Source organism: Pocillopora damicornis, chromosome 7 (genome assembly GCF_964200805.1).
Source record: "Pocillopora damicornis chromosome 7, jaPocDami1.2, whole genome shotgun sequence".
Lineage (NCBI taxonomy): Eukaryota > Metazoa > Cnidaria > Anthozoa > Scleractinia > Pocilloporidae > Pocillopora > Pocillopora damicornis.
The window spans coordinates 10,526,887-10,598,170 of NC_142676.1; the positions used below are offsets into that span (position 1 = coordinate 10,526,887).

At 36.8% G+C, this 71,284-nt stretch overlaps 4 protein-coding genes, 2 long non-coding RNA genes and 2 pseudogenes across 8 annotated transcripts in view; 2 read left to right on the forward strand and 6 right to left on the reverse strand.

Moving 5' to 3' along the window:
* The window catches only part of LOC113684464 (RNA polymerase-associated protein RTF1 homolog), an 11,757-nt gene extending 5,995 nt beyond the window's left edge, over positions 1-5,762 (reverse strand). Inside the window, exons 1-10 of the mRNA XM_027201842.2 lie at positions 5,628-5,762; positions 5,432-5,545; positions 4,551-4,671; positions 3,239-3,746; positions 3,053-3,133; positions 2,492-2,582; positions 1,529-1,611; positions 1,287-1,374; positions 444-551; positions 1-64 (exon numbers count right to left, since the gene is read on the reverse strand). The exon at positions 1-64 is cut by the window's left edge and continues 14 nt beyond it. Coding sequence (XP_027057643.2) covers positions 1-64; positions 444-551; positions 1,287-1,374; positions 1,529-1,611; positions 2,492-2,582; positions 3,053-3,133; positions 3,239-3,746; positions 4,551-4,671; positions 5,432-5,545; positions 5,628-5,747 — 1,378 coding nt within the window. The 5' untranslated portion in view covers positions 5,748-5,762. The remainder of the gene's footprint in view (positions 65-443; positions 552-1,286; positions 1,375-1,528; positions 1,612-2,491; positions 2,583-3,052; positions 3,134-3,238; positions 3,747-4,550; positions 4,672-5,431; positions 5,546-5,627) is intronic.
* An 83-nt stretch (positions 5,763-5,845) lies between these two features.
* LOC113684463 (zinc finger FYVE domain-containing protein 1) lies at positions 5,846-16,885 on the forward strand. The gene is made up of 11 exons (XM_027201841.2): positions 5,846-6,015; positions 6,211-6,324; positions 7,528-8,056; positions 8,547-8,758; positions 10,071-10,168; positions 10,717-10,828; positions 11,344-11,441; positions 13,523-13,640; positions 14,077-14,247; positions 14,805-15,013; positions 15,322-16,885. The coding sequence occupies exons 1-11, from the start codon at positions 5,908-5,910 to the stop codon at positions 15,722-15,724; spliced, it is 2,172 nt and encodes a 723-aa protein (XP_027057642.2). The 5' UTR covers positions 5,846-5,907; the 3' UTR covers positions 15,725-16,885.
* A 1,665-nt stretch (positions 16,886-18,550) lies between these two features.
* LOC149042505 (uncharacterized) lies at positions 18,551-37,499 on the reverse strand. Its single transcript, XM_089213602.1, has 9 exons — positions 37,310-37,499; positions 30,127-30,395; positions 29,530-29,640; positions 28,994-29,120; positions 21,372-21,494; positions 21,043-21,165; positions 20,463-20,493; positions 19,857-19,986; positions 18,551-18,952 (listed from the first exon to the last, which is right to left on the reverse strand). The coding sequence occupies exons 1-9, from the start codon at positions 37,383-37,385 to the stop codon at positions 18,551-18,553; spliced, it is 1,392 nt and encodes a 463-aa protein (XP_089069728.1). The 5' UTR covers positions 37,386-37,499.
* Positions 23,243-27,945, reverse strand: LOC149042506 (putative skeletal organic matrix protein 5 pseudogene; annotated as a pseudogene). Its single transcript, XR_016188295.1, has 2 exons — positions 27,883-27,945; positions 23,243-27,263 (listed from the first exon to the last, which is right to left on the reverse strand). The product of XR_016188295.1 is annotated as a putative skeletal organic matrix protein 5 pseudogene (transcript).
* Positions 37,500-42,706: 5,207 nt separating the features above from the next.
* On the reverse strand, positions 42,707-45,763 carry LOC149042507 (uncharacterized). The gene is made up of 3 exons (XR_016188666.1): positions 45,570-45,763; positions 45,129-45,209; positions 42,707-43,717 (listed from the first exon to the last, which is right to left on the reverse strand). It is a non-coding gene; the product is annotated as an uncharacterized LOC149042507 (long non-coding RNA).
* A 690-nt stretch (positions 45,764-46,453) lies between these two features.
* On the reverse strand, positions 46,454-59,032 carry LOC149042508 (uncharacterized). Its single transcript, XM_089213603.1, has 7 exons — positions 58,996-59,032; positions 50,290-50,558; positions 49,690-49,804; positions 49,138-49,272; positions 48,702-48,735; positions 48,104-48,230; positions 46,454-47,737 (listed from the first exon to the last, which is right to left on the reverse strand). Exons 1-7 carry the CDS (start codon positions 59,030-59,032, stop codon positions 47,216-47,218), a joined length of 1,239 nt encoding a protein of 412 aa, XP_089069729.1. The 3' UTR covers positions 46,454-47,215.
* Positions 59,033-64,731: 5,699 nt separating this feature from the next.
* LOC149042509 (uncharacterized) lies at positions 64,732-66,688 on the forward strand. Its single transcript, XR_016188671.1, has 3 exons — positions 64,732-65,247; positions 65,682-65,870; positions 66,373-66,688. It is a non-coding gene; the product is annotated as an uncharacterized LOC149042509 (long non-coding RNA).
* LOC149042510 (putative skeletal organic matrix protein 5) lies at positions 65,388-67,781 on the reverse strand (annotated as a pseudogene). Its single transcript, XR_016188646.1, has 4 exons — positions 67,712-67,781; positions 67,115-67,151; positions 66,537-66,663; positions 65,388-65,971 (listed from the first exon to the last, which is right to left on the reverse strand). The product of XR_016188646.1 is annotated as a putative skeletal organic matrix protein 5 (transcript).
* Between the last annotated feature and the right edge of the window lie 3,503 nt (positions 67,782-71,284).

Here is a 71,284-nt window from a genome sequence, read left to right on the forward strand (position 1 = left end):
AATGATTCTTCTTCTGAGCATAATTAAAGGGTGTTTTCCTGAATTTCTGTTTCTCTGCAACAATCTGTCATCAGTGCAGCAAATAAAAAGACCATAAATTAAGCACTGCCTTGGTCTTATGAAACAAAAAGTGATGAAACATTTTTGTCACACAAAAGCCTAAATTTAAAGCAAGGTGGAAATTTCTTGTAAATATAAAGTACTGTGCTCAAAAAAAAGTTACCAATTTTGTTATAAATATGTCGAATTACTGAGTGCAGAGTATACCCTTTAGAGGGAAGACATGAATTTGGTGTTAGATCAAAATGAAAACTCCTACTTGATGAGTTTGAGTATTCTCAATACCTGTTTGCTGGATAACATATGGATATTAGAGGGAGAATTTACATGTTAATCACTTCTGGGAGTTAAAGGGTTAAGCTAGTCTCTCTTAGTTTCCATACCTTGTCAATATCCTCTTCATTATACATGTAATGCTGTGCTTCATTGAATTGTTTAGCTTTGGTGTCCACCTCCTCAAGTGTTGGTAAAGGAATGTCATGAGATTCACACTGTTCATAAATGACAAATAGAATCATTCACATCATTATAAGGCAAACGTAAAAGAACAACAAAGGAGGAATTGCCTTGCTCATTTGTTTAGTTTATTACTGTTCATGCTTTATTAAAACTAAATTAATGTATTTTAGGTTTTTCATACATCTTTAAGAGAAGAACACAACTACATAATGAGGACTGAACACTTAGTTTTATATGCACAATAGGGGCCTGGTACTAGTTTATCAGACCACATTGTTCTTGTTTTATGTTCTCTGACTACCCTTGAGGTGATGGAAGCAATTAGGAAACTCGCTGTATGGGAGAAAAAGCACAATGGGGACTTGGGTGCACCTCAATAATATGCCCGCCTTTGCTGCAAAGCAGGTGTTTGCAATTTTTTGGTCACATACCCCTAGTGTAACTCTGAGGGAAACTCAAACTTGGCCAGGAGGGCTCTAATGGCCTGATAGAGTGTCTGCAGTGTACTTTTGCCACCTATGACATCCCAAATGAATGTGCCACCTGACGGCACCGTGGCTACACAGCAGTTCCTAAAGGAGAGGGGCGTGCATCACCGATTGTCCTTTGTCACCTTCCCACACTCCAACTGTCAAGTGGAAGTTGGAGTCAGATAAACATGATTTGAAGTTGCCCCAAAAATTCAACATGATGGTAAAATTAAGTAAGTTGCCTGAGAAAGAATGGAGAGATTGACCCTGTTTTAATTCATTTGTAATCAAAGTTACCTCTTCTTTCCACCTGGCAAATTCCGTCTCTGTGAATCTCTGATTTGACACAAACTCTAATCTAAACACCCTTTCCTGGTTGCCATGTCTATTAAGAAAAAGGAAGAGAGAACCATTAACCTTTACTTCTTGTAAATGTAACATTATTTTAGAGAGGAAAGGTTCCCAACAAACTGAGGGGATTTTAGTCATCCATATGGATCATCTTATAAATTTAACACTTAAATTCTCAACTAACATACTTCAACTTCAATCCTTTATTTGTTTTTGTACTTCCCAAAGAGTATATCTTGGCTGTTTCCACCACATCTCTTATCTCTGCTACCTGGAATGAAAAATACCCATTTTATAAGTGGCTGTAGTTAATGTTTATTGGTTGTAATTGGTTAGTTTGAACCCATCAGTTAGAAAGACAAGTTTTTAAACCATTTAACTGCCAGAAGAAATGTACACTTAACTTCTCCTTACAATATCAATACATTATGCTGCAAACAGGTAATGAGAATAATCAAACTTATCAGTTAGAAGTTGTCATCTTTATCTAGCACCAAATTCTTGTTACTTATTTACAAGGTTGGGAAAAGTGTAGCAGCTAAATGAGATCATTTTGAAATCAGATTTGGGAGTCGAAGGATCAAGTTTGTAGTGTCCACAATAAAAGTCTGCAATACAGAACTGAAATCTGTTGAGAGGAGTCTGCTCTGTAGGAGTATACCAGCTCTCTCTATCATTGTCAGGTCAAAACATAAGTCTTTCTTACATGCTCCTTTTCAAGACTACCCTTAAATTGTCATACCCACTAAGATACACCAAAATAAAAATTCTTGAAAGCATCAGAAGCTGGCAAATACGCTGTGTACCAGCACCATCTATGTTGTCATTCAATTTCTTTATCTAGGATTGGAAATTTTTCAAACTAGTTTGACTTGCAGTTTCCTTTGGTTCAGATTATGATTTTTTACATCATAATGAATATAATATTAACAGGAAAATAAAATTCAAAACTTTTTGAAAACATTTGCGCATAATCATAAATAAAGTCCTTCACTTCATCTCAATAACATAAACAAACCCACAAGCTAACTTCCTCAAAGTAACTCAGTGCTCAATCACAAAAAGAGAAAATAAATAAATATAGCATTAGTTTATTTTGTTTGTTTTAATTGAAGTGTGGTTGCTCAGGTGCAAAAACAAAAAAACCTTACCCTATAAACAGGTCTTGCATCATGATTTCCGATACCAACGCGGACATAACAGCCAATCACTATCTTGCCAAAGAAGGGCATGTGTACCCATCTGTTTAGAACAGTTTAAAAAATAATAACAATTATAAACAACCAACCATTGATTACTCCTATGATTACTTTAACTTACAGAGTTACTTGAATGTGTTCCCAAACACATTAAAAAGACACTAAGTTCAAGTACAACAAGCCAGTCCTGAACTGAATGGAGTGCTGTTTGAGTTGTGAAGGTGCACTGTTGTTACCAAGTAACGCACATTGTAAGGACCTGAATGTAATGTACAGGAGCACATGGAGGCGAGGATAAGATCAATTTTCTCTTGGGTGCATTGAAAAACCAATGTTTTAAAGAAACTCTGAAGTTAATCTTCTTTAACCATGATCTCTACACTGATTTTAGTGAGAGAGTTTACCCAGTGAGACAAGATGCTTGTGTTGTACTAGACAAGGCAAGAGTGATATCTTCCATGATCTTTTCAAAGATATTTCATTTCACTTTTTTTACACCATACAGGCCAGTACCTTTCAAGCTTGTGCCGTGATATTCTTATCCTCTCCAGATCTCCCAAAGCTGACACCCTTTGAGGTTGTGCCTCGCCTTGCCTAGAATATCATTTGAAAAAAAAAAAACAGTAATGTATCCATTTTTACATAAAATAGTAAATTACTGAATGTCCATGGATACCAACTTGGCCACCATGTACTTACTCTTCATCAGATTCTTGGTATGATCCTTCCCCCGAACTTGACTTGCTTTCCTCCTGCTCATCGTCATCTTCATCGTCAGTAAACACATCACTAGTCTTAAACTGTGGTGCTTTTTGGTCCGCTAGAGATTCTGCAACTTTCTTCTCTTTCTTCTCAGATCTCTTTGCCTTTAGATCATCCAAAGCTTTTGCTTTCTTCTCTTCAATGTGTCTCTTTCGCTCTTTTTTCCGCAAAGCTATTCCTTCCTTCTCAAGATTTGCTTTTTCCTTCTCTCGTTTCTTCTTCTTCTCCTTTCTTTTTGCAAGACGGAGTTTTCTTTCAATTTCAAATCGAGTCTTAAGAGCTTCTCTTTTCTCAACACGGTTGAAAATCTCCTGCTCTCGCTCTTTCTCTGTCATCTTTTCAAGTCTTGCCCTATCTGCTTCATCTCCCATTAGGTTGTCATCCCAATCATCATGATACTGCTCTTCCTCTTCATCCTCTGAGGATGATGATGATGATGATGACTCTGTTTGAATTAAACAAACAGTTTTACCCTGTTAAAAAGGCAGTAACTACTTACATTGTATTCCTTAACCCTGTAACTCCTATGAGTGATTAGATTTTCATGGAATTTCTCAGAAGTTGCACAAGATAGAGGTGAATTTTTGTTCTGTCTGTACTGAACAGGCTTCAAAGGATTATGGTAAAAAGAGGTTGAAATTTAAAGTATCTGATGATTCAAGTCAGAGTCAGTGATCAAATTTTCATAAACCTTATAAAACCAGTTCACATTTTGGCCTATCTGACAGTGTTACATATGCATGTAAACCTTTTTATATAGAACTTGGGCATAGGGTAATTTGTTTCTATTGATACCCAGTATTTGTATCAAAGCCAGCTTTTCAGTCACTACAATGTATATCTATTGTCCATATAATAAAAATTAAATTACATGTTAGCTCAAAGATATGAATGTTATGTTCTAATGGCACAAACATTATCTCATTTCTTGCACTCAATCGTGATATATTTTTCTTGCCGCTTAAACATAAAATTCACATCTTTTTGTCCCCATATAATATCCTCTCTCTCTATATATATATATATGTTTAGAAATAGAGGACTTCTTTCTGTCTTCATAGCCTCATCTAAACACTAGGGGAGGGGAGGGGAAGGGAGGGGAGGACTCTCAAAAGTTTTGCAAACCTAAGATGAGATGCAATTGAGGGTTTGCATAACTTTCCTTGATTCTTCAAACCACGCTTGTGTTTCAATGAAGCTATGTAAACAGAGGAAAGGTCCTTTTTTGCTTCAGTACAAAGACTCTCACCACCAGAGGATGTTTCACCACTTTCTTCTGATGAAGAACCCGATGATGAAGCTTTTTTGGCTTTTTTCTTGTCCTTAGCCTTTGCAGCCTTTCCTTTACTATTCTCAGAATCCATTGTCCACTACAGGAATTAACAAATCAAATAACTGGATAAACAAACACCTATTAAACCTTTGATCCCAAAGAGTAACTAGCACCTCATGTCTCCTGACAATATCACCCCTGAATCAAACATTAGGGTGACAAGAATTAGAATAATGATCACCCACTGAAGACACTCTTGATTGTTTCACAATTCTCCTTATCAGCACCTTAGGAAATGTAGAGAGAACTACAAGGAGAATATCTATACTGATGTTGGGGTGTAAAGGTTTAAGCAAGGCATTAAGATGCATGACCATGAGAACCGTGACCCTTTGTTTTGATTTGGATGGTTTACACAGCTGTGATTGGTGCAATCATAAACCTTGCTGTTCTGATAATATAATTCCAAATTCCCTCATGGATCTCTAGCTGAATGGTTATACCGTTGTTCCTCTTCTTGATTTTTCCCGTAAAAAAAAGTAAAACAGCAACAGGAGAGCCATACATTATACACTGTATGTCATATGATGTGATCAAGTTTAAACATATATCATTTTTTCCGAGTACCAATTGAGCGTAAACAATCTAAACAGCGGCGGTTGTTAACAAGCTGCAGTTTCACCATATCATAACTTATAAAGCAAACTCATACAGGCTTGAAAAACTGATGAACCAAGTTGTTTGGGAAGTTTTCCAATTGTTCGATCGTTCGGATTCAATTGCGTGAGGTTAAAAAAAAATTGGAACAATTCACAACGAAATTAAATAGTTGCTTATAGAATCCTGCCATATATTACCTCATCATCACTTCCCTCCGATGAGTCCAAGTCACTGTCTGAATCTCCTGATCGCTGTGGCTTGGCGTTACTATCGTTCGCTGGTCTCGAACGTTTAGCGAGTGACTTCAATTCCTGAAATAAACAACAACTTCCAATGTCACTAACACTTGAACAAATGGCGAACAACTCAGATATCTGCGAAATTATTATTCACCTCCTCTAAGTCTTGTTCACTCTCATCATCGTCGCTGCTTGATTCCACTGCAACACGTTTTCTTTTTCGTTTCGAATCATTAGCTTCCTTCGTTTTCCCCATCTTAGTGCTTGAGAACATGCAGGAGAAGGCTAGGTTACTAGGCGTTACCCACCTAAATGCATTGTGGGATAGAAACCTGGCTACCAAGTCTGTTGTCGTCCCCAGATCTTTTCATCGACTCAATTTCGAGTAAAGGAAAAAAATATTTGTTGATTACGCTTCGTGAACGGATTCCTTCATGAAAGTGTTAAAAGACATGGCTGCCACATTACCCGACGACGGAGATCTAGAGGAAGTTATGCTTATGAACCATCCTGTAAGAAAATCCTCCACTCGAAGAGGCGAGGTTAGCTAAAACTTTCGAAGACGAAGACGAATTTTGATCAGCATCGCCTGAATTTGTCTTCGTCCAGCAATCTTTCGTACCTGCATCGTACCTTGACCGTTTTTCTTTTGCGATTAAGTAACTGTGATTGGTTGAAATTTATCCGATTTTCGATATGTCTTGACCTATGGTTTTTATTTAACCTTTTTTTTTAAGGAAAGGAAACCGCTTTGTACAGAAGAAAGTGAACCAACTTCAACATCAAGAGAAAACATTCCCCCAGCTTCGCCGAAGAGCTTTTTGCTGCTTAACGAAACGGAAATTCTTCAGGTAACCTTGGATGGCGAATGCAAAATAGTGATCAGTAATTTATCTAAACCTTAAAAGATGTTAAGAGTATTTGAATTATCCAAGACCGAGGTTTTCTCTTATAACTAACTTATAACCCGGCCGGACCAACACTCAAGGTCTTAAAATGTGCTACCTTTCTATAATATCAAGACATGGATAGAAATTCTAGTCTACTCGGATAAGGACGAACAAACCGTAGGTCTCGTCTCCTGCATCTATTAATAATTTGGTTAGGCAAGGGACGTTAAAGAACCCACTCACGAGATTACTATGATGTATAGTGTAAGGTAGATAGCAGGTCCACATCAGCAACAGCTGCTACTTATTCAACCTGCTTTACCAAATAAAGGATGTATGTATGTATTACTTTGCTGTGGATATTGTATTTATGTTGACATAATAAAACCGTTTACAACTGAGAACTGACAGCCGTGATGATAATAAACAAAGCGACTTGTTAAGGAGTGATTGGTAAAAATTCATTGAAGAACTATTTAATAGTTCAATGAAATATTTAGAAAAATAGCAAAATGAGAGTTAATCACAAAGAAGACTGTATTTATATAAATGAAGAGTGTACTAAAAGTTTGTTTCTTTGATTGCTGCGTAGATAAAGCTTTGTAAGACAGCATGGTTATTTTTTTCATCTGATCATGACAAAAACTATTAATTGATCTGTAATGATTATAAATATGGCTGCCATTTCAAGTGTTAGCCCATCCTTAGAGCGTTGGCCCATTGGCTCTGAAGTAGGGCTGACACCTGAAACTTTATCTTTAGAAACTCTTTGCAATGGCCTGTTTACATTATCAACTCAGTTTATAAAAACCAAATGATAATAACTTTAATAATAACTCCTTCCCCCACAAATGCTGTGCCACAGTTTCATTGGAAACCTATTTCCTGTATTCATAGATCTCAGAATTACAATTATAGCTTTGGATGTTCAGTATTACTTATGTAGCAGGATAGTGTTTTGGAAAGGAATTCTGTAACAGAAGTTAATGTGTGAATTATGTATCTTTTGAGCAAGGCTATTTAAAAGTCAGTTATCAATCACTGTCTTTTGGTATTAGTTTTGGTAATTATGTTAAATGCCTTCCATGTCAGATTTTTAGTTTTTACAAATATGTCTCTTAAGGTATAGTAAGTACTTACAGGGGTCACCACTCTCTTCTTCAGGTGCATACAGTGGAGGACTTCATTGCAAAGCTGTCATGCCATGGTGATACAAGCATGAAAGTTGTCTCCATATTTGGTAACACAGGTGATGGAAAATCGCACACCCTTAACCATGTCTTCTTCTGTGGCAAAGAAGTATTTGGAACTTCACCATCGCAGCTTTCCTGCACAGTGGGTGTTTGGGCTGCTTATGATGAGGGTGATCGGGTAATTGTCTTGGATACAGAAGGGCTATTGGGTATGTCTGGAAATCACAACCAACGCATAAGGCTCTTACTGAAGGTCCTTGCGATATCTGACATTGTCATCTATAGGACAAGAGCTGAAAGGCTCCACACAGACATGTTTACTTTCTTGGGAGATGCATCAGATGCATATCTAAAACATTTTACCAAGGAGCTGAAAGATGCAACAGAGCGATGCCATATGGATGTGCCTCTATGTAGTCTTGGTCCAGCTGTGATTATCTTTCATGAGACACAGCACACTCATTTACTAGGAGTGTCACAGAATGAAAGTAATCCATCAGGTTTGGAAAAATTTTGCAATTTGTTGATAAATTACACTGTAATTCCTCTTACTAATAAATGCTTGGGCATTTATTTAAAATTTTTGCCAAAGGGAGGGGTGCTTGATGGAAGTAGGCTCTTGACAAAGAGGGTGGAGGGGTGTTTACTACTCTCTTGAACAGATTCTGTTTCATGTGTAGCAGAAGCTAAAAAGTTATTAGATAAAGTGACAGTAGAAACAGGCTTTCCTACCATTTAAGAAAATGAGGGAGAAGGGGCAATAATTTGAGAGGGCGGCTTGTTTGATATTATGGCCCAGGGAGTAGGCACTAATAGATATATCTAGGGGAGGACACCTATTAAAGGGTGGAGGCCTATTTGAAGAAATAGGTACAGTATGTTACTTGATTTTCAAATCTGAAACTTATTCTGAAGACTGAAATGTAAATTATGATTTATTTTCTATTCTGCCACTTTAAAAGTCTTGTTATAATTTTCTTACTGAAACAGAAAATCTGAAGCGTCCTGATGAGATTTTAAAGGAGAGATTTGCAAATATAGGAAGAGTTCCTCGTGCATTTAGTTCTATCAAGTACCTGGGGACAAGAACAGAGACTCCACCAACAAACTTCAGGGGATTGAAGCAAGCTGTAAAAGAGTGTTTAGTTGACAGCTCTGTGCGCTCGTCACGCTCACCGACTGTCATTTATAAGGCTTTGATGGTAATTATTCTAAATTTTTTGAAAACTTTGATACCTAAGAGTGACTTTAGGCATCCTACTTCCCCCACAGAATATCACCCCGGAATCACTCATTAAGGTCACAAGAATATGGAAATGTTACCAACTAAAGAAGCTTGTGATTGTTCAACAAATTCTCTTTGTCAGTACCTCAGGAAAATTATATTGAACAGTATGAAGAATATGGATACTGATGTAAGAGTTAATTGATACAGGTCATTATTGTACTTGTTAGTCTGGGGAAAAACTGAGGCCACAGCAACTTTGGTTGCTTTCATAAACACAACCAACAAATTAATTCAATCCAAACTTTTGCTGTCTTTGCCAGCATGCTGGGGTCCTAAGAACTACCTGACAGAATTGAATTTGTTTGGAATTATTGACCATTTCCTTCTTGTGATAGGCTGGCTATTTAAGTTTGTTTAAGAGGCTAAGGGATAACACTGGTATATTGTTAAAGGCCTCATGCAGGTGAAATACCTAGATGGCCTCTGCTGCAGAAAGTGTTTCTTGTACATGGATACCATGTTCATGTAGGCTGAATGTTCAAGTTAATCAAGGAAAAATTAAGTAGTCATTGAAATGAAAATGGGTACTCTGTAATTATTGTTGTACTAAATTGACCTAAAGGAGGCAAGGACCAGTAAGTTAAGGAGTGTTAATTAAGAGCAACAAGCAATAAGTGGTATGTACATGCACCTCCTCAGGGAGTGAAGTTAATTCTTTTTTTCTGTAGCCACTTGGCTCCTAAATTCTTCAAAGTGGTCCCCATTTTCAAAGACAAGCAAAACTTTTTTTTTTATGCTGTCACTGTTCAAGAAATTAAGTTAGGGAAAAGATCTTTAAATGTGCTACAAAGTGGACACTAGAATGGATGATATGCAATGTTCAAGCTCACCTAAATCCAAGATGGTGTCTAGTTATCGATTGAGATGCATGTGCTGCATTTTGGAAACAAACGTAATGAGGAAGTTTGCCGTGGATTTATCTTTGCATATATCTATATTTATATCTCTAGGTAAGGTTATGATGAAACATTCTAGTCACCAATTTGGCGACTAATTTTCAGGATTTGAATGCCAAAGTGAAAAATTTAGTTGCATTGGCGCCCGTATTAGGCGAGATTTCACACCCTGCTCCTTGTACCCTTCCTCTGAAATCTGTAAAGGAACAAATTATGAGGGGGGGCAGGTGTTTTTTATTAAATTATCATTATGATAATAAATTAAATTTATGATGATCATTGTGTTACTAATTTTTATCCTTCAAGTTTCTTTGCTTTCCTTTTCATTAGCTCCTGAATGAGAAGTTCAGTGGGGACATTGAGAGAACAATACCAAACACTTTTCCTGATGAATATTTCACTTGCCAGGCATCATGCCTCTCATGCAAGTAAGCACAAGTTTTATGGCTATGATCATGTAGGCTAACTGTCCAGCCGAGAGTGGTCCTGCTATCTGTGACAGTAAGCGACAAAATCACCTGAAAGGAAGTCATCACCCAAGTCAATTGAAAAGTTCTTTGCATGTTTATTGTTGTATTCCTTAATCCTCAAGAGTTACAGGCATCTGATTTGTCCTAATGGTACCACAGCTGAGTTGACATTAAGATCATGAGAGTAAAGGAACATGATCGTCAACTAAAGATTGAAGCTATTGATCATTTTAACAAATTCTTTTATTTGTACCATAGGAATTGTATAGAGAACCCTATGCAGAATATAAAATCATATTAATGTTAGAATGTGAAGGGTTAAGTTGACTTTTTGCAAGTCATATGTCTTGAGCTTTGAATTTATTGTTTTCTGGAAATGTGTTCAATCATTTGGCTTATTATTAACTTTATGAAAGTTTTGTACTTACAAGGTTTCTCGGTGCTTTCTAACATGATTATCCTTTTTAACTATGGATAAAATTTTTATTTGGTTTTCATACTTGTAGAGCACGATGTCAAAAGAGCATGAATCATGAGAATGATGAATCATCAGCACACCACAGTGATGTCAGATGTCAATATCAAGCCCAGTTTGACAACAGGATTTTTACTTGTAGGGTGAGCTGTAAAGCATATCTAAAGTATGCATCTTGACAGACTCTTGGAGTTCTTGCCGTAAACTTTCTTCACCCAATTTATCCCTTTAATTCCCATGAGTGTCAGAATTTCATCTTACAATATCAACACAGAATCAAGCAGACAAGTGATGAGAATAAGGGAAAATGTCATCAAGGAGATTATTAGTTGATCCAAGACCAAATTGTCCAACTATTGTAACATCATAAGAATTACATGGCAGACACCAAGAAGAATTGCTAAATGGAGATCTTGGGAGTGAAAGGGTTACTGTATTGCATACAGTTATAGTTATTGATTTCTAGTTTCAATGGTTATAGTGTGCTTGCTTGTCAACCTTGCCAATACTGTAAGCTATAATTTAATGAGCTTAAATTACTCTCTGCCTTTGTTGTCACACTTACTTGTGGTATTCCTGTAAATGATATGTTGGATATAAACAACATACACTGTATGTGATAATCATATGATTACTTTTTGATGTTGTTTTAATAAAGGCCTGTTATGAGAGGGGAAAACAGAATTTGGTTGTTCCAAAAATGTGTTCCTCCAATGATTCATCCTGGCTTGGATTTGCTAAGTATGCCTGGTCTGGGTAAGCACTTGCAATAAATGATTCTTCATAGTGTTTAAAAATTTTGTTTACCTCTAAAATCATTTTCTCTTATAATTAACTAAAGGTGCTTCAAAAATACACTCAGCAGGGAATTTAAAAGGATGGGGCAAATGATGTACAGTTTGTACATTTAGGATTAATCCACACTTTAATCACAACAAAAAAATTATTATGATTATCATCATTATTGCTATTATTGTTATTACACATTATTTATTATTTCATATCATTTGTTATTTCAAAATCATCTGACGGACATGAAGAGAAGTAAGGTCCAATGCAAAATTTTTGTAGAAGAGTACATCAGTTCTTCCTTTCTTCTTTGATGTTCAATGTGACTTCAATTGTTTTTGTCTCACCAACAATTGCACGTTTATATACAAATACAGACAATAGCATGTTTGTATACAAATACAAATGATGAAATAACTGAGAGGTTTGAATGCAAGCATGATCTCTCCCAAGTTTTTATCTTCTGGCTCCTTCTATCATGGACCAAACAAACACTTTTTAAGATGAGTAAATTTGTAAAGTTATCGTCTTCAGTTTGGTTAGAGAAATTTGCATTCAGAATAGAGCAATGGTTTTTGGAAAGGGTTTTTCTACTCCTTCACTGACTCAAGCCTTGGATCAATCAAGCCCTAGAATTTCAAATAACAGTGAAGCTGATTATACATTGTCTAACTTGAATGTGCTATCCATTGATGTGAATCGCTACGTCACAGCTGATGTCTCTGTGCATGAGGCTATCTCAAGGTGCCATAAGATCAAATGGCACAAAAGCCCTTTTACTTAGTGCCCAAACACTTTTGCAGCTTTCAATGTGGAACTAATTGATGATTTAACATTCAAGCTCAATCCCGGCTCATCATTAGATGGAAAAATTCCAGTTATTATCTCCATGCGAACTCACCACAGTCGAACACAGCCATCTATTGTTTCATGCAACACCTATGGTATAATGCCTGGATCAAATCATGGCCATTTGAAGAGTGTAAACATACAAAACCTCTCTCACCTCAAATGCACTAAGGGTTCAAATAACATTGGTGGCTTTGTTCCAATTGATTTCTGCCTTATTGAATACCAGATCTATGTATGTAACAATAACATGGTTGGTCCGAAACAAACTGAAGCTAAACACAGGAAAAATCAAGCTACTTGTTCTGAATGCCAGCCATTGCCCATGCCTGCCATGAGCCTATGGATATGGTGCTATAGAAATCCTTATTATTTTTATTATTATTATCATTATTATTATTATTGTTATTATTTGTAATTAACAATTATTCACAAAAGTGGAAGTGATTAGAGGTGGATATTTATCTCACCACTTTGCAGATCAGTAAATCTCCAATAATGACACTGAGTAGTGTCGCTGATGAATTTTTACTGTATACTACACAGATACCAAAAATCGGTATAGTCCTCTTTAATATACTGAAAAATAGTTGGAAATTAAACCCTATATGCAACTTGGTCTCTTTCTCTGCTTGGAGGTAAATATTACTTGCTATTCACTTTCAAACCTGCCAACTGTGCACACACACAAAGCACTTTTCACGTGTGTGGTATATAATTATATACTAACAGTTGCTATCATATGATAATAATATACTTAGTTACAGTGGTGTGTTTATTTAATAATAATTATCATCATTTGTACCAATACTGAGATGTTACTGTTCAACTCTAAAACTTGCAATGTGTAGTTGTCAGGGCCCCCACAAATTTACATGTTCATGTAACTCTGTATTTATAGGAAGCCAAACTAGTCTGGTTCTTATGGAAACATGTATCAGCATTCAATTTCTCAAGTCAGCAGATTTACAAGTCTTATACCTTTTGACCCCTAAGACTAACTAGCAACTAATTTTTCAAGGTCATGCAAAGAAACAGGATGACGCCTAATAAGAGAGCTCTTTTAAAACAAATTCTCCTTGCCAGGACTGTTTAATTTACAGAGAAAAGCATGAATAATATGCATACTGATGTTAGGGTGTAGAGGGTTAAATTAGTTTTCATTGTAATCTCAGACTGACTAAATCTGTTATTGGCAGGTATGTTCTGGAGTGCCCAGGATGTGGTGTAATCTATCGTAGCCGTCAGTACTGGTTTGGAAATGAAGACCCAGTTAAGACTGTGGTCCGGACTGAGCTTCGCCATGCATGGCCTGGGGTGAGGTTTAAAGCTTGACTACTGACAATAAATCCAGCCACTTTTTTCCCAATAATTCATGAAAATCTGTGACATTGCTTAAAGAAACAGTTCTTTTGTGTTTGAGTAATAATTATACCACACTTTCTATCGGTTTACCATCATAATAACCATGCAGTGTGTTGGGAGAACACATGAAAAATTTGTAAATCACAAACCGAAGGCAAGTGATTTATAAACTATTCTAGTGTTCACAACATCTCAAGAGGGTTATTAAGGCAGTAAAGCAATAAAAAGTGTGGTCTATTCCTTCTAAAAACAAAACACAGTTCAATTTTCTATGAGTTTTAACTGGACAAATGCAATAAATGAAAGGTTTTTGATCAAAAAGTTCTGGTTATTTCATAAAGAAAATATTCTTTTGCACCTTTTATTGTAACACACTTTTTGTATTCAGCAAGTATTTGCAAAGCTGGATGGTGGCCATGCAGCCAGACGGTTTTTGGATCATATCAGCTATGTCACTGATGCAGTTAGCAGTCTTGGTACTCCATCCAGTCAGGCAGTGACCAACTGGATCACAGACAAAATAGCCCCAGATTATTGGGTGCCAAATTCTGAAATAACAGTAAGTTTAAAAAAAATTGGCTCAGTTTGCAGTTAACTGCCTCTACACTGCAGTCTGCATACACAATGAAGTCAAGGGCTCAAAATGACAGCTTAAGAAACCTGTTACAGTGGCCAATTTACATTATCAACTCAGTTGATAAAACCAAATTATCACGTAATACCTCTCCATTGACTTAGTGCTACAGCTCCATGTATTAGAAGCTTACCTCCTCTATTCATGCGTGCAAAGCCTCTCAGTTGGCAGTATCACAGCAGATTAAATGTCACTGTCTGCACTGTGCTGAAAATGTAGGATAGTATTAACTGCAGTTTCTTGTAAGCCTATTGATTTTTTTAGTGAGAGTAGTTTTTCTCAACTGTGCTTTGTACTTGTAGACTCCAAATAATTCTTGTTTTTTAATCAACCAAAACCAGGAAATATTTATTAGCAACTATTAAAATTTAATAGTTTCAAGCTTGCATCATTTTTACCAAATTTTGGTTGAACAAATTTAAAAGTCAAATTAGTCAAAAAATGTCTTAACTTCTTCTTCTGTCTTATCTCTTATCTTCTAGGCTTGTCAGGTATGCCGTCAAATATTCAGCGATGGAAAGACTAAGCACCACTGTCGCGCCTGTGGAGGTGGGGTCTGTGATGCATGTTCAACCAATAAGAAACCTGTACCAGAACGAGGCTGGGGTGAGGAACCAGTGAGAGTGTGTGACCGCTGTTTTGGAAAAACATCAACCGTGGAGGCTCAGCCTCAACCCACATGTGACTTAAGGTAAGGTTGTCATTTGAAATGAATTAACAGTAAGACGCTCATTCAGAACTTAAACTCCCAGAAGTGATTAACATGTAACTTCTCTCTATGATATCCATACATTATCAAGCAAACAGGTAATGAGAGTACTCAAAGATATCAGGTATAAGTTTTTATCTTGATCTACCACTAAACTCTTGTAATTAATTTAGAGAGAAATGTGTAGCAGCTAGAGGGGAGAATTAACAATTAGATCGTGAGTTAAAGGGTTTAGCTTGGTTGTGATTTCTCTTCAATATTAAATACATATTTTGTGCTCTTTTAAACAGTGATTTATCGGATGCTCTAGAAGAGGAAACTCCTCAAGAAATTGTGCACCCTGAAGATGACCACAGTCTGTATTCTGAAAACCCTTTTGGACCAGTAGCTGCCCGAAAAGTAACAGAGGTTGTTCAGTCTGCTGTGGGTGTTTTAAAAACAGCCATTGTTTACCCTAAGGGGTTCATCACTGATGCAGCAAGGCCAGGATACTGGGTACCAGACTCCCAAATTTTAGCCTGTAACTGTTGCCAAACTGAATTCAAGGGAAGTGATACCAAACATCATTGCCGAGCCTGTGGTATGGGTGTCTGTAGCAACTGTTCAGAAAGTAGGAGACCTGTGGCTTCAAGAGGTTGGGATCACCCAGTCAGAGTTTGTGACCAGTGTGCTGCTAAAAAAGGACAGCTTTAGGGTCAATTTGTTTTCAGTGAGAAGCCAGCCATGAGAAACTTCCAGCTTATTGGCCCTTTATGATCAAGTTTTTATTAATACTGCAACCTTATGAGGTTTGAATCAAACTTACTACTTCATGGCCTTGCGTGGAGATGGAGAACATAATCATTGGCTGTGAGATCAAGTCTGATTTAAGTCCATGGCATCCTTTGCTTGAGGCCTTTTAAACCAAAACTAGAGTCTTTTGAGGGCTTTTTACTTAAAAGAAATAAAAACCAACAATAAGGTTATCACAGGGGCCTGGCAGACCTAAGAATAATAACCCAAAAAGGCAATGGACTCTTAAATTGAACACATGCAAACTGTGTGATATGCAGGAAAATGCTCACCATCAAGTCTTGATTGGTTTTAAGCTACTGCATTTGATTGATTGAGAGGGTTTCCAGAGTTTTATAGACCATTCATTAAGTGAAGCAAAGTAAAACCGGAGCAATGCTGGTTTAATTTGGATGCTAAAAATCCTACATTATCCTCTTCACCTTTGCTCTCTTAGGAGAGTTCAAATGAGTAATTTCTCTGAGCAGAATCAATAAATCTATAAACCAAAAGGTGATGAGACTAAAGAAAATTATCAACCTTATGATAAAGCGATCTTTAATTTACTACCACCTTCTCAGAACTAACATTGAAAGAAATGTCTAGCAGATGGTAAGGAGAACTTACACTGCAATCCAGGGAGTATAAGGTTCTATGGGACCTACAGTAGTAGGTTCTTAGAACGTTTTGAAAATGCTATGCCTGAATGTTGAAAGAGGCTACCGCTGATTTTACTGTACAATAGTTATACTTTTAAGAAATAATACTACAGGTGTGAGATATTATAATTCAAAATAACTAAATCCAACATTTCTCTCCTTGTAAAAAGTTTGGGTGAAATGTTTTCCATGTATATTTCCATGTTTGTATTTCTTGTGAGCATTTTCTTTAGTAGGTTTATTTCTAACTTTTGTTAGCTAAAATTGATGATAAACATTTTTCAGGCTGTTCTGTGCTAAACTTTCTTTGGGATTTTCCCTAGTTTCCAGGCTACTTCAATTTATACACATTAAGCTACTGAAAAAACAGTACATAGGACCATTGTGACTGCTCTCACAAAATAAACTGGCTGAGAAATAGAAATCATGTGAAAGGTAACATCAGCTCATCAGTAAAAGAGCTGTTCCTAGGAGTTTTCCTGTACTCTGCCTTCAACTCCCATTGGGTGGGATGCCAATCTATTTCAAGGTTAACCCTTCCCGCTCTCGAATAAGTATGCATATTCTCCACACTGAGGAGGAGAATTGGTTTAACAATCCAGAGCTTTAGTCGGTGACCAATTCCTTGATTTGAGTGACCTTAATGTTTGATCCAGGGGTGATATTGTAAGAGAAATTAGATGCTTGTCACTCTCAGGAGTCAAAGGTTTAATAAGTGTTTGTTTAGCAATTTTTAATTGTTTAATTCTTGTGGAGGACAATGGATTCTGAGAATAGGAAGGGAAAGGCTTTGAGCTTTTCAGTGGATGGGAGGGATGTCAAAAACCAAAACAAAAGAAATTACAACAGCTTATTGGAATATAAGAAAACATCACATGGGGCCAATTGAGATTTCAAAGCTACCACAAGCAAACTGCCTAGGGGCTGAAATAGATGAGACATGTAATTGGTTCAGAGAGCAGTGCAGGTTTTTTAGCTGGAGAAAAATCAGGGGAGGAGAAAAGTCACCCGTCTTAATGTCAAAATTGGAAAATGTGTGCTGACCTCGTACTGAGTTATCGGCAAAACAAAATAATATGAGGGTTTGCAGCGATTTTTTCTTTCATTTTAGAGATCCCGAAGCACCATTTATTGGTCAGACAGGTGCAGTATCATAAATTTAGTTTGAAATGTTTATTTCTCCGGGAGAAAACTAAAGTGAAAAAAGTGAAAAGCGATAAAAAGAGAATTGTAAGTGGCTTTCATTTCGAAGAATATCATTTTAAGAGAGAGTCTGACCGTGAGGGAAGGGAAATGGTGACCAGCAACGGGAGATAAGGCTCTGAGAATCAGTAGGAGATTTGCAACGAAAGGGTAAACAAAGTGGGAGAGAGGAAAGAGCTCAGAAAAGAGGACAGCTATGTAAAACGGGCGTTGTGGTGGAGAGACAAGATTAGTAATGGAAGATTGTTACATCTGAGCAGCAAGTCTAAGGTAGTTATCAGATAAGTGCACCGCCCGAACTTAGATGAGCTGATAACTCCAGAACTGTGCAACTACATCTCACTGAAGGCAACGAAAGATAAAACTGCAACAAAATAGTCTATTTTATTGAATTATTGTTTCAATTTCATTTAGGCCATAAAGCATAGCTGTTCCTTTCCTTTAAGGATTATAGTGATACACATGACAATCCAAACGTAGTGGGAGCGATTTTGACCCGTCCACCTCTTCATCAAAGGATACAACTTCTGAAATTTGAGGATAATATTGGAAAACATCATCGGCCAATAATAATTTCTACGACCAAGTAAGCGAGTTGGACACCTCTGCTATCAGAATATTTGAATACTGTTTGACGTGCCGTTTTACATGAAAGAATGTTCAACTTGGCATCTCAAATTTACCTTTGTAGACTTAGTAGAAAGATTGGCTAGAGATTGATCCAGGGTAGAACCAAAGTAAGTCCCTATCCGAGGGGTTGCGCTTGAAACAAGAAAAATCTCTATAATGACTATTAGACTTACTATAAGTTTTTCTTTTTTTGCGAAAACTGAGTCATATTTATTGTACCAAGATGTATCCCATGGCGTTAATGTGTTTGTCTCCATTATCTGGAGTCACACGAGTCACACTCATCCTTGCCGTTGCTAACAATACCAATTCTGGCTTTAGAAAATCCACTCCTACTACAAACGACATTGAACCCTTCTTTGTTGCAGTTGTACTGTAATGAGCCTTGGGAACCAATCAACTCTTTCCACTTCTCACGACCCAGTGAGGTCGCGCGGTATTGGCCATCAGCAATCAGTGAGTACAGAGAGTCAGCTTGCTTGTGGATGACAATGAACCTGAACTGTTGGTCGATCTTCATACCGAGACAGATCTTGGAGAAGGATGCGTTCCAGTAGGTGGGTTGCTTTGATTCTTGTCCGTCGGACTCAGTCTCTCCTCCGGGAAGATTGTATACATGGTCATTTATCCAGTAATGCTTTCTATAATGGAAGGTGGTCTGAAATGTAGAAGGAATTCATTTTTTTTTTATTTACTCCGAATTAATGTATATTTGCTGTAGAAGTTCTGTCGTGTATCTGCATTTATTGATCCATTACTCATTTGTTTTAACGTTGAATTGACCTTGGTATTTACGACATCGTGTCGTGAAGACTAAGGTCATTTTTTTTTCCAGCACGGACCCGGCGCCGTAGATCAGTGCATGACATGTCTATCTGGTTATAAGGAGTTTTGATTTGTTTACATTTGCACGTCAATCAAGATTCATTGAAATGATAATCATTCGTGAAGTGAATGAAGGATGATAGACGTTGCTATTCTTTAAGGAAATTGGGATCTCTTTTTATATAGAAAAAATTGGAGTGTGGCTGTGTCACAATAAAAGTAACCTGATCCCCCGATAACATTCTGTAATATTCCTGTGATTCGTGATCCCTCCTCATTGGCAAGTTAATTGACACTAAATGTTCTGTACTCCTCCAAGAATCCTCCTCTACCTATCCCCCACCTTCATCGCTATTTAGGGGATGAGCAATGACAGCTCTTTAAATCAGTGTGATATCTACATATCCATTAACTAGTGTAGCACTTTAACTCACATAAGATATGTTCTATGTTCCGAACAGCTTTTAACCGAATTATGATCTTAATGGTGTGTATTTCTTACCTACCTGTTACATGATTTTAGAGACAGATATGTTAGAATGCATTTATAAATTCTTTTTCATCCTTTTTCAACAGTCACTACACACAATAGGTCTTGAACTAAGTCTGTTCTTCATGTATTACCGTCTCGATGAAAAACAAAAGGCATACATAAGTTACATGCACGATTTTAACTTGCAACGTTTTGAAAGAGAGAAGGTTTATACAAGAGATAATTATATAATTAAAGTATGCACCTCATTACCGGCAATCTTCATGACTGGCGTCCATCCTCCATCTCCACACCCAAAATTTCCCGTGTGAACGAAAACGGTCAAGGGTTGGGAGTCAACAAGAAGGGTACTTACACCGTTTTCATTGGATCTTCTGAATCAAAAAGGAAAAAAAAACACTACTAATAATGAAAACAATGGTGGTGAAATAAAACTTGAACTTATGAGAATAACGATAATAGCTACAACGGTGGCAATGAAAATGACAATGGGAAAGAAAGTGAGTGATAATAATAATAATGATTCAACAAATGAGCAAATGAAAAGTTGACCCTTCAGTCGTCAATATCTGCGGAATATAAAACACTAGCCTTCATAATAACAATGCTCGGTTGTTTGTTCTTGAATCAAACAGGTGTGCGAGGGCATATGATACTTTTCATTTCTTTTGTAAGGGCAGTAATGCATTCCACTGAAATGAATCAAGGTTTAAAGGAGGACTCTCTTGGCATATGGAATGTGGTTTGAAAATTGGGGTATATTCGGTGCCGTGATGGGCTTCAACTATATGCGGGCAAGCGCGATATTTGATGTACTATGAAAATAATGTCGAAAACCAATTCTACTTGCATGTCATGAATATCTTTACGCGAGGAAGCTCCTGCAAGAAGTTTTAAAATATCTTTGATTAGAATAAATTTTAATTTTTTTTTAGCTACATCTTAATCCGTCATTGGGAAACTATATTGACTGCAATCTGATGGATTGAAAGAAGAATTTTATCATTTTCCAAGCTCTGCTTTTTAGCTGGAAAGAGTTCTCAGTTTTCATTCATTTTAATTGGCAGTATGTATGTTGTCTTCAAATACATCATTGATAAGAAATAGCGTCAGGAGAGGATCGATTGTTGCTATCCTAATAAAACAATAGATGTTTTCATCCATTTTTAAAATTTCATACCTTTTTTAAGGCTTACCAAGTTTATTACCAGTTTTGTTTGAAAAATAGTTAATTATTTCGAAAGATATCAAAGACTCATGATTGGGCATTTAGTTTCAACTCTGGTTGACAATATTAACAGTATAAGTTGCAACAGATGCCACCTCGTAATTTTTTATTTCACCTGAAAATAACATTCATACGATTAAGAATCATCAATGGATGTGTTTCAGAGGCACTTACCAGTGAAAAAAAAAGGCTCAACGTTTACCTTTACATTGTCGTCCATTTCCAGTGAATCCAGGTTTACATGTACAGATGTAAGACCCTTTGATATTGTTGCAAAATTCATCAGAGCTGCATTTGTGTAGCCCACGAACACATTCGTTGATGTCTGAACAAAAAAATGCACAAATAACTATAAACAAATTATCGTTTAAAAAAACATAGAAGCAGCAACAACTGGAAAAACTACAATAAATGGGTAGGCCTCCTTTACATACTGTTTTTAATATGATAAACGTAGTTTTTGTTTTATCAGACAGTTCGAAAATAGAAAGTCTGCCTCCTTTGCTCAATATTCTCAAAAGTAACACTCACCCTCGCATTCTCTTTCACTCCCAGTGAATCCAGGTTTACATGTACAGTTGTAAGACCCTTTGGTATTGTTACAATAGGCATCAGGGCTGCAAGAGTGTGACCTTGCGACACACTCATCGATGTCTATAGATATAGAGCCGACAAACAATTGACGAAAATATATAAAAGATTTAAAAGGTCAGTAGCATTACTTGATATTCATATTTGATTTGGACAGCGTTAATATTTGTTGTTGAGAACATCAAACAGGTTTCTGTAGCCATACGACAGTCTTTCCTATAAAGGATGAATGAAATCAACAAACAGAGATGAGTAAATTGATCCAATTGATGCAAAAACACTTTGGTGATCAAGAACAAAATTTTTTAATGTGGTTTCGTCCATATATATATCTCTGCCCACGCACAGTTTCAAAACAAAAAAAAACAAAAAAAAAATACACAAATAAATAAAAACAAAATTATCGTACCAAAAAAAAAAACAACAAAAAACAAAAAGCACCAACAACTGTAAAACAACAATAATTGGGTAGGCCTCCTTCACATGCTGTTCTTAATATTGTAAACGTAGTTTTTGTTTTCTCATGACTACACATCATCTTTGCCTTTTACAGACTGAAAAAAATGTATTCAAAATGAATCGATCAACAACCACCTTGTAAGTCCTATGTTTCTAAGATAAACAAGTTTTAGCAATAGTGATTCAGAAAATTATGTAGACAGGTTTATTTCACATTTGACCACAGGTACCCAAACATCATGATAAATATCAAAGAGGATAGTAACGTAATGGCATAATTACCAATAGTGACTCAGAAAATAATGTGGACACGTATACTTAACTTTTAACCACAGGGAACCCAAACATCATGAAAATGTCAAAAATGATAGTACCGTAATGGAAAAAGATGAATACGAATGGATAGAAAATGACTCGTTGGTTATGTTTGAAGGCTTTTGTCGCAAATTTCCTTAAGCAATGTCGTTTATTAAGGGGATTTTTTTTTATTATTCTTAGCCTCGGTTTCTTATTAGCGAATTTTTGACATGCGTGGTTATCATCACCAGAAGTTAATTTGGATTGGCCCTAAATTAGAAAATGTTATTCTTGGGGTCATAAGTGTTGTGGCAAAGTTTCATGCTGTCATCACTAATTTGAACAATTCAGTGTTATTTTGTCGATAACAGCGGACTACACGAGGAGGCACAAGCACTATGTTTTCTCTTTATTATTATTTAATTTTATTTATTTATTTTGCGACCCACGGTTTTCCTTAGTTGCTGCCAAAATAATTTCCGTTACCAACACAGAGTAAAAGCTATAGAATGTTTAAGATCATCTAGAACCCAGCGTTTGCTTTAGGACTGCCCGTGTCAAGAAAAGCGGATCAGCTTAGAGTTGAGCAAGCTTTGTTTAACGATTAACAATGACAGCTTTAAAATACACGCTAAATTTTTCAAAATTTCCAATTATCATACGAGCGGCAGATTTAAACCATCGGCAAAACTGATGATAAGACAAATCCTCCCCGTGGGGGTGATTCTGGTAGTTTTTTTTAGGATGCAAATAGGCACCGTGGGGTAGATGGTAGGGTGACTGTAGCTTTCGTATCTGAAGTAAAGAGATGTCACCGTTTTTTCCTTTATATTGCTTAAAACTGGCGAGAGATATATTCAATTAGAGGCTTACTGTGCGATGCAAAGGTAATGGGAGCATGTGTAACCTGGTATTAACGTCCGAAGCCTATCACGCCGTTGAATCATGTAGAAGACTATCGTCATTTGCTCGAAACAGGTTGTGATGCTGGAGCAACATCATGGCCATCAGAAAGCGGGGGCGTAGACGCGTTGTGACCATCCGTCGCCTTTTTCTTCTCCACCAAGGCTCGTAGCTTCTTATTATCTGCTTGAACCTCTGCTAAACCAGTAGTTAACGACTGGACCGCACCGAGCAAAGAATTCAAAGTAGCTTGAATGGTTGAATCGTTCAGAGAAGCGTCCTGTGCTTGGGGGGCGGTGTCGTCTTCATCTGCTAACTCTTCTTCATCATCTGGCACCGGCCCGGGACACTGATTCATTAATGTGCGTGTATTTAAATTTCGCGCAACGTGAATCAGATTTTGTTCCTGATGTGCACAAAAAGGTTCATGTTTTCCTTCTTCTAGCGTGTGATTTAAACCTGGTAATAACGTTCGAAGCCTCGCGCGTCGTTAATTCATGTAGTTTCATGGGTATCATTCTCTTTCCGTATTTCAATTCAATGAAAGGAGTTAAAAAACAATGGCGAGTGGAAATAGTCGCATACGCTCGTCAATTTCTCCCATTTGACTCGAGTGTTCAATCCGAGTATATTTAAATTTCGCGCTTCGCAAGCACGGAAAACTGAATAATCTCCTCCCACAATTTTTTTTGTGTTTACACAAACCAACATCTATAGATACATATTCATCCTTTTGTGTGAGAGCAGGAGGTGAATTTTTTTTCGCATAGTCATGTTCTGCTCGTTTCTTTCTTTCTTTTTTTTTTTTTGCTCAACGGGTTCCGTGTATATTCAATCACGTTACTGACGCTGTCAAATTCATCTACCAAATTATTGGGCAATCAAATTTCGTGCTACGAAAGTTATCCTATTTTCCCAGTCTGCATAAAGTGCTGCGCAATCGCCTCCCATAATTTGCTTTCGCGCCATATTGAAAACAAACACAAAGTCATAACATCCGTATTCTGCAAAGGGAATATTTGGGAAAACGGTTGATAGCTTTATAATTTTAATAAAGACTGTTAGAATCCGTCGTAAAACTATGTTAGTTCAAGCAAGACCAGTTTTTTTCTCCGAAAGAGAATATAAAACAAAACAAAAAAAAAATCGCAACTCCTCCATTGTGAAACTCGTGAGTAAAAATATCACACCATCGTCGCCGCGCGTTTGATTGAAAACGAGAATAACTTAAAATAGATGTTCTCTCAAAAACTAGATATAATTTCCTCGGTCAGTACATCTTGTGTCATCAACATCGTTGCAAGAATTCTGTGCTTCTGTAAAAAAGGAATCCCCTTCTTAGGCAGACATGTTGGTTCTAGAAAGTGAGTGCCTCCTTAGAAAACAGCTGTGCGCCAGCGCCTGCTCTCTGCGAAAATTTGGGGAAGCTGTTGATAGCTCCTTACTTTTAACAAAGATTGTTAGAATCCGCTGTAAAACTCTGATAGTTTTTAATGGGAGAGACTTACTTTTAAGCAAGTCCCGTTTTTTTCAAAAGTAAATAAAAAACCTCGCACCTTCTTTAGTGTGAGACTTGTGAGTGAAAAAATATCACACCCTCATCTTGCCACGCATTTGATTAAAAACGAAAATAACTCAAATACATGCTCTCTACATGCGGCCCACCCTGCACATGATTTCCTCTCCAGGTCATTTTTACTCATGCGTTATTAAGAAAAATTCGCCTTAGAAGACAAAACGGGAAAATTTATCAAGTAATAGATTCCCGAGTTTCCTGTAGACATATTTAAAATTCCCAATCAAATTCACAATCCCATCCCGGAAAATCCAATGTCATGCTATTAGGATCACGACCTGCCCTTACAGCTGTAATTGACACTATCATTGACATTTACCTACAAGATCAAAGATTGAATGAAGTAGACTCCTATAAATATTTAGGTGTATATGTAGATAGAAATCTATCTTGGGATTATCACATGAAATATATCTGCCAGAGAGTATACCCAAAGCTAAGAATGCTAAACACAATTTCTAGCTTTTTATCTCAGGATATTTTATTGTTAATTTATAAGCAAAACATTTTGCCCATCATAGATTATGGGTCAATGACGTGGTTAGATTGTTCTAAAACAGTATCTTTAAAGATTGAGCGATTGCAGAACCATGCCATGCGTTCAATATTGAATACCAATAGGAAAACTTGCTCACAAAAAAAGCGATATAAGTTAGGTCTTCTTACTTTAGGAAATCGTAGGCGTTTTTTGCGTGCCGTATTGTCTTTTAAGATTGTACATAATCTTAGTTGCCCTGATCAACTGGTGGATTATCTTATACGTAGATCTCGTATGCATGATAGAAATTTACGTGATGAGACTTTATTGCATCTTTCCAGGGTCAACACGAAAACTGGCCAAACAACTTTTCAGTATTCTACAACAGCAGATCGGAATAGTTTTCCCAAATGCATGGGGGATATAACCTCTTTGAAGAGATTTAAGACTGAGTTATATGGTTATTTTAGAGATTTAGATGTTGAATCGCATCATTGTTCGCTAGCTAAGTTTTATGGTTGATTTTTCTCCAGTAGTCGATATTTTATTCATAGAAATAGAAGTTATAGAGTATTTTATTATAGCTACACATGGGTTAATACCAGCTTTTATTACGGTACTAGCTGATCCATTTTGTAGGGTAACTAAAGTTATTATTATCATATTATTACAATATCTCTGACTAAGAGCGTCATCTGGTTTTTGTGTTTGGCTTGAATAAATATGTTTGTAGAGTAATAATTATTTTCGTATTTCACCTGTGCGCCTCCGTGACAAACACTTTTCATTAGGATTTTTGACATGTTCATGCTACTAGAATTGTTTTTTGTCCGAAAACGTTTCGATGGACCTGATACCCACAAGGTTCAACCAGAAATTGTACTTTCCGTGGCATATTTTTCTCCAACATCTTGGGGCTTTTAGTTATAGGACCAATCACAGCGAAAAAATCAGACGATACTTTAAAGATTCGACACACTGCGGCAACAATAAACTTTATTGAAACTGTGAATTAACTACCATGTTCTAACCGTTTTTAGCAAATCACGCTAAAAAACGGGCACTAATTAACAAATAGAGAAGTATTGGCTGTGCTCTGTTCTGTTATAAAGTACGTAGGAAGCGGCTAGAGCACGAAAGAAGTGTAGGGAGAAACGCGAGACGTAGTTGTTTTAATAACGTAAATTACGGCGCCTGGTATGTTTACAAACCTTTGTTTGATTCTTCTGTTGCTACTTGACGGCTCGCTTCAGTTCCGAAATTTCACTTTCAATTATCGGGAAAAAGCTAAAAAGAAGTCCCGGAAAAGCTCGAACATAGTACAGTTTGGCAGATGGCGTGACAGCTTTAGCTCAGCTCTATGCTCCATACTCTCCTAGAGCACGCTCTTTCAACCAATGACAGTGCGCGTTATATCCGAACTTTATTATAAATTAAATTGAATTCAATGAATTTCATATCTCTTTAACAGTTTAAATGTGTGGTTACTGTATATTTAGGGCTTTTTCACGACCGTTTGCCTGGACTGTTTTGTCGGAATAAGATGTCTCCAAGGTGAAACAAGCGTGGTTTACGGACTTAAAACAACAGTGTAGTTTTATTGCACCAATATGTACCCCATGGCTTTGATACTCTTGTGTCCATTATCTGAAGTTCCCTTCGGTGCCTCGTTTCCACAAGATTTTGCGTCTTTAGGGTGACTTCCCGTACCAAATCCAATCAAAGAGTCACACGAGTGGCAGTCGTTCTGGTCATTGCTAACAATACCAATTCTGACCTTAGAACGATCAGTTCGACCACTAAAGGCATTGAATCCTTCCTTGTTACAGTTGTGCTGTAAAGAGGCGTCGCTGCCAATCAACTTTTTCCACCCGTCACGACCCAGCGACGTGCTTCGGTATTGGCCATCAGCAATTATTGAGTGCAGAGAGTCAGCCAGCCTGTTGACAACAATAAATCTGAGCTGTTGGTTGATCTTCATTCCAAGACAGATCTTGGAGAAGGATGTGTTCCAGTAGGTGGGTAGCTTTGATTCTTGTTCGTCAAACCCAGTCTCTCCTCCTGAAGGGTTGTATTCGTTTTTATCAGTCCAGTAAGATTTTTCAAAACGGAAGGTTTCCTGTAAAAGGATAAGAGCTCATTTGTTCTCGTTTTGTAAATAATATCAGCAATTACAATAACAAGCAATTTGACCTTTATCTGTTGCTTCAAAAGAAAGCTGTTGTTTAGTCGATCTGATCAAAACCATAAGATAAGATTCTAGTCAGGATCACTAATTATAACTATAAAATAACCACACTTTGTTAAATGGATATTTAATGATGCATTAATTTTTTTTCATCGTAATTACTCCAATAACCTGCATGGTAACGGAAGGTGGTCTGAAATAGAGAAGCAACTAATTTTTAAATTTTTTTTCTCCGAATTGATGGGTTTTCTGCTGTCGACGTCCTGTAGTGGATCTGCTTTTAACCGAATTATGATCCCGATGGTTTATATTTCTTATCTAGCTGTTACATGATACCAGAGACAAATATGTTAAGATAATTAAGACATTCTTTTTCAGTCACTACACACGAGTTTTGAAATTTACGTTGAACAACGTCTGTTCTTCGTGCATTACCTTCTCGATTAAAAAAAAAAGGCACACATGTGGAAGAGGCACGTTTTTTAACTTGAAAAGTTTTTAAAGAGAGCGAGTTTATGCACCAGATGAATTATTTAATAAAAGTGTGCACCTCTCTGCCGTCAATTTTCATGACTGGCGTCCATCCTCCATCTCCACACCCAAAATTTCCCATGTGACAAAAAACGGACAATGGTTGGGAGTCAACAAGAAGGGTAACCACACCACTCACATTGGATCTTTTGAATCAAAATGAAAAAAAAAAAGAAAAGGAATACAACTAATAATAAAAACAATGATGATGAAATAAAACTTGAGCTTATAAAAATAGTTATCATAGCTACAACGGTGACAATGAAAATGATAATAGGAAAGATACTGAGTGATAATAACAATAATGATTCAACAAATAAGCAAATGAAAAGTTGATCCTTCAGCAAAAGACGACGTCAAAAACTGCAGAATATCAACAACAGCCTTTTTAGCAACAAGGCTTGGTTATTTATCCTGGAATTAAACAGGTTTCTGGGGGCAAAGGATATTTTTCACTTCTGTGAGGAGAGTAATACACTCCACCAAAGTGAATTTAATTTAGACGGACTTTCTTCGCGTATGGAATGTGGCTTGAAAATTGAGTTATATTCGGTGACGTGATGGACTTAATAATAATAGATAATAAATAATCGGATATCAATTCTACTTACATATCCTTGTCATAAATTTCTTTACACGAAGTAGCTTCTGGAAGTAGTTTAAAAATACCTTTGATTAGAATTATAAAATTATATTGTCTCTCGTGTGTTAGTATATTTTTTCTTCCTGGCTGAACTGAAACATTTTCTTTTCTAGAGGACTTTCTTGAGTGGCATGCATGCATGTTACTTCAAATCGTACAAAAGAAGAGAGGGTATCATTATCATTGATAATAATTATTTCCATCCAGTCTTTAAAGTTACTAATTAACTGATGGCTCTCCAAGTAACTAAAGTAACTTGTGTTTGAAGAGTGATTAATCATTCTGCTCTTTTTCCTGCTCAAATTTCATGGTATCAACCCACGAAATACTCTTCTAATTTCATATATTTGTGAATTCATGCTCTGTTTGCTATGTGCTTTGCGTTACGCGTTATGGTTAATGCAGTGCGTTGACATTTTCATCAGAAAGTTCTTTCATAGGAACCCCTCTTAACTTAATGTGTACAAAAGTCAACGTTTGCATGTACCTTTGCATCCTTGGCCATTCCCAGTGAATCCGGGCTTGCATGCGCAGTAGTAAGACCCTTTGGTATTGTTGCAAAAGGCATGGGGACTGCAATTGTGAATCCCTTTGGCACACTCATCGATGTCTGAAGACAACAAAAGAAACAGGAAGAGAAGGAAACAAACAGATGAATTAGTGGGTCAGGTGGAATTGCAGGTAATCATTTGCTTTTCTTTTCAATCTCATTAGTACTAAATCAAATGTATTCGTATGTAGGTTTATTGTAGTTATATTTTAATCCACTTCACTTACAAACAATTAGAATTACTTTTTAAATCTTAGACGCCAGTTTCAGATTTAAGAAAAAAGCATGTAAGTTTACTTTCCTCTGTGGGTCTCTCTCTTTCATTCTCTCTTTGGTTTTTTTTTTTTTTTTTTGCTTAGAAATGCTGATGTAAATGACACATGTTCATTTAGTTAGTGTTCGACTTGAATGCTTCTTAATAATTGAATTGAAGATCTCACTTGAACGATATAAAGGATTTTTTGTTTATCTGTTTGGCACCTCGGACCTTTATATCCGGCAGGACATAGACACTGATAAAGTTTGTCTGTAAAACTGCTTCGACAAGTGGCGTTGTTCGCGCAAGGATTGTCAGCACACATGTTCTTCCGAAGAAAGAGAGAGATAAAAAAGAACTTTCACGCTCAGTATAACACGACTTAGCCCAAACAGCGTACTATGCAAGGGTGTTGAAAAGTCACTAATGAGCTGCTTTTGCAATATTCACTTAAGAGAAACTTATACAATAGCCATTCGATTCAAAGATTGTTTTTCTGTGGAGTTAGGTCGTGGTTGGCACACCTAAGAATATGAAGGGATGAACAAATGAAATGAGTGAATAGAGAAGTAAGCGAATTAACGAGAGAGCGAGTGAAATGATAATCGGAAAAAGCACATCTCATTCAGTCTTGAAGGAAGACTAACGTTCACTCCGGAAGAAGGCACGGGTAATTATTTTAATCCCAATTGAAGTTACTGATTATTCATCTTGGATGACGCTTCCTTAATTAAGGCTGCAATTCATATATTATAGAGTGTTTCCTCGGACAGGCTGCTTTGAAATATGAAAAAACACAGAAGAGAGTCCTTACCACGATGTGATAGTGATATGAGCTTTCGTTTTGTCTGAATTCCTTGGGGTTGCTGTACTTATCAGATGACAATAACTCGCACCACAGTCTTATTTCGAGGGCCAAGTTCACAGAAATACAAGAAGGGTGTTGAAGGCATCTCATGGTACACTCCAAGTCGTCGTGCACCGAGAACATTCCAACTCGAGGCACATTCAAATAACGGAACTCATCTATAGAAAACAGACCTCGTCTAACGTCTGTTACTCGGTGGTCCGCAGTGTTGTTTTCTGATGATCAGGACAATGGAGCATTTTCAGCGGATAGCTAAATACATCTGTTACAATTTTTTAATGAGGTACTTTTTTTATAATTTAGCAAATATTTTGTTCCGTTACTTATTCAATCACAACTCTTCCCAAAAACTGCTAGGGTAATGCATATTAAAGAAGTTAGTAAATACCACACCTTTTTCTTAAATGCGAATTTGATCTTAGGGGCGTATGCATAAATGTTATAATATCTTTTCAGTCTTTCCTGCAAACGCTTCCCTAAAAAGCGCTCTCTCTTTTACGCTGCACAATTAATATCATTTTTCTTTTAAAATTTGGAAAGTTAAACTACTAAACTACTACACTTTTATTTCAATGCGACTCAGTAAACTATAAGACCGCGAAACAGCTCTAGTCTCAACTATGATAATCTGCAGAAAAGAAGTATTTCCTTCTGTTTTTCAGTCAAGCGGAGGCAAACGTGAGGCAGCGCAAAGGACGGATAACACGCGAAGAAAGAGACGGAAAAAAGAACTAAATAACTAATTAAGTAAATAGGATTTAGTATATTTTTTCTTACTGAATGCTATATAAGTCACAACCATACACCTAGTGCCGCTCTCGCTGACAGCGGTCCTCTCGACTTTCCGTCGAAAGTAAAGGTTTCCTTTTTCTTTTTTTTTCTTTTTTTTTTGCCCATGAAAAGGGGTCAGGGCATGTTTCATAAATAGTTATGTCGCTACAAGCCAAAGTTTATTTTTGGTTAGACCACCCAGTTTTTAAGAAAGAATTCTAAAAATACAGGCGTAAATCGGGCCAAAAAAGCATATCAGTGCATAGTACTTACACCAACGAGGTCACCGTTTGCCTCAAAACCGCAGGTATCTCTCTAACTTTCATCTACTAACATCTTTAAAACAACGCAAATCCGCGTGTTTGCTCAATTGCGCTCGAGATATCACTTTGACCACCTAAACTTTGTTTGTTTATCTTCTATGCTGAAGATTTTAGGTTTCCGTAACAACTGGATGGAAAATGAATCCCAAGTTGTTCTAAAACGTCGCATAAACATGATCCGTGTGGTAACGCTTCCTTGACTTACAAAGTAAAAAAAAGTGACTGGATGGCGACTCCTCGATAATCATGATCGTTGAATCAGGCCAGGAGCCACGCCCAGTGTGGAGAAGATCAAAATTAAAAATTGATACTCTGGTCCTTACAGACATTCCCCGTTGCTTACAAGGACACACAAACAAGCAAAAATATGTTTCGGTGTTATTTACAAACAACACGCTTACACTCTGAAAGAATTCTTGCAGTTTCTTCTGATAATTTGCACGGAACGCAATAAACTGGCCCTCCTTTCGGGAAAATTGTTTCCATCATTAATTATTTTATGCTGTTATGGACCACAATATTCCTGAATATTCCTATACTAAACATTTAAAATAATATCCGGCTTGATATATAGTGTGATGTGTTATGCTAATTTGTTTCCCTCTTTTGCTGGTATAAAAGGTGAAACCAAACACCAGCTAATGCAACGAATTAGAATCGAAAGTTATAAAATTAATTGCTGGTTTTCAGTGTCACGCCATTCAAAATAGATCAAAATAAAAAATAAAAACCGTTCAATCGATTTAGTCTAGAATCTGGAAATAGAAAGAAGCTAGATATGTAAAGACTCTCGCCAAGATTCAGGTCACAGCAATTTTTCTTACGGAAGATATGAGGAGAAACGTTTTTCCCAAATTTATAGAGATTTGTATGGAGCCGCCATGCTGGTGCCCACCTAGATGGGCACCAACATGGCGGCCGAAAACCAGCAGAAACATCTGTCACTGAGTTTTGCTACAAAAGCGTGAATTTATCTCTCTAAGAACTCATAAACGTAACAATAATACTTTATTCTAATGCAAGAACTGTTCAGATAGCTGAATTTCCCTAAATAAGTCACCTTTTAAACCAACATAACAGCTCTCTCGCTCGTCATGTAAAGGCCACGTCACGCAAAAGCTTAGAAATTCAAGAGTAGTCTATCACTAAACCAAGAACCCATTTGGAGTGAAAATTTGTCTGAATATTAGTTTTTAGCTGCTCTAATACATCATGAAAGTAAAATCTCAGGAGGATCAATAGTTCTGAAGTCTGAAATTTAGTGACGTCACGTGAAAACCAGCAATTGAAGAATTTTACATTTTACAAATAATTTCATCTCTCGAGATGTTTACCTGTTTCATGGAAGGCAAGTATTATGATGGCTGTGGGAGATGGTTGCAAATATTATAATGGATTACAAGTCATTACAGACCATTGAGATTGTTGCGTAGACTATCCTAAAAGGTGTTTAGTGAGCGGCATGAGTCTCTTAGCCGAGACGAAACACTAAGGTTATATTCAAAACAGAAGGATATGGAAAGCTTATAGTTTGAGAAATTCTGTTGGTCAGCATGTCATGTGATCACGTCATGTATAATAAACAAACCTAACTGTCTTCAATAAAACTCTCATTACTGTTACAAAGGATAACAGTCGAATTAACGCTTGTATGAAAGTCTATCCTGGTGTTTACTCAGCTCAGATGGTAGTCCAATTGAAAAAGGTGTTAATTAACCAAAACTATAATGATTGGAAGATATTTCACCGCTGTGTTGTGTTTTTCTGACAGCTAATTATAATTCTAAATCAACATCTCACTATGTCATTTAACTAGACGAGCTGGAATTTGACAGTTCCGCTTTTCTCTTTCGTCTAGCGGTTGTGTCTTTGAGACAGCTAATTATAATTCTAAATTAACACCTCGCTAAGTATGTAAAATAGGACGAGCTTGAATTTGACAATTCGGTTTTTTTCTTTCGTGGAACGGTTATGTTTTTGAGACAGTTAATAATAATTCTAAATTAACACCTCACGAGCTTGAATTTGACAGTTCGGCTTTTCTCTTTCTACTAACAGATATAAACTGTAGATTTTCTTAAGAGAATTTTCTTAAAGTACAATTTGACTGGCTAAGTCGAGAGCCGGAATCTCCGGAAAAAAAAAAAAGAAAAAAACAGTTGAAAGTGGCAATTTGTGGAGAGCTTGTGTCGGCAAAGGAATAAGAGTACTGCATTTTTACTACTTGGCAAAAGTTATGAAGATACTTTTTACGCCATGAATGCCTAGTTATGTTCATACTGCAACATTTGTTCTCATGCGCAAACGAAAATAAACGGCTGGAAATGGGGCCCATCCTTTTTGAAGTTTTACCTTTAGTACTGATCTTTCGAAATATCCTCGCCATATTCTTAAACATTTTTGCAAATCCGCTCTAATTTACCCTAATCTAAATATCACTTTTGCATTTTTGAAAAGAATTTTCGCGAGAGTCATGAGGAAGATGTAATTGTAATTGCATGTAATTTTAATTGTAATTGCTTGTAATTTTAAACAAATTGACGTTTCCCTTCTTTAGCTCATACGTTTGTGATGATCAATGTCTGAAAAGCTCTCACATCAGTTAAAAAAGCAAAACAAAGCACACACACATTTGCTGTAAGTGGAAAAATTGTACTCATAGGTGCAACCTTAAATAGTCCTGGCCATAGGCAGTTTTGTCTTTACCATGAAACATGACGTCAAGGTCCAATTTTTAAAAAACTAGGCTAGCCCCACATTTTAATCCCACATTTTTTTTATGACATTTATGGCCCTCTAGACTCAGTTCACATGAAAAAAGCACACAAAGAGCTTTGCGTCAAACAATTAGAAGAGCAGTTTGAATGGCGTCGGCTGAAATGTATGGGATACATGATTTAAGTTGAGCTCTAATGACTTCATTATTTGGGACGGTTGAAGACACACAATCAATCATTGAAATACTCTTCTTCTGAACTAGATTTCCTAGTTTTCTGCATCGTATTTCCTTAAACCCGAATTTTCTTAGGTAATTCGAGTTAAAATTTATTTTTGGATGCATATTATTATCAGGTAAAGGTATTGCATTATAGAATTCCATTTCTGCGTGACATTGCGTAAAACACTTGTCGAATTACCTTATTAACACTGGTTGGTTTGGTGCTGCTAACTTCTTGTAGCACACAAATATATTCTTCCTAATTTCCAGCAACATTTTGTAAAACTTCAAGTTCTACACAGGAGGCAAAAAATTAAAAAAAAAACACATTTCTGTTAAGTCGGTTGCATATCTTTCTAATTACGTATGGAAATATAATTCCAGAAATATTTCTCGGAGGAAAACGAAAAGGAAAGTGATCTTGATGAAGGAAATGGAATCCACTTTCGGACGATTCGACGCTTTTACGAAGTAGAGCGTCGGACTGGCGTGGAGGAAGTCGAGGGTTCAAGCTCCGGACCGGGCCAACACTCAGGGTCGTAAAATATTGAGGAGAATGTGCTGTCTTTGTTTTCTCTTCTCTGAAATGGTTAACAGGGACGTTAAAGAACCAACGCACTTCTCGCATAGAGTAGGGAAGGAAGCTCACGGTGTTGCGGTCTGGCCATGTCATTGTATACACAGACCTCCATTTAAACCAGCTCTCGTTTCAACTCGTTTTTTACAGACACGGTTTTTTAAGCAAGATCACTTCTAAAGACTTTTAGACTAAAAGGCCTGTTTAAGGAATTTTTATGAATTTCCTGAAGTGAAAGGAATGATTTCTATATTGGAAAGTAATTTAAAATTTGCAAAAATTCACATTTACGCTTGTGACGTCGCCCATATCATATGATTGTGTGAAAGACCATTACGATTGTTAGATTGTTTAAGTAGACAAAATATTGGTCTCAAAACTATTGGTCTTCATTTATATTTAGTTGGCCATTAACATCAATCTTGTTTACTCTTTCAAATTCCGAGAGGATGGGTCTTTTGAAATGAAAAATTTGTCATTTCTTGAAATTATTTTGTTTCCTCAGACAACTGGTCGTTTTTCTACAGAGAAAGGATATCTTTCTGAAAGATGCAAATTAGGAAATAATGTAAAATGACTTTGATAGTAAGAATATGACGAATCCCTAGTCGCATTGTCTAGATATTGAACTCTACTAAGACAACTGTTCATCCTGTAATGTATCAACGACTCCAAAAGTGTTGATATAGAGAGACGATTTCGATGGACTTAATCGTTAGCCGCAAAATAATGCATCTGTTCAGCGTAGAACTGACAGATGTTAACCGTTAGTCGTAAACAAAGTTAACCTTGAAAATTCCAATTCTTAACCTTGGCGGAAAGAAATAAAACAGTGGCCTTAACAAAGCCAAAATTTAACTGTTAGCTATAAAAGCTATCACCCCACTGAGACCTACAAGTAAACAAAGTTATACATTATCGCGGAAATTAGAAAAATCTTACCCGAAAAACAGTTGTTGCTAGTAATAATAAGAAGATCTAACGGAAATTGGAAGACAGCACATGATCGATGATTTACGTGAGGAACTATGGTGGTCATCCGTAAAGAGAAAGAACTCCAGGCTTATAAAATTGGCGTCAATTTCAGTTTTTATTCCTATAGCATTTGCACCCACCCGTGCGACGAACTATTTGATATTCTGCTGATCGCAATTTGGCTGGCTTGTTATAAATGTAAAAAATAATCTCTTAAACAACTTTCAATGTATGACTATTATTACTGTGGAGTATCAGCCAAGGAAAACTATTCCTCGTGTTGCCGTATGCACCCAAAGTAAAGATAAAAACCAGGCACAAATTAAGTCGCTTTTCCTCTATCTTTTGATATTATCGACACCAACTTGATTTTTTCAACTATATTGCACATGTATGCTCAACGTGATGCAATTTCGAGAAAAACAGCTTTGAACAAGTGGCAGCTTTAATATTCGCATGAACCTACTCGCCCCGCTTGTTAACCAGCATCCCAATGTTCGAAGGTAAATAAGAAATTAAATGCTTTCAAAGGCTGTTTAGGTATTTGCATATAAGAGGTGATTGTTTTTCAGCTCCTGCAGACTGCACAGTACAGTCAATAAACATGGTATTCTAAATAGCTTTTAATCTGAGGCACATGGGAAAGTTGAAAGAATTCCTCTTAAGAGGGTCTTAGCGGGGCTAACCATCAAACGAAAAACGGCAAAGCAAATTAGCCGTTAGACGAAAATAATGACAATTTTTCACCGCAAGTGATTAAAAAAAAAGTTAATCATAAATATGTTTTTGCGCAACGGAAAAAAGTTAAATGATAGCTGTGAAATAGCCAAAAATTTAAACGTTTACTGTAGATAGCCATCACCCAAGTTAGACTGGCTAAAAAATGGTTGGATGCAAAAGTTTCCAAATGAATTATTTACAAATTCCTTTTCTAGCCTTCTCTTTGTTGTGTTAAGCCCGCATAAGGTTTTATATTGATCGAGGTGAGAATTAGGGTAAAATATTAAAGTTTATTTTAAGAAAATACAAGAATAAGAAAGGATTGAACAAACTGAAACAAGGAAGAGAATGATGACGAAAAATAACGTTCAGCAGACAATCCTGAAAGTGCGTGGAAATGCGATTTAGAAATATTTTTTACTAACACACACTGCTATGAAGATTTTCCGGTGAAATGTTTGTGCAATGTGATTGATGTAAGATTGCAGAAACTGATTTAAATTTACTTTACATCCAAACGGTGTAAATGATTGAAGATAAAAAGAAGATAAAAAATGGGTTTTATATGCAAGATATCTAATCGCTTGGAGATGTAATCGTTTTGGAACAATTGAGATACAGAGCATGAATATCATAAATCTTCGCCATGACGTTTTGGGAAAAACGGTACATGGAAAAGCGTTGTGCACGTTTTTGGTTTTCGTTTCTACTGGTATTGAAAGGCCCGCCCCATCTACGGCGGAAGGGATCTAGGAGTACTACTGGAAGAGGGATAAAAATTTAAGAAAAACGTAAATTAAACAAAGGATATGATAAAACATTTACCTGAAGAACAGTTGGTTGCCGTGAAAATAGAAGGCAAGAGAGAGAAAATGAGATGACGCTTGAAATTAGCGGACATAACGGATGGCTGAGGCACTCGGTGAAGTTTAGCTTTGCTTGCACTTTAACTTTCCAATTTAAGTCGTTCTCAAGTTGCATGTACTGCCGCAACTCGAATCTGTTTTCAAACGTTGCCCAATTGGGTGGTGCAATAGACTTCCAGCCTCCATCTGTCTGAGAGATCTTGGGGTTCATTGGCTCTTTATTAGGTTCTAGCCAATTGTAGCGGCCTGTTAGGGAGATGTTTTCTTCTTTTTAGATAATTTTATCACAAAGGGACTGAAAAAGAAAGCAGAATGGGTTTCTCATTAAATTTCAGAGGCTTCGCCCCTCGAAGAATTGGAAAATTCAAATGCGTTCAAATGCCTTTCCGTGTAGTTTGGAACACTTCTTAAAAACTGTATATTTTGCCACTTGAAAAGAATCATCAGCCTTTTCTCGATGTTTTTCAAACTTGCAAAGTAGTAAACGACGCCCATAATGAACATGTGTGCCTAAGTTCGTGTCTCATTCTTCCTTTTTTTTTTTCCAGAGGGTTTGTTTGTGCGTGTGTGTGGGTGCACCAATACACAGTTAGGAGGACATTCATACGAAACGCACTTCTGCAAAATGGGGTCTGTTTAATTTATGGGTACATTTTCGGGCTCTCGCAGAAAAAGGTCTCTTCAATACGTAACTATTTCAAAACAGACCGTTATAACGAGGACCCTTAAATCAAGATCTCAATGAGTGGGGGAGGGTGTAGCGCTTACGGCGACCAAAAAATCTAATTCATGAGATTCCAAGCGGTGTCGCTCCAAGCAGCGGTTAACGAGGTGTTTGTTTCCATATGCAACCCGACGTGTTGATATCTTAATTTAGAAAAAATTCGGCCTCAAAGTTATCTAACAGCACATCCGTTTTATCTAAATAGTAGGCTTCACTTGCATCTGATACAATTTTGTTCTTTAAATTTCGAATTAATTGAAAACATGGCAATACAACGAAATATCTTTTTGTATACTTTCTCCCGATGCTGGAAAACTGAATCAGAAAAACAAACTTACCAAGGAACTCACATATCAATTTTAGGGTCTTTGACGGTTGATGGCGGCATTTAAGGTCTGACGGTAATCAGGAACGTATTTCTTCGATAAGTTTATGTTAATAGTAAGTTTTTCATCACTTGATATAAATTATTAACTATTTTGAGGACCATTGAGGTCTTCCTTTGACGGAATGGAGTTAATACATTGGCAATATAAACAGGTGTTTTTTTGTATCCCAACTAATTTATTCGAGAAAGTGAGGGTCAGTGTGTATTTTTTTCAGCGAGAAGCCAGCCATGACAAACTTCCAGCTTCTTGGCCCTTTTTGGTAAAGTTGTTATTGATACTGCAACCTCACGAGTTTACACAAAAATTTATACTTAAGAGAAATAAATACCAACAATAAGGTTATCACAGGGGCCTGTCGGACCAAAGAATAACGGAAGCCATGGACTCTCAAATTGAAGACATAAAATCTGTCTGCTATGCAGAAAAATGCTCACTACCAATTCTTGAGAAGTTTTAAGCAACTGCATATGATTGATTGAAAGGGTCTCTAAAGTTTTATAGACCATTTATAAGGTGAAGTAAAGTAAAAGCAGTGCAATTCCGGTTTAATTTGGATGCTAGTAAATCCCACATTATCCTCTTAACCTTTGCTCTCTTAGGAGAGATCGAATGAGTAAATTCTCCTCACAGAAACAATTAATTCATAAACCAAAAGGTAACGAGAGTTAAAAAAATTATCAACCTTATAATAAAGGAAACTTTAATTTACTACCACCTTCTCAGAACTAACATGAAAGAAATGTATAGCGGAAGGTAAGGAGAACTTACACTGCGATCCAGGGAGTAAAAGGGTATGTGGGACCTACAGTAGTAGGTTCTTAGAACGTTTTGAAAATGCTATGCCTGAAAGTGGGGAGAGGCCAATTTTACTGTACCACAGTTATTAAACTTTTAAGAAATAATATGTCAGGTGTGTGAGATATTATAAGTCAAAATAACTAAATCCAACTTTTCTGTCCTTGTAAAAAGTTTGGGTTAAATATTTCCCATGCGTATTTGTATGCTTATATTTCTTGTGAAAATTTTACTTGATAAGTTTATTTCTAATTTTTGTTTGCTAAAATTGATGATAAACATTTTTCAGGCTGTTCTGTGCTAAACTTTCTTTAGGATTTTTCCCTAGTTTCCTGCTGCTCACACAAAATAAACCGGCTGAACAATAGAAATCATGTGAAAGGTAACATCAGCTCATAAGTCAAAGGGCTGTTCCTGCCAGAGCTTATCCAGCTTTTATTGTTGTAGAGCAACTAAGGGCCCGTTGTTTACACGAGGGCCCTAAGAGTTTCCCATACTCTTCCACCAACCCTCATTGGATGGGATGCCAATCTACTGCAAGGTTAACCCTTTCCGCCCTAGAACCAAGATGCATATTCTCCCCACTGTTCTCCGTCTTTTCTAAGGAGTCCAGGAGGAGAATAAGTTTAACAATCCAGAGCTTCAGTCAGTGACAGTTCCTTGATTTGGGTGACCTCAATGTTTGATCCAGGGGTGATATTGTAAGAGAAATTAGATGCTTGTCACTCTTAGGCGTCAAAGGTTTAATAAGTGTTTGTTTATCCATTTTTTAATTGTTTAATTCTTTTAGAGGACAATGGATTTCGAGAATAAGAAAGGAAGGCTTTGAGCTTTTCAGTGGATGGGAGGGATGTCAAAAACCAAAACAAAAGAGATTACAACAGCCTATTGGAATATAAGAAAATATCGCATGGAGCCAATTGAGATTTCAAAGCTACCACAAGCAAACTGCCTAGGGGCTGAAATAGATGTGACATGCAAGCGGTTCAGAGAGCAGTGCAGGTTTTTTAGCTAGAAAAAAGTCAGGGCAGGAGAAAAATCACCAGTCTATGTCAAAAGTGAAATATGTGTGCTAACCTCGTTCTGAGGCTTGGCGTCAAAAAAAAGATATCAGCAAAACAAAGTAATATGAGAGTTTGCAGCTATTTTTTCTTTCATTTTAGTGATCCCGAAGCACCATTTATTAGTCAGACAGGTGCCGTATCATAAATTCTGTTTGAAATGTTTATGTCTCCGGGAGAAAACTAAAGTGAAAAAAGTGAAAAGCGAAAAGAGAATTGTATGTGGCTTTTATTTCAAAGAACATCATTTTAAAAGAGAGTCTGACCTTGAGGGAAGGGAAAACGGTGGCCAGCAACGGTAGATACGGCTCTGAGAATCAGTGGGAGATTTGAAACGAAAGGGTAAATAAAGTGGGAGAGAGGAAAGAGCGTAGAAAAGAGGGCACCTATGTAAAACGAGCGATATGGTGGAGGGACAAGATTAGTTACGGAGGATTGTTACATCTAAGCAGCAAGTCCAAGGTAGTTATCAGATAAGTGTCCCGCCCGAACTTAGATGAAGGAAACGAAAGATAAAACTGCAACAAACTAGTCTATTTTATTGAAGTGTCGTTTCAATTTCATTTAGGCCACAAAGTACAGCTGTTCCTTTCCAATTCGATCCTTTAAAGATTATAGTGTTACATATAACAATCGAAACGCAGTGGAAGAGATTTTGACCCGTCCACCTCTTCCTCAAAGGAAACACCTGAAATTTTAAGATAATATTGGAAACATTATTGGCCAATAATAATTTCTACGACAAAGTAAGCGAATTGGACACCTCTGTTATCAGAATATTTGAATGCTGTTTGATATGCCGTTTTACATGAAAAAAGTGTTTAACTGGGAATCTAAAATTTACCTATGAAGAGTTAATAGAAAGAATGGCTATAGATTGATCCAGGGTAAAACCGTGAAAGTCGTATACGGACATAAGTCCCTATCTGAGGGGTTGCACTTGAAACAGGAAAAACTATATATTGACAATTAGACTCATTATTGTTTTATGTTTTTTTCTTTTTTTGCGAAAACTGACTCATATTTATTGTACCAAGATGTATCCCATGGCTTTGATGTGTTTGTTTCCATTATCTGGATCAAGAACAGCCTCATTACCACACGTGTTTGAATTGTCAGGTCGTCAGGTTAATTAAGGCCTGGGTTACCCTGCCTTTAACCCATATTTTTCACAAAGTTGAGAATAACTTAACTATTTTGCGAGGGATTTTTCTCATACTTAGCAGAAATGTGTATCACTACCATCTCTCTCGGACTGAATTGTGGCAGCGTAATATGATACTCTCAACAGCCAAAAACAGTTAATTTAGGCGCCAAATTCGTCGGTTGCTTTCTTGAGCAAATTCCCACCACTAAACACAAAGCAAATCAAAATGCAGTTATCGCTATGAATATTTGAGACGTTTTTCATTGTTTTCCCACTTGGAATGGCTGCCAAAAAAAAAAAGAGAGATGTGCTAGGCAGATTAAATCAAGTTTTGTCTCTGCGAAGCTGCTTCCTCTATCATGGTTTTCGCCCGAAAACATCTTAGCCTTTACCTGGTTCCAACCGCTATCAATGAAAGTAATCCCACAGCTTCCTATTTATTTGGAAAAAAGACAAATTAAAACTGTTTAAGAGGTGGGAATTTTGAAAACTCGCAGTCACGTAATTCAACTTAGTGTCCGCCATTTTGACACGTTTTCTGAGGTCGATTGCATCTCTGTAAATCCAGGGTTAGATCACCTTTGACAGTTCTAATAAAACACAATTGCAAATTTGGGCGGTAAGAATAAAGAACGTTTGTAATTTTATCCCAAGTAGTATTATATAACGAGACTGAATTACAATTTTAGCGCAAAACTTGAAAGTTATCGCGAGATACGCACACTGATTCCTTGAAATACTTCAAGGTTTTGTTCCCTAACAACGGTACTACTCGATAACGAGCTAAGTGTATTCGCGTGAAACGAAAATGTCTGTCATTTCTAATTGTGGATTTGCTAGAGTTGCTGTAAAGGAGAGCTTTCGTAAGGTTGGAAGTGCTTCGGTTGAAACTAACCCTGGTGAAAGGTGGAAGAACTATCTTGCAGCGTTCGAGGGTGACAGTCAGGAAGTCTTTGCGGTCGAACGTTCCACCTACGTCAAGAAATCCAAAGCAATTTACAGCTCTTTCAGAAAGATAAACCCAAAAGCCAGGGCCCAGACACGTTTTCAATGGTAAACTGGAAAGCTCTTAATACAGCGCAGAAGAAACAGCACACACTGTCAAATTGTGGAGGTTGTCAAGTGCACTATTATGCCATCCATAATTTTTTCCCCAGTGGAGAAACTTTCAAAACCCGAAAACTTTTAAAAGAGGCCCTTAATGAAAGTGGGAAAAACCAACGCAAAAAGCCATTAAAACTGTTGTAAAACACATTTATTCAAAAGTGAATGGCCACTTTGAGAAAATTTTTAAAGTAAGCTTTGCTGAAGCACAAACAAAAGTGAACGAACTTCAGCTCTAAAAGAAGAAAGACGCAATTGAGAAAAAGCGGCAGCGTCGAGAGAGAGCACGCCAAGAAAAAAATAAAATCCAATGCTAATGTCTAGTTCATCTGGAGGAGGAGTAATGTTTCTAGTTACTTTGAAGTAATTTGCATGCCAGACAATAAGCACATTCTCTATAATATATTTGCCTTCATTTTCCAGTTTTTTAAAAGGAATGCAAGTACCAAATATTCCACTGTAAACTTAATCAATCATACTGAACTTCTTCCAACCAATGGAGAGAATATAATACTGGGAGAAGGATCCTATGGTCGATGCCTTCTGAGACAGTAAACACCATTTGATATAAAGGTTGTGGAAAAACAGTCTGTGATGCAGGACACCACAGAGATAATGAAAGAGGCTCACATTATGCAGGCACTCGCACATAAAAATATCCCAACCATATTAGGTGTGCAGCTTCAAAAGCAGCCCATTTCCTAAATAATGGAGTTTAAAGGGGAAGACAATACATCTGTTACAATAAGCAAACTATTGTCTTGTCAGAAAAACAGTGCAACAATACAGAATGTGCAAAGCTCACTCATAACAAATGACTGGTTAATTATTTCACATGATTTGACAGAAGCCCTTTCACATATTCACACAAAAGGCTTTCTTCACTGTGATTTGAAGGCTAATAATGTTCTTGTGAGTCACAAACATGGCTACATCATCAACTTTGGAAAAGCATGTGACAGCTCCTTTCCTCCTGCAAAGAAGTACAGCATCTATTATCCTCATATTGCTCCTGAGGTTCTTAATGGTTCTCCCTGAAGCAAAGCTAGTGATATTTTTTCCCTTGGTAAAATTCTGTTCAAAGTAGGTGTTAAGCAAAACATTCCACTTTTGGTTTCCATGGCTCAAGAATGTTTGGATGCCAGCCCTGTAAGAAGACCATCAACAACAGGCATTATGGCAACACTGGCTTCCATAATATCTCACTGAATTCTATAAGCTTAAGCAGGGGTTTCACGGGCCTGACACTGGGCAATTTGACTGGCCGGGAACATAATTTTTCCTGCATATTGTGACTGACATAAATCAGAATCAAAACATATTTTGCCTGCTTCCTTGTACATTTCCTATCACCTCAAAATCTTAATGAAACCTCTGCTCAAGAAAGTAATAATTAACACTCTAATCAGGTAAAGTGACCCAAGCCATGTCACAGCAGGAGTCTTTTTATTGGGCTTTGCAAGGTTAAAATTATGGTATGTGCATGTCTTTAGCAAGTTTATGTGTGCCCTTGGTCTAAACTAATTTTGTACTTCTGCTTTACGAACTGTGAATGAATAATAGAGGGAAATTTTTAATAATGCACAGATAAGGTGCTCTAGGGTCCATCAGGTACAAATTACTCCATAGGTCATACTCATGTCTATAATTTTACATCACTGCTAGATAACATACATGTACCGATTTATTTCCCAATTCCTGCCAATTATTGATCTATGAAATTGAATTTAGGCAATCAACTGGCAGATCAAACTTAAAATTATAAACCAGAATTTTAACTAGTTAGGCCACCATAGCCTTCTAACAGGAATATTGACTTGGAAAAACAACAAAAAAAGCAAGAAATACAATTTTAAAATTTTCCTTTCTGACTTTGTAACAAGGGCAACCTATCCTGCTCTTCAGATGGCACATCTTTTATGAGTAGGGCTGAGAAGATGACACATCTTATATCAGTTTGTGTTTGCTCTTGTCACAAAAAAAACAGTGCCCCACTTGGGGCAACAGTAAGCACTGGTAATTAATCATGTCTTATCAACAAAGAGAGAAGGCTATGGTCATAATCATAAAAGATACTCCACTGGTGTAGTGGGTAGAATATTTACATTCAAATAGACACATATATCAAGTACATGTCCACATTGATAATGATTGTTGCAATTATTACCGGTCAAAACTTAAAAACCAAACTGTTGACTATAATTAAAACTGATATAACATGATTTAAAAAACCAAAAAAAATGCCTCATAAATAGCACCATTAACATTCTTGTAATAAATTAGTTGTGTGGAATAACTAGAAGGACCTCTTCAAGAAAACAAATAGGGATAACAGCAAATAAAACTGGTTTTAATCAAGTAGATTCCCTTTGGAATCTGCAAGGGCTGGCTGATTTCTGTGTGAGTAATTAAAATTATTATTATTATATATTTATAGCAATTCAGTAAGGGACCTCGGAATAAACTAACACACATTAGTACAGCTTTTTTCTCTTAGTTTTCAAGGGACAATTTATGACAAGACAATCTACATCTTACATGTCAGCAATTAAACTTACCTAACAACTGCTTTAGGGGATTACGTTTGTCAGTAAATTCATCTGCTTCTTGGAGAAATTGTTTCCAAAGCATTCAAAAGCCTAAATTTTGATAAAAACCATAAGTTTACAAATCATGATGTGATAGAGGATTTATCAAGCTAAATTTAATTTCAAAATTGAATGGTATATCCACAATGAAACTTTTTTCTATGCATTTGTTATAAAACATAGTGCTTTTTTCTATGCAAAAGTTACAAACATTGTAAAACACTATTGAGCTCTAGAAATGAGCGCTATATTATAAATTCATGTTGCATTGTATTTGCAGTGAAATCAATGAACATGTTGAGAGCGGTGTTTAGAAGTCTTCGTAGGTTCAAAAGGGTTCTCTTTGGCTTTAAGATAGCGATATCATGCCATTTTTTGAGGAAATGAAGACAGCAAAGAAAATGTTATTACCCTCTTTTGATGTCTTCCTCCAGATTGTCGGATTCACCAGCGAAGATGGGAAAAACCAATGCAAAGCCGACACTTCAAGATGGCGGATACCGTTCACGAACTACGCGATCTTGATTCCAAGTAACTATGGTTACTCGCGCAGTCCACGCGAATTCCGCGAACCTTGCTGGGGGGGCACTGGAGGCGAAAATCATTTTTGACCCAGGCCTTAATTACCTGAGTAGGTCTTCTTACTTTAGGAAATCGTAGGTGCTTTTTGCGTGTCGTATTGTCTTTTAAGATTATATATAATGTTAGTTGCCCTGATCAACTGGTGGATTATCTTATACTTAGATCTCGTATGCATGATAGAAATTTACGTGATGAGACTTTATTGCATCTTTCCAAGGTCAAAACGAAAACTGGCCAAACAACTTTTCAGTATTCTGCAGCAGCAGATTGGAATAGTTTTCCCAAATGCATTAGAGATATAACCTCTTTGAAGAGATTTAGGACTGAATTATATGGTTATTTTAGAGATTTAGATGTTAAATCGAATCATTGTTCGCTAACTTAGTTTTATAGTTGATTTTTCTCCAGTAGTCGATATTATATTCATAGAAATAGAAGTTATAGAGTATTTTATTATAGCTACACATGGGTTAATACAAGCTTTTATTACGGTACTAGCTGATCCATTTTGTAGGGTTACTAAAGTTATTATTATCCTATTATTACAATATCTCTGACTAAGAGCGTCATCTGGTTTTTTGTGTTTGGCTTGAATAAATATTTTTGTAGAGTAATAATTATTTTCGTATTTCACCTGTGCGCCTCCGTGACAAACACTTCTCATTAGGATTTTTGACATGTTCATGCTACTAGAATTGTTTTTTGGCCGAAAACGTTTCGATGGATCTTATAACCTTAAGGTTCGACTAGAAATTGTACTTTCCGTGGCATATTTTTCTCCAACATCTTGGGGCTTTTAGTTATAGGACCAATCACAGCGAAAATATCAGACGATACTTTAAAGATTCGACACACTGCGGCAACAATAAACTTTATTGAAACTGTGAATTAACTACCATGTTCTAACCGTTTTTAGCAAATTACGCTAAAAAACGGGCACTAATTAACAAATAGAGAAGTATTGGCTGTGCTCTGTTCTGTTATAAAGTACGTAGGAAGCGGCTAGAGCACGAAAGAAGTGTAGGGAGAAACGCGAGACGTAGTCGTTTTAATAACGTAAATTACGGCGCCTGGTATGTTTACAAACCTTTGTTTGATTCTTCTGTTGCTACTTGACGGCTCGCTTCAGTTCCGAAATTTCACTTTCAATTATCGGGAAAAAGCTAAAAAGAAGTCCCGGAAAAGCTCGAACATAGTACAGTTTGGCAGATGGCGTGACAGCTTTAGCTCAGCTCTATGCTCCATACTCTCCTAGAGCACGCTCTTTCAACCAATGACAGTGCGCGTTATATCCGAACTTTATTATAAATTAAATTGAATTCAATGAATTTCATATCTCTTTAACAGTTTAAATGTGTGGTTACTGTATATTTAGGGCTTTTTCACGACCGTTTGCCTGGACTGTTTTGTCGGAATAAGATGTCTCCAATGTGAAACAAGCGTGGTTTACGGACTTTAAACAACAAAGTGTTGTTTTATTGCACCAATATGTACCCCATGGCTTTGATACTCTTGTCTCCATTATCTGAAGTTCCCTTCGGTGCCTCGTTTCCACAAGATTTTGCGTCTTTAGGGTGACTTCCCGTACCAAATCCAATCAAAGAGTTGCACGAGTGGCAGTCGTTCTGGTCATTGCTAACAATACCAATTCTGACCTTAGAACGATCAGTTCGACCACTAAAGGAATTGAATCCTTCCTTGTTACAGTTGTGCTGTAAAGAGGCGTCGCTGCCAATCAACTTTTTCCACCCGTCACGACCCAGCGACGTGCTTCGGTATTGGCCATCAGCAATTATTGAGTGCAGAGAGTCAGCCAGCCTGTTGACAACAATAAATCTGAGCTGTTGGTTGATCTTCATTCCAAGACAGATCTTGGAGAAGGATGTGTTCCAGTAGGTGGGTAGCTTTGATTCTTGTTCGTCAAACCCAGTCTCTCCTCCGACAGGATTGAATTCATCGTAATTACTCCAATAATCTGCATGATAACGGAAGGTGGTCTGAAATAGAGAAACAATTAATTTTTTAAATTTTTTTTTCTCCGAATTTATGGGTTTTCTGCTGTTGACGTCCTGTAATTTATCTGCTTTTAACCGAATTATGATCTTGAAGGTTTATATTTCTTATTTAGCTGTTACATGATACCAGAGACAAATATTTTAAGATAAATAAAACATTCTTTTTCAGTCACTACACACAACAAGTCTTAAAATTTACGTTGAACAGCGTCTGTTCTTCGTGCATTACCTTCTCGATGAAAAACAAAAGGCACACATGTGGAACAGGCACGTTTTTTAACTTTTAACTTAAGTTTTTAAAGAGAGCGAGTTTATGCACCAGATGAATTATTTAATAAAAGTATGCACCTCTCTGCCGTCAATTTTCATGACTGGCGTCCATCCTCCATCTCCACACCCAAAATTTCCCATGTGACAAAAAACGGACAATGTTTGGGAGTCAACAAGAAGAGTAACCACACCACTCACATTGGATCTTTTGAATCAAAATGAAAAAAAAAAAAAAAAAAGGAAAAAAAAAAGGAATACAACTAATAATAAAAACAATGATGCTGAAATAAAACTTGAGCTTATAAAAATAGTTATCATAGCTACAACGGTGACAAAGAAAATGATAATGGGAAAGATACTGAGTGATAATAACAATAATGATTCAACAAATAAGCAAATGAAAAGTTGATCCTTCAGCAAAAGACGACGTCAACAACTGCAGAATATAAACAACAGCCTTTGTAGCAACAAGGCTCGGTTATTTATCCTGGAATTAAACAGGTTTCTGGGGGCAAAGGATATTTTTCACTTCTGTGAGGACAGTAATACACTCCACCAAAGTGAATTTAATTTAGACGGACTTTCTGGAGTGTGGCTTGAAAATTGGGTCATATTCGGTGACGTGATGGACTTGATAATAATTGATAATAAATAATCGAATATCAATTCTACTTACATATCCTTGTCATAAATTTCTTTACACGAAGTAGCTTCTGGAAGTAGTTTAAAAATACCTTTGATTAGAATTATAAAATTATATTGTCTATCGTGTGTTAGTCTTTTTTTTTCTTCCTGGCTGAACTGAGACATTTTCTTTTCTAGAGGACTTTCTCGAGTAGCATGTATGCATGTTCCTTCAAATCCTACAAAATTTGTGTTTGAAGAGTGATTAATCATTCTGCTCTTTTTCCTGCTCAAATTTCATGGTATCAACCCACGAAATACTCTTCTTTCTTATCATAAGAGTTGTCTGATTTCATATATTTGTGAATTCATGCTCTGTTTGCTATGTGCTTTGCGTTACGCGTTATGGTTACTGCAGTGCGTTGACATTTTCATCAGAAAGTTCTTTCATAGGAACCCCTCTTAACTTAATGTGTACAAAAGTCAACGTTTGCATGTACCTTTGCATCCTCGGCCATTCCCAGTGAATCCGGGCTTGCATGCGCAGTAGTAAGACCCTTTGGTATTGTTGCAAAAGGCATGGGGACTGCAATTGTGAAGCCCTTTGGTACACTCATCGATGTCTGAAGACAACAAAAGAAACAGGAAGCGAAGGAAACAAACAGATGAATTAGTGGGTCAGGTGGAATTGCAGGTAATCATTTGCTTTTCTTTTCAATCTCATTAGTACTAAATCAAATGTATTCGTATGTAGGTTCATTGTAGTTATGTTTTAATCCACTTCACTTACCCACAATTAGAATTACTTTTCAAATCTTAGACGCCAGTTTCAGATTTAAGAAAAAAGCATGTAAGTTTACTTTCCTCTGTGGGTCTCTCTCTTTCATTCTCTCTTTGGTTTTTTTTTTTTTTTTTTTTTTGTTGCTTAGAAATGATGATGTAAATGACACATGTCCATGTAGTTAGTGTTCGACTTGAATGCTTCTTAATAATTGAATTGAAGATCTCACTTGAACGATATAAAGGATTTTTTTGTTTACCTGTTTGGCACCTCGGACCTTTGTATCCGGCAGGACATAGACACTGATAAAGTTTGTCTGTAAAACTGCTTCGACAAGTGGCGTTGTTCGCGCAAGGATTGTCAGCACACATGTTCTTCCGAAGAAAGAGAGAGATAAAAAAGAACTTTCACGCTCAGTATGACACGACTTAACCCAAACAGCGTACTATGCAAGGGTGTTGAAAAGTCACTAATGAGCTACTTTTGCAATATTCACTTTAGAGAAACTTATACAATAGCCATTCGATTCAAAGATTGTTTTTCTGTGGAGTTAGGTCGTGGTTGGCCCACCTTAGAATATGAAGGGATGAACAATGAAATGAGTGAATAGAGAAGTAAGCGAATTAACGAGAGAACGAGTGAAATGATAATCGGAAAAAGCACATCTCCTTCAGTCTTGAAGGAAGACGAACGTTCACTCCGGAAGAAGGCGCGGGTAATTATTTTAATCCCAAAAGAAGTTACTGATCATTCATCTTGGATGACGCTTCCTTAATTAAAGGTGCAATTAATATATTATAAAGTGTTTCCCCGGACAGGCTGCTTTGAAATATGAAAAAACACAGAAGAGAGTCCTTACCACGATGTGATAGTGATATGAGCTTTCGTTTTGTCTGAATTCCTTGGGGTTTCTGTACTTATCAGATGACAATAACTCGCACCACAGTCTTATTTCGAGGGCCAGGTTCACAGAAACACAGGAAGGATGTTGAAGGCATCTCATGGTACACTCCAAGTCGTCGTGCACCGAGAAAATTCCAACTCGTGGCACATTCAAATAACGGAACTCATCTATAGAAAACAGACCTTGTCTAACGTCTGTTACTCGGTGATCCGCAGTGTTGTTTTCTGATGATCGGGCAATGGAGCATTTTCAGCGAATAGCTAAATACATCTGTTACAGTTTTTTAATCAAGGTACTTTTTTTTATATAGTTTAGCAAATAGTTTGTTCCGTTATTTATTTAATCAAAACTCTTCCCAAAAACTGCTAGGGTAATGCATATTAAAGACGCTAGTAAATACCACACCTTTTTGTTAAATGCGAGTTTGATCTTAGGGGCGTATACATAAATCTTATCATATCTTTTCAGTCTTTAACGCAAACGCTCCCCTAAAAAGCGCTCTCTCTTTTACGTTGCACAATCAATATCATTTTTCTTTAAACATTTGGAAAGTTAAACTACTACACTTTTATGTTAATGAGACTCGGAAACTATAAGACCGCGAATCCAGCTTTAGTCTCAACTATGACAACCTACAGAAAAGAAGTATTTCCTTGCATTTTTCAATCGATCGGAGGCAAGCGTGAGGCAGCGCAAAGGGCGGATAACACGAAGAGTGAGAGACGAAAAAAGAAACTGAATAACTAATTTAGTAGATAGGATTTATGTATTTTTTCTAACTGAATGCTACATAACTCACAACCATACACTTGAGTACCGCTCTCGCTAAGAGCGGTCCTCTCGACTTCCCGTCGATAGTAAAGGTTTTTTTTTTTTGCCCATGAAAAGGGTTTAAGGCGTATTTCAAAAACAGTTGTGTCGCCACAAGCCAAAGTTTATTTTTGGTCGGACCACCCAATTTTTAAGAAATAATTGTAATAAATACAGGCGTAAATCGGGCCAAAAAGGCGTATTAGTGCACCGATTGCCTTAGAACCGCGGGTATCTCTCAAACTTCCATTCACTAACATCTTTAAAACAACGCAAATCCGCGTGTTTGCTCAATTGCGCTCGAGATAACACTTTGACCATTTAAACTTTGTTTTTTTTATCTTCTACGTTGAAGATTTTAGGCTTTTATAATAACTGAAGAGAAAATGGTCCCAAGTTGTCCTGAAACGTCGCATGAACATGATCCGTATGGTAACGCTTCCTTGACTTACAAAGTAAACAAAGATGATTGGATGGCGACTCCTCGATAATTATCATTGAATCAGGCCATGAGCCACGCACAGTGTGGAGAAGATAAAAAATTAAAAATTGACACTCTGGCCTTTACAGACATTCCGCATAGCTTACAGGGACACAGAATCAAGCAAAAATATATTTCGCTGTTATTTACGAAACAAGACGCATACACTCTGAAAGAATTCTTGCAGTTTCTTCTGATAATTTGCACACGGAACGCAATGAATTGGCCCTCCTTTCTGGAAATTTGTTTCCATCATTAATTATTTTATGCCGTTATTGGACCACGACATTCTCCGGTGACATACTAAACATTTCCATGGACCATCAAAACCTAATAAAAAAATATCCGGCTTGATGTATAGCGTGAGGTGATTATGCTAATTAGTTTCCCCCTTTTGCTGGTATAAAAAGTGAAACCAAACACCAGCTAATGCAACGAATTAGAATCTAAAGTTATACAATGAATTGGAGAATTTTACATCTTACTAATAATTTCATCTCTCGAGATGTTTACCTGTTTCATGGAAGGTAAATATTACAGTGGCCGCGGGAGATGGTTGCAAACATTGTAATGGATTACAAGCAATTACAGACTATCGAGATTGCTGCGTAGACTATCCTAAAAGGTGTTTAGTGAACGGCATGAGTCTCTTAGCCGAGACGAAACCCTAAGTTTATATTCAAAACAAAAGAATATGGAAAGCTTATAGTTTGAGAAATTCTGTTGGTTATCATGTCATGTGATCACGTCGCGTGTAATAAACAAACCTAACTGTAGATAGAAATATGAGAGATGGTAAGATTTTTCTTTCTCTAAACCAAACCGTCTTCAACAAAACTCTTTCAACTGGATAACAGTCGAACTAACGCTTGTGTGAAAGTCTATCTTGGTGTTAACCCAGCTTAAAAAGATAGGAGTCCGATTAAAGAAGGTGCTAAGTAACTAACACTATAATGATTGGGAGATATTTCATTCCTCTGTTAAACAGGCGAGCTTGAATTTGACAGTTCCGCTTTTTTCTTTCGTCTAACGGTTGTGTTTTTGAGACAGCTAATAATAATTCTAAATTAACACCTCACTAAGTAAGTGAAATAGGACGAGCTCGAATTTGACAGTTCGGCTTTCCTCTTTCGCCTAACTGATATAAACTGTAGACTTTCTTAAGAGAATCTTTTAAAAGTACAATTTGAACGGCTAAGCTGAGAATCGGAATCTCCGAGGAAAACAAAACAGTTAAAAGTGGCAATTTGTGGACAGCTTGCGTCGGCAAAGGAATATGCATATGATGCAATGGCAGCCGAAAGAATTTTGAGAAACTCTCTAAAACTTTTAGCCTTTCTGTTCACAGTTGTATTTATAATTCAGGATAATATCATCATATTCAAGAAACAAGACCCTAGTGTCCCACAGACGGTTTCAACATCACTCGAGGTGCTGGGGCTTGCCTCCCACTCAACTCTTCGACCGAATGGCAGGTTTAAATCTCGCACCAGACGCTTTCTGGTACTCAGAGTGCAATACACCGTCAAAGAGAAAAGCAGCTTGAAATTGCAGAGAAATTCGATGGTATGCGGGGATATATCGTCCAATCGTGGTCCTAAAAGAACGAAGATTTCGCCAAAATACCCATGTGGTGAAGGGTGTAACGAAAGCTAAGACCTAAGACCTAAGACCTAAGACCTAAGACCAAAGAACTGGGACCTAGGACCTAAGACCTAAGACCTAAGACCTAAGACCTAAGACCAAAGAACTGGGACCTAGGACCTAAGACCTAAGACCTAAGACCAAAGAACTGGGACCTAGGACCTAAGACCTAAGACCTAAGACCTAAGACCTAAGACCTACGACCTAAGACCTAAGACCTAAGACCTAAGACCTAAGACCTAAGACCTAAGACCTAAGACCTAAGACCTAAGACCTAAGACCTAAGACCTAAGACCTAAGACCTAAGACCTAAGACCTAAGACCTAAGACCTAAGACCTAAGACCTAAGACCTAAGACCTAAGACCTAAGACCTAAGACCTAAGACCTAAGACCTAAGACCTAAGACCTAAGACCTAAGACCTAAGACCTAAGACCTACGACCTAAGACCTAAGACCTAAGACCTAAGACCTAAGACCTAAGACCTAAGACCTAAGACCTAAGACCTAAGACCTAAGACCTAAGACCTAAGACCTAAGACCTAAGACCTAAGACCTAAGACCTAAGACCTAAGACCTAAGACCTAAGACCTAAGACCTAAGACCTAAGACCTAAGACCTAAGACCTAAGACCTAAGACCTAAGACCTAAGACCTAAGACCTAAGACCTAAGACCTAAGACCTAAGACCTAAGACCTAAGACCTAAGAGGTGATCCTGGAGGAGCTACAACTAGGGAGATTTACTTGATGTGTTTATTACATGCAGGCTATTGAGCTGCAAAATTAAACATTGAATATAGATAAGTAAACTTTTCACTTCTAGATTTACACCGTCTATTTAATTCAGAAAGAAAAAGTGAGTTTTCTGTTTCTCTTCTCTCGTTGAATACAATTCACCACTGATTAGTGAGAACGGGGCCTGAGTTACCGAGTGCGTAATTAACAGTGACTTGACTTTTTAAGGTCAATATTTCCGATCGCGGCTATCGTGCGTGACTACCGGTACTATTACTATCAAGCAGTCAGTAGTTAAAAGGACAACAGTTCATGACCAGCTCAGTTCATCTTCTTTCGCGTGGTAGAGCTTTTTTTTACTTTCCACAATACGTTTGGGACGTTGGATATGTTGTGATTTGTCCAGTTATACCTTTTTCTGGAGGTCGGTTCTCGCCTTGTCATAGATCATTTGTTATGGCGCACAAAACTTAAGGTCAACGGGGTCATGTTGCATGAACTTTGATTAGATCATCATATTTGCATATTTTTAACATGCGGCATGTATGACCATGACTGATTCTTGGGTCTTATTATCTCTTACAAATACAATAGGCCATGAATCAGTTATTCGAAACCCACTCATTTCTTTGGAAACCCGTGAACGATGGCGATTTTATTTCAAGTAAGTCCATGGGGCGTGTCTCAGGCAATCAACATTTGGCTATTCCCAAACAAATGCAAAGGCTTTTTGTTGAATTTCTTGTCCTGTGGTATGCTGAACGCGTGGTGCGCTAAGCTTGTGCTCAAAACATATCGTGTAAATTTCCACGGCCGAAACCAAAGCATCCTCAAAGAAGTGTTTTAATGTGGAGTAATAATGGAACAAGAAAAAAAACCAAGAAAAAATTGAATGAAACGAAGGATATGACAAAACATTTACCTGGAGAACAGTTAGCTGCAGTGAAAATAGAAGGCAAGAGGAAGGAAATGAGGTCATGGATAACGAGTAAAGTTTGTCAGTAAAGTTTGTCGGCAAACTTTGTCAGTAAAGCTTGTCAGTAACCTTTGTCAGTAAACTTTGTTTGTGAATAAATATTTTCTATTTCAATTTTGCTCGCTTGCCATTGCGTTACAATCTCAGAAAAACAGGAAATCAATGATGCAACAGGAAATTTCTCCGAAGAAATGTGTCACAGGATTTTATTTCATACGACAATTTTAGAAACTAATTTTTTAACCAGTCCGATGCTTACATTGTATTTTTTCCCTGCTTTTTCATAATAATTTTTAAGCATATCTTAAGAAATACAAATTTTGACCATTGTGTAATTTCTGTGAGTACTCAAGATCAACTTCTTCTCTGTATTCAGCTAAATTGACTTTATCAATAGCTTTTTCACTCAACCCTTTAAAACGAAAAGTTGAAATGAACCTTGTGACCTGACAGCCTTAGGTATCATAAAGCAGAGCTCCAATAAAAAAAGGAGACAGAAACAGAACACATGATACGGAGCACGATTAGAAAAGTTCTGGCCATTTAAACGTTTGCCTGAAACAGTAGAAATTAGGCTGTCGCCGGTTAAACCATTGGGTGTCAAACTGTTTCGTACGTCAACTGTTCTGTATTACTTTATACATGTACAAATGTTTGCTTAGAATGCTGCTCAGTTCAGCAATAATTTGCCTGTCAATTGCCATAAAAAAAGTTTGTCACATTATTCTGCGAAGTGACATGCTATCATAAAAAAAGCCGATAAATAACAGTTGTAATTATGCAGCCGTGTTACACGATAGCCAATTCACTTCCACGAAGCTTTTCATATCCATACTGTCGCATGGTAAAAGGTAAATGGAATTTCCTTAATGATACGCACGCTGATATTCAAACCGTTTGTGCTGAATTAAGATAAATTGGACATGAAAGAATTGGTTTAAACGAGGTGGTCTCCAAAAATATAGGTCACCGGACTTTCCTACAATTTTGCATTCAAAACAAAATCGAGCAGACGTTTAGACCGGAAAAGCTCGCAAAATTTCTGTACCATAATATTATTAACTAAATTGGTTCTTCGTTGAAAATCCGCGCGTTAAAGAATTGCAGATATATAAAGCTAGTTCGTGGAAATGAGGAATTTATTTGATGACTTACTAATTTTTCACTTCTACACATGCACAACAGCTGGCATTTTGAATCTTTGTTAAATTATCATACAAACATTGTTTACTTTGGTACTGGTAAGAACTTCCTGCGTGTCAATATATTCATTCTCCATAATTTTCAGCTACTGTTTAACAAATAGAGAAGCCTTGACTGCGCTCTGTTCAATTACTAAGCACTCAGGAAGCGGCTAGAGCATGGAAAAAGTGTAGGGAGAAACACTTGACTACGTCTCGTGTTTCTCCCTACTTTAAAACAGAGCAGAGCACAGTCAAGGCTTCTCTATTTATTTTATGGTAAAGAATCTGTTAAATTCCCCACGCATTACAATCAGTAAAAACAAAGTTTATGTCAAAAGCGAACAACAGTGTCGTCAGCACGCTCTCTACTCTCACTAAGCACGCTACAGTAAGCCAATCAGAATCCTTTTTTAGAATGGTTCAAATAATCGAATTAGTCGACCAAGCGACCAAGTCGCTTGGTCGATTAGTTAGCCGCAAATTAATGCAGCTGTTGAACTGACAGATGTTTACCTTCAGTCGTAAACAAAGTTAACTGTAAAAGTTCAATGTTTTAGACTTGGCGGAAAGAAATTAAATGGTAGCCTTAATAAAGCCATTTTTTTTTTTTACCGTTAGTTATAAAAGCCATCACCCCACTGAGACCTACTAGCAAACAAAGTTATACGTTATTGCGGAAATGAAAAAAAAAACTTATAATATTAAAATTATAGTTATAATATGAAGATCAAACGGAAATTGGAAGACATTATCGATGATTTACGGGAGGAGCTATGGTGGTCATTCGTTAAGAATGGGAACTCCAGGCATATAAGACTGGAGTCAAGTTCCAGTTCTTACCCTTACATGTACAGCATTTCCACCCACCCGTGCGTCGAACTATTTGATATGCTGCTGAACGTGTTTTGGCCGGCTTGTTATAAATGTAAACAATAATATTTTAAACGACTTTGAGTACATGAAAATCATTATTGTATAGTTACAGTAAAGGGAAGCTATTCCTCGTGTTGCCACATGCGCCTATTTTAATAAATTAAATATAGAACCAGGCACAAATTTAACTAGCTTCTTCTCTATCTTTTGATGCAATCGACACCACATTTGATTTGCTCAACTACATTGGACGTTCAACGTCTATGCTACTGGACAGAAAACATTGATGCAATTTCGAGGAAAACAGCTCTGAACAGGCGGCTGCTTTAATTTTGGCATGGACCTACCCGCTCTGTTTGTTAACCAGCATCACTATGTTCGAAGGTAAATAAGAAATTGAATGCTTTTAAAGACCGTTTAGGTATTTGCGTATTGAGAAGCGATTTTTTTTCAGCTTCTGCGGGCTGCACAGTACAATTAGTAAACATGATATTCTAAATAGCTTTTAATCTGAGGCACATTGAGGAAAGTTGAAAGAATTTCTTACAAGAGGGTCTTAATGGGGCTAATTGTTAAAAGATAAACGACAAAACAAATTAGACGAAAATACTGACAAATTTTAACCATAAGAGTAAAAAAAATCTTATTTTAAGAAAATACGAAAATAAGAAAGGACTGAACAAACTGAAACAAGGATGAGAATATTGATGAAAAATAACATTCAGCAGACAGTGCAAGCAAAGTGTTGTTCAAAACTGGGGCCCAAGAAAGTGCGTGGAAATGCGACCTATTAATATGTTTTTCCCAAAACGCAATGCTATGAAGATTTTTCGAGTGAGTCATGAAATTGCTATTGTTCTTAGGTCATGAATCACCAGCAAAGTTTGTCAGTAAACTTTGTCAGTAAACCTTGTTAGTAAATAAATATTTTCGATTTTAATTTAGCTCGTTTACCATTGCGTGATCTCAGAAAAACAGGAAATCAACGATGCAATAAGAACTTTCTCCGAAGAAATGAGTCACTGCATTTTATTTCATGCGACAATGTTAGAACTAGTTTTTTAACCTGTGCGATGCTTACTTTGTATTTCTTTCCTGTTTTTTTTCTCATAATAATTTTAAAGCGTATCTTGAGAAATACAAATTTTGACTATCGTGTAATTTCTGTGGGTACTCAAGATCAACTTCAGGAATTAATCATTATTCATTTTCTTCTCTGTATTCAGCTAAATTGACTTTGTCAATAGCTTTTTCACTCAATCCTTCAAAAACCATCAGTTGAAAGATACCGACTCTTAGCCCAACTTATTAGGATTACTTAATTAATGCACATTCGTACACGAAAATGTCATATTTCTTCAAAGTACTATCTGTGCGTTGATAACTGAATATTTTAACGACAATTCTTCATTTACTATAGGTGGATAAAGCTAATTTTCTGTCTTTATGACGAATTCTTATTATTAAATAAAACGTTTCCCAAAAAAAAAAAAAAAAAAACTAATACTCGAACCAAAGGTAAACAAAAATTGGATGTAAGTCATACTGAAACTAACCTTGTGATCCGACAGCCCTTTGTATCATGAAGCAAAGCTCCAATAAGAGAAGGGATACAAAAACAGAATACATGATACAGAAAACGATTAGAAAAATTCTGGTCAAGAAACGAATTCTTTACTTAATATTACATATCATGACACGGGAAGTTTGAAACAATGGAAATTAGGCTGTCGCTGGTTAAATCAATAGTAGTCAAATCATTTCGCATGTCAGTTGTTGTGCCTTAGTTTCTGCCAATAAAAATGTTTGTTTAGAATGCTGCTCGGTTCAGCAATAATTTGCCTGTCAATTGCCATAATTAAGTTTTATCACATCATTTTGTGGCCTGACATGCTATCATGAAAAATTCATATATAACAGTTATGATTATGCAGCGGTGTAACACGTCAGCAAATTCACCTCCACGAAATCTTTCATATCCATACTGTCGTCCCATTTTAGGAATGATAAACCAAATTTGGTAAATGATAAGCGCACTGATATTTAAACCGTTTGTGCTGAATTAGGATAAATTGGACCTGAAAGAATTGTTTTAGGTCATGAACCTTCCTACAATTTTATATTCATAACAAAATCGATAAGACGTTTAAACCGGTAAAGCTCGCAAAAGTTCTATGTCATAATGTAATTGACTGAGTTGGCTCGTCGTTGAAAATGCGTACTTTAAATAAATGGATAGATGTAAACCTTGTTTGTGAAAATGGAGAATTCATTTGATGGTTTCCTTGGTTATCGCTTTTACACATGTACAACGGCTGGCATTGTGAAACTTTGCCAAATCATCACGCAACCAATGTTTATTTTGGTGGTGTTAAGAACTTCCTGTGTGTCATGATATTCGTGATGGATAAGTTTTGATTATCATGGAGCCTTGTTACAAGCTAAGTCAGCCAATTCACCTCCGCGACACTTTTCATATCCATATTTCTGTGAATATTTCCGTCTTCCCCTTTTTTTCGCTGAAAGATATGTGCAACAGCTGGGATTGTGATGCTTTGTTGAATTACCTTAACAATGTTTATTTTGGTTCTCTGGTAAGAACTTCCTGTGAATCATGTTCCTTCTCAAATTTTTTTACTGCTCTCGTTGGCAATAAAGGCAATTAGAGGCAATCAATCAGCAGAAATTCATTTTCACAAGTTCAAATTAGCTTTGATATGTACACAATTTTCAAACTTTTCACTTGATATACACTAATACACGGTCTGACTTCTTATCTTCATTATCAAAAACTGGAATGATGTTGAGGTAGAAATTGCTGACTTTTTCTTGTAATTATTATTATTATTTTTATTGTTATTGTGATCATTTTTAGTCTCAGGAGGGAGAAGTCCTACTTCGTAAGCCCTTAGCTTTTTTTTACCAATTTAATCATTAAAACAAGCACCTCTTTCGGACTCTACAAGCAAACGTTCACTTATCGATAAGAAGTTCTAACGAACGAATTTGATTAAGTAAGTCCATTATATTCCGATTTTGTAACGAGTAGGAAGACAAAAAAAGAAATGAAGGTGGATTTTCAATTATCATAGAGTGGCATAGAAAATTAAAATGTGTTTCCGTTTATGGGAAGTTACTTCAACATCGTGGTGGCGCCTACGTTAAAAAATGACCGTACAAAAAATATTGAAGGAATATTTCTCTGCAAATGAAATCTTTGAGGAGAATCAGTTGACTTTTCTTTCTATTAGTGGTAGTCTTTTGGCATACCTTCAATGAATTTACATTACTTCGTGTTTTCCCTCTAAAAATATAAATGTTGTCAAAATAATGTGCTCATGTTTCTTAATTTGTTTTGATCACTTTTATTATTAAAGAGGTTATTTATATTGCTTTCGAGTTAAAAGCAGATTCCCAGTAAACGGACGAATTTTTTTAGTTGAGGATAAAACAGATTTAGATAGTCTTTGAAATTCTGGTGCAAATCCTAGTTGCCATCCTTGTCCCCAACTTTATTAATATTATTATCTGTTATGAACAAAATCAAGAAATGCTTCAACTTTTTGCTAAATAATTTCATATCATAAAGAAACGAATATTTTTAGCTATTCGTAGAGATGTTTTTACCACCAACGAACATTCTGAAATTTTCAAAAATAGTGCATATCATAAATTTGTTTTACCGTTTTTTTTATTATTGTTATTATTACTTTTTTCTATTTATTTATTTATGGAACAATCAGCATTGTAAAATGAAAAGATATTAAGTAGGAATCAATAGCATAAACCAGGTAAGAGAAGGGGCCTTCACATAGTTTTAAGGGGTATTGTAGGAAGCGGGGAATCGAGGGAACTAAAAAAAAATAATGAGTAACAACAAAACGGAAGCTGAAGCTACGCTGACGAAGCAGTCCACTATAAGTGTGAAACAGGAGTTTTAAACAATACAGTTCACGAAAAAATCATCTAAAAGATTCCATTTAGGTTCGATGGTCTGTAACTTTCGAACTTTCATCGGCCATTTCATTTCACCGATTTGGCTGAAATTTGGCATGGTCCTGTTTTAGGGTCCTAATTGAGAAATTGATACCAAAAAGTTCCGATTATTTTTGCTTACTGAAAAAACTGCAAATCACACCTGGTCTGCCCGTACTTGCCCACCAATATGGCGGATCGAGGGTGATCTTTGACTTCAACTCGAGTTCTATCGTAAAGATTCCTCAACATTTCATTATATTCATAAAAATATTTTCCCCTCCTTTTAATACTTATTACGAAAAATATGGCAAATATCTAGTGTTAACAAAATTTTATCTTAACGTTGTAAGGTCGTTTCAGGCCGCCTTGAACAATGACAAAATTTACCATAACTTAATAACCTAATATCTCCAGTGTTGCCTCGATTTAAACGTTACCATTGCTTATGACCAATGTTTGTTCATAGATGAACAGATTTCACTAATAAAAAAATAGAGATAGTGTCTTTGTCGAGGAAAAAATATATCAGCCCGTAATGACCTAGCTATGTTTGGAACCTGGTCCTAAGAGCTCCTAGATCAATTCGCCGATCAAAAGAAAACGGTTTAAATACACCTTTCGTTCAGATCGTTTCCTAATAATTTGGAAATATCTTCCTTCTTAATACAAACTTAACGATGTTGAAGCGAAATTGTTGCAACGGGATGATTTTTACTCACTAATTGAATTTAAACAGGCGCTCCTGCTTTAACTAAGACATGCGCAATAACGCTTAGTAGAGTTTATTTTGCCTGCCGTTTTGAGAAACATTCTCATCAACTCTGATATACTTTTGCTGATAGCAGGTAGTCATTTATTTGAATTAAATCCTTGCAAGCTTAAGATAAATGGTACGGTAAAAACAAATTTATGACCTAAGGAATGACCTAAAATGACTTAAAATGACCTTGAGTGATTTAAAAAATGACCTTAAAAAGCCTAGTATGACCTTGTAAGATGTGAACGATACGGTGTCGACAAAATCTGAATCGGACCGGCCGGAGCGGATAGGATTGTTCATTTCGGTTTGCGGATTTTACGTGGTTTAGCATTTGCTTTTTCGGTTTTCGTCAAAAACTCAAATGCTTTTTTTTTTTAATTTTTTCCGCTTTTTTTTTTCGATCTGAGCGGCAATTAAGCGCCTCCACTGATCTCGAACAGCCGCGAAACGCAAATGTTATTTAGAGGAATACGTGAGAAACCAAATGTCGCTTAAATATCAGGTGTGGTTTCTTGAGGTTTGCTATATACCATCGCGTCGAGCGTGTGCATATCCCTTTCGTGGTGTACTCGAGACATAAAGACTCGGTTACAAGGCTTTAACATCGTTGATGCGAAATTCAGTTAATAGCTAGAGCAGGTACTGAGGCTTCTTTTATGCTTATGCGTCGATCAATTCGAAGCTTCAAATTTACCCCCCCCCCCCCCCCCATCAACGCTTCGAATTTGTGGGCCATAGATGTCTACCGCTTTGTTTGAAGTACCAAACATCATTTCAATGCACTTGAGTTGTTGACGGAGAGGACGCAAACGGTCCAGAAGCGTTCTGCGACCACTCAAGCAATGGATGTAGCAGAAAGTCTGCGATCACCCAGTCACAGAATGTCGCAGAAATCCTAGAAACACTCCTCAAGGGATGAATACAGCAATTAAGCAATCTTACTAAAACCAGTCAATGACAAATTCCACAACATTTGGTCGGTGATCCCCAATCACTCTATGATATGCAATAATATAGTAAAGCTATCAAACGACACAAAGCCACACAAACAAACAAATGGAATCTTCTCAAATTTTGTAGTTACACTCATCTGTTAAGAAAGTAAGAAATACAATATACAGTTCCGGTCACGTCCTTTATTACATGATCAGATAAATGAAATGAAAAAATATAATAAATCCAATGACTTTAAATTTTTATATCTAGCAAACAAACAACTTAGTTCCACTTTAAACGAAAAGTATATAAACTAATATACTGTCAGTCCTTTGACTATCTCAAAAAAATATTTAAAAATTATAACCACTAAAAGATAACTCATTTGTATTTGCCCTACCCTGTTATGAAAGCCTATAAGGCCTAATGGATGGAGAGTGAAGTTACAAATGAATCCATGCTTTATTTCAGTAGTTTCAATACACGATGGCTCAGGAAATTCGACATCAAGGAAAAAAAAAATGTTGGTTTCTAAGTGAACCGAAAATTGTAACTATTTATTGATAAAAATATTTAGTTATATATGTGTCCTACTTATGGCATCGAGATGAGAGACTCGGGATGAAGTCGATCGCTTTTTAAGACTGCTAAATAAAGATCCATAAATAAATATCTCTTCCGCACAGACATTGGTAAGTGGATACGACTCGATCTATTAAAAGATTTAATCAATGTAGGTGGCTGGATTCGTGTATCACAACTTGTTGAGTCGCGAATACGCTCTAGGCTCTAACAAGATGTGAACGTTCGTATTCATGATGAAAAATTTTGAAAAGTCTCAAAGCAAAAAGAACTTTGAACTTAACTCTATTCTGTGACTTTAGGTGAATTGTAAACTCAACTTAGGCAGAAGCCAGCGAGAAACGCACAGATGCAAAATTCACAATAGTCCATTTCACAGTTGTGTGCTTGGCTGCCAAACCTTTGAACGTGGGTGAGGCTAAGGTTGACCTTGTTATGATACAAACCTTCCTGCTTTTCAAATGTAACTCATGCTAGCTAGATACTGGTCTTGATCACAACAAGGTCACTTTCACCCTCGCTTCAAATCAAAGGCTTAGTAACTGAGTACACAACTGTAAAATGGCCAATTTCAATCCAGGCGTTTTCAAATACGATGATATTACACATCTAGACTATACCACCATAAATTGACTGTAGCGTAATATTCTACCTAGTGTAACCTTATTGGAGTCCATGTTTCACTGAGCCACAATTATTCATCATTTTTTTTAGCGTGGGGTTATGGGTTATGTTAAAGAAAAAAAAAGCAATGGCTAATGACGTGTGTTCAGATGCTGTTGGTAAATTATAGATAATACCACAAAGGTTGGGACGTTTGGACAGTCTCGATGCCCATAAGGGTCGGCGAAAAATAAAACTTGCGGTGACGTACTTGGTCTAAAGCGCGAGGCTCCTCGAGTTTTGGAACCAATCAAAGCGAAAAAGTCTAACGATACTTCAGAGATTAGATGCAGACTGCAGCAACAAGAAAGTGGTACTACCTAACCTAGGTGTACTCTTTCACCAATAAAAAAAAATATCAATTGGTTAACATTGCACATGTTTGTTTCTCTGCATAGTTTGGTACTCAAAGACGTCAGCTGCACTACGCCTCTCTATGCTCTGTACAGAGATATTTTGTAGCCACCTCCACTGTCCGACGATGGATAAAACTAAGTTTTTTTTTAATTTATTTATTTTTATACGCAGCAGTCTTATGTCTTATATACAAGCCTCTTCTTGCGACAAAAGAAGAAGAGAGAAAAAATCCACACTATTAACTGAAAAAAAAAAAAAACGGGCGAATGACTCATTCCAATGCTTGCCAGAAACACTAAAGGGCAGCGAGTAAGGGTGTGGAGGATTGACTTTTATATATATATATATATATATATATATATATATATATATGTATGTATGTATGTATGTATGTATGTGACGTGATACACCAGAATCTGAACTTTTCGGCGTCTGCTGAGATATTAATTGGGTTTTAAAAAATATTTCTAGCTGGGCTTGATTTCAAACGTATACTACATAATGAACCGATGAAGGCCTGCCGAAACATTTCCTAAAAAAAGTATTATCGCGGGTTTGAAATTTATTTTGCTTCGTTTATTGTCACGAAAAAAGGGAGGTGCTTAGAAAATGAGTAACAGATACAAGTAAGAGAATTTAAGTGAATAAAAGTGATGAATGACTAGAAAATTGTAAAATTTGGCACGATTGTAAATAGTGTTATTAAAGAAATAATCATATTTCATTAAAAATGTGATACGGACAAATGAGGTGCAACAAAGGACTTAAACTTTCATCTTAAAATTAGCACGTTGTCTCTTCTCTTGTATAAGTTAGCTCCAAAGGGAACACTACCATCTCACTGCAAGCAAGGAAAAAAGGTGACCAGCAACAGAAGATAAGGCTCTGAGAGTCAGTGGGAGATTTGCAACGAAAGGGTAAACAAAGTGGGAGAGGTAAGAGCGTAGAATAGAGGGTATCTATTTAAAACGGGCGATGTAATGGAGAAACAAGATTAGTTAGGGAAGATTGTAACATCTTAGTAGTAAGTCCAAGGTAGTTCTCAGATAAGCGCCCCACCCGAACTTAGCTGAGCTGATAAGTCCAGAACTGTGCAACTACATGTCACTGAAGGCAATGCAAATGTTTTGCAAAACATTACTCATATTTATTGTACCAAGATGTATCCCATGGCTTTGAGGTGACTGTCTCCATTTATTTTTGAAAAAACGGCTTCGTTACCACACGTGTTTGAATTGCACCCCCTGTGCCAAATCCGATCCTTGAGTCGCACGAGTCACACTTATTCTCGTTGTTGCTAACAATACCAATTCTGGCTTTAGAAGTTTGAATGTGACTACAAACGACATTGAACGTTTCTTTGTTGCAGTCGTACTGTAATGAGCCTTGCGAACCTATCAACTCTTTCCACTTGTCACGACCCAGTGAGGTGTTGCGGTATTGCCCATCAGCGATCAGTGAGTACAGAGAGTCAGCTTGCTTGTGGATGACAATGAACTTGAGCTGTTGGTCGATCTTCATACCGAGACAGATCTTTGAAAAGGATGTGTTCCAGTAGGTGGGTAGCTTTGATTCCTGTCCGTCGAATCTAGTTTCTCCTCCGGCAATGTTGAATTCTTTATAATTACTCCAGTAAGGTGCATTATAGTGAAAAGTGGCCTGAAGAAGATTAAGATAATTCCGTCATTGTTGCTGTCATATTCATCACATAGACAAATTCAATAATCCCGAAGTTTTTTCTCACTTTTAAAATGACGTTTTTTCAAAGGAGAAGTATTGTCAGTTGATCTTTGATCAACATAATCATCATTTTTGTTATCATTGTGTTTATTAAGTTTTGTAAGATTTGCGGTAACGAAACGAAATGAACTGGTACTGTCGTTCCCGTCTTTAGAATCATCATCTGACCCTGTGTTTATCTAAGAGTTAGCAGCATCATTTTTTCCCATTAACCGAATTATGATCTTAATGGTGCGTATTTCTTATCTAGCTGTTACATGATACTAGAGACAAATATGCTAGGATATATTTACACATTCTTTTTCATCCTTTTTCAACAGTCACTGCACACAACAAGTCTTGAGCGAAGTCTGTTCTTCATGTATTACCTTCTCGATGGAAGACAACTGAAGGCATTCATGTGCAACACGCACGTTTTTAACTTGCAACGTTTTGAAAGAGAGCGGGTTTATACAGGAAATGAATTATTTAATAAATTATGCACCTCTCTGCCGTGAATTTTTATGACTGGTGTCCATCCACCATCTCCACACCCAAAATTTCCCATGTGACAGAAAACGGACAATGGTTGGGAGTCAACAAGAAGGGTACCCACACCACTCACATTGGATCTTTTGAATAAAAAAAAAAAAGAAATACAACTACTAATGAAAACAATGATGGTGAAATAAAACTTGAGCTTATAAAAATAATTATTATAGCTACATTGGTGGCATTGAAAATGACAATGGCAGAGATAATGGGTGGTGATGATAATGATTCAACAAATGAGCAAGTGAAAAATTTATCCTTCAGCAAAAGACGACGTCAACAACTGCAGAATATAAACAACAGCCTTCGTAGCAACAATGCTCTGTTATTTATCCTGGAATTGAACAGGTGTGGGGGGCAAAGGTGAATCGAACACCAAAGTGAATCGAATTTAAACGGACTTTCTTCGAGTATGGAATGTGGCCTGAAAATTGGGATATATTCGGTGAAGTGATGAGCTTAAACTAATTGAGGGCAAGCGGAATATTTGATGTACTGCATAAATAATATCCGAATATCAATTCTACTTACGTGTCTTTGTCATGAATTTCTTTACACGAAGTAGGTCCTGGAAGTGATTTAAAAGTGCCTTTGATTAGAATTATAAAATTATATTGTCTCTCTGATGTTGTAGGGGTTTTATCATTATTATTATTATTATTATTATTATTATTATTATTATATTTCAGCTTCCTGGCTGAACTGAAACATCTTCTTTTCTAAAAGACTTTCTTGGGTAGTATGCATGCATGTTACTTTCAATCCTTTAAAAGAGGAGAGGTCGGTTGAGCGTGTCACTGATCATTGATAACAATTATTTCCATTCAGTCTTAAAAGTTGCTAATTAACTGATGGCTCTCCAAGTAACTAATTCATTTGTGTTTAAAGAATGATTGATCATTCTGCTCTTTTTCATTCCCAGATTTCGTGGTATCAACCCACGAAGTACTCTTCTCTCTTATCATAAGAGTTGTCTGATTTCATGTATTTGTGAATTCATGCGCTGTTTGCTATGTGCTTTGCGTTACGCGTTATGCTTACTGCAGTGCGTTGACATTTTCATCAGAAAGTTCTTTCATAGGAACCCGTCTCAGCTTAATGTGTACAAAAGTTAACGCTTGCATGTACCTTTACATTTTCGGCCATTCCTAGTGAATCCGGGCCTGCATGTGCAGTAATAAATCCTTTGGTATTGTTGCAAAAGGCATGGGGACTACAATTGTGAATCTCTTCGGCACACTCATCGATGTCTGAAGACAACAAAAGAAACAGCAAGAGAAGAAAACAAACAAATTAATTAGTGGGCCACGTGGAATTGCAAGTAGTCATTTGCCATTCTTTTTAATGTCGTTAATACTAAATCAAGTGTATTCGTATGAAAGTTCATTGTAGTTATATTTTAATTCAATTGCCCACAATTAGAATTACTTTTCAAATCTTAGACGCCAGTTTCAGATTTAAGAAAACAGCATGTCAGTTTATTTTCCTCTGTGTGTCTCTCGCTTTCACTCTCTCTCACATGTTCATTTAGTTAGTGTACGACTTGAATGCTTCTTAATAATTGAATTGAAGATCTCACTAGAACGATATAGAGGACTTTTTGGTTACCTGTTTGGCACCTTGGACCTTTGCATCCAGCAGGACATAGACATTGATAAAGTTTGTCTGTAAAACTGCTTCGACAAGTGGCGTTGTTCGCGCAAGGATTGTCAGCACACATGTTCTTGCGAAAGAAAGAGAGAGATAAAAAAAGAACTTTCACGCTCAATATGACACGACTTAGCTCAAACAGCGTACTATGCAAGTGTGTTGAAAAGTCACAATATTCATAATTCAAGAGAAACTTATACAATGGCCATTCGATTCAAAGATCGTTTTTTCTGTGGAGTTAGGTCGTGGTTGGTATATCTAAGAATATGAGGGGATGAACAAATCAAATGAGAACGAGTGAAATGATAATCGGAAAAAGCACATCTCATTCAGTCTTGGGGAAGACAAACGTTCACTCCAGAAGAAGGAGCGGGTAATCGTTTTAATCCCAAGAGAAGTTACTGATCATTCTTCTCTGATGACGTTTCCTTAATTAAGGCTGCAATTAATATATTATAGAGTGTTTCCCCGAACAGGCTGTTTTGAAATATGAAAAAACACAGAAGAGAGTCCTTACCACGATGTGATAGTGATATGAGCTTTCGTTTTGTCTGAATTCCTTGGGGTTGCTGTACTTATCAGATGACAATAACTCGCACCACAGTCTTATTTCGAGGGCAAAGTTCACTCCAAGTCGTCGCGCACCGAGAAAATTCGAACTCGAGGCACATTCAAAAAACGGAACGCATCTATAGAAAACAGACCTCGTCTAACGTCTGTTACTCGGTGGTCCGCAGTGTTCTTTTCTGATAATCGGGTCAATGGAGCATTTTCAGCGAATAGCTAAATACGTCTGTTACAATTTTTTAATGAGGTACCCTTTTTATAATTTAGCAAATAATTTGTTCCGTTATTTATTCAATCACAACTCTTCCCAAAAACTGCTAGAGTAATGCGTATTAAAGAAGTTGGTAAATACCACATCTTTTTCTTAAATGCGAATTTGATCTCAGGGGCGTACAACAATGTTATTATATCTTTTCAGTCTTTCCTGCAAACGCTTCCCTAAAAAGCGCTCTCTCTTTAACGGTGCACAATTAATATCATTTTACTTTCAAAATTTGGAAAGTTAAACTACTACACTTTTATGTTAATGAGAATTAGTAAACTATAACACCGCGAGTCCAGCTCCAGTCTCAACTATGATAACATGCAGAAAAGAAGTATTTCCTTGCGTTTTTTAGTCGATCGGAGGCAAGCATGAGGCAGCGCAAAGGGCGGATAACACGCAAAGAAAGAGACGAAAAAAAAATAAACTAAATAACTGATTAAGTAGATAGGATTTAGTATTTTTTTCTTACTGAATGCTATAAGTCACAACCATACATTGAGTGCCGCTGTCGCTAAGAGCAGTCCTCTCGACTTCCCGTCGAAAGTAAAGGTTTTCTTTTTCTTTTTTCTTTTTTCTTTTTTTGCCCATGAAAAGGATTCAGGGCATATTTCTAAAATAGCTGTGTCGCTACAAGCCAAAGTATCGAGATTGTTGCGTTGACTATCCTAAAAGGTGTTTCAAAACAGAAGAATATGGAAATCTTATAGTTTTATAAATTCTGTCGGTCAAGATGTCATGTCATCACGTCGCGTGTAATAAACAAACCTAACTGTAGATTGAAATATGAGAGATGGTAAGATGTCTACAACTAAAACTCTTTCTAACTCTTTCTACAGTTACAAGAGGATAAAAGTCGAACAAACACTTGTGTGAGAGTCTATCCTGGTGTTGTTTACCCAGCTTAAAAGATGGAAGTCCAATTGAAAAAGGTGTTAAGTAACCAACACTATAGTGATTGGAAGATATTTCATTCCTCTATTGTGTTTTACTGACAGCTAATTATAATTCTAAATTAACATCTCACTATGTCATTTAATAGGCGAGCTTGAATTTCACAGTTCGGCTTTTTTCTTTCGTCTAACGGTTGTGTTTTTGAGACAGCTAATAATGATTTAAAATTAACACCTCACTAAGTAAGTGAAAGAGGACGAGCTTGAATTTGACAGTTCGGCTTTCCTCTTTCGCCTAACTGATATAAACTGTGGACTTTCTTAACAGAATCTTTTAAAAGTATAATTTGACCGGCTAAGCCGAAAGCCGGAATTTGCGAGGAAAAAAATCAGTTGAAAGTGGCAATTTGTGGATAGCTTGCGTCGGCAAAGGAATAGGCATATGATGCAACGGCGGCCGAACGTGTTTTGGGAAGCTATCTAAAACTTTTAGTCTTTCTATTCACAGTTGTATTTATAATTCAGGATAATATCATCACATTCAAGAAACACGACCCTAGCTTCCCACAGACGGTTTCAACATCACTCGAGGTGCTGGGGCTTGCCTCCCACTCGACTCTTCGACCGAATGGCAGGTTTAATCTCGTGCCAGGCGCTTTCTGGCGCTCAGCGTGCAATACACCGCCAAAGGGACAAGCAGCTTAAACTCGCAGAGAAATTTTTTGGTATGTGGGGATATATCGTCCAATCGTCGTCCTAAAAGAACGAAGATTTCGCCACAATACCCATGCGGTGATGGGTGTCACAAAAGCTAAGACGTATAACCAATGACCTAAGACCTAAGACCAAAGACCTAAGACCTACGACCCCTCGAAACACTTTTTGGTACGGGATATTTTAAAAGAAAGAAGAGGCCAAGGTGATCTTTACAATCTAGAGGAGCTAGAGCTAGGGAGATCGTGAATTTTACTTGACGTGTTTATATGCAGGCTACTGAGCTGCAAAATTAAACGTTAAATATAGATAAGTAAACTTTTCACTTCTAAATTTACACCGTCTATTTAATTCAGAAAAAAAAAAAAAGTTTTCTGTTCTCATTAGTGATGACGGGGCCTGAGTTACCGAGTGCGTAATTAACAGTGACTTACGTCAGCGCAGCAGATAATGCTTTCGATGTACCCTTTTCGAGCGAAAGGCCGTTTTAATGTATTCTGCTAGAATAAGTTGCCTGTTTTCAATTTTCGGAAAGCTTCAAACGCAATTTTTCAGGTCACTTTTTCGATCGCGGCTATCGTGCGTGACCTCCGGTAGTATTTTTCAAGCAATAAT

Excerpts from the sequence above, each read along its gene's own strand:
- LOC113684463 (XM_027201841.2), top strand. The coding sequence starts at position 5,908 with ATGAAAGTGTTAAAAGACATGGCTGCCACATTACCCGACGACGGAGAT. Across the intron at positions 8,759-10,070 it reads TCATTTATAAGGCTTTGATG|CTCCTGAATGAGAAGTTCAG; the intron begins GTAATTATTCTA and ends CCTTTTCATTAG. Across the intron at positions 10,169-10,716 it reads GCATCATGCCTCTCATGCAA|AGCACGATGTCAAAAGAGCA; the intron begins GTAAGCACAAGT and ends TCATACTTGTAG.
- LOC149042505 (XM_089213602.1), bottom strand. The coding sequence starts at position 37,385 with ATGTCCGCTAATTTCAAGCGTCATCTCATTTTCTCTCTCTTGCCTTCT. Across the intron at positions 29,641-30,126 it reads CATATCACTATCACATCGTG|AACATGTGTGCTGACAATCC; the intron begins GTAAGGACTCTC and ends TTTCTTCGGAAG. Across the intron at positions 18,953-19,856 it reads TGAAGATTGCCGGTAATGAG|ACCACCTTCCATTATAGAAA; the intron begins GTGCATACTTTA and ends TCTACATTTCAG.
- LOC149042508 (XM_089213603.1), bottom strand. The coding sequence starts at position 59,032 with ATGGGACGACAGTATGGATATGAAAGATTTCGTGGAG. Across the intron at positions 48,231-48,701 it reads GAAATTTATGACAAGGATAT|ATCCAATGTGAGTGGTGTGG; the intron begins GTAAGTAGAATT and ends TTGATTCAAAAG. Across the intron at positions 47,738-48,103 it reads TGAAAATTGACGGCAGAGAG|ACCACCTTCCGTTATCATGC; the intron begins GTGCATACTTTT and ends TCTCTATTTCAG.